The sequence below is a fragment of the Salmo salar genome, chromosome ssa14 (genome assembly GCF_905237065.1).
Source record: "Salmo salar chromosome ssa14, Ssal_v3.1, whole genome shotgun sequence".
NCBI lineage: Eukaryota > Metazoa > Chordata > Actinopteri > Salmoniformes > Salmonidae > Salmo > Salmo salar.
In genome coordinates, this window is record NC_059455.1 from 10,935,663 (window position 1) to 11,007,751 (window position 72,089).

Sequence of the window (72,089 nt, forward strand, 5' to 3'; positions counted from 1 at the left end):
GGTGGAGTGGGATTTTTTTTGAGTCGCTGACACCTTTTGGTATCATGATATTCTTGCCAGTCCCACTCCCATTCACAAGGGGGCGATTCAACGGTTTTTTATTTTGTCTTTTCATTTTGTGAAAGCAAGGAAGAGTCGCCTTCCCTTGCTAGTAGTAGATACCTGGCAGCCTGGCTAGCTGGCTTTAGCCTGGCAAAAAAATAGCAAGCTAGCTAGCCTTTTCAGCTTCCCACATCTCTATATAAATAAATATGCCCTGGCAAGTATTCTTATAAAACATTATCCCAGTTTGATATGCTGCTTTTGTATTCATTCCCATATCGGCTAAAAATAGAATGACATGTTTTGGTCACAGAGAAAAAAGCACATGGCTAGCCAGTTGGCTACCGCAGGTTCTACCCATTACAATAGCCTGTAATTACTAGTTTTTGGGTGGATTCTTGTCATTTGATTTACTGTTTGAACAGTCGCTGAGATTATATTTGGTGATCAATGCATAATTGGCTACTTTGATGAATTGCCTATAGAGAATATAGATCAAAGAACCAAGAGACAACACTGCCCCCACTGCTGTGACTTCTGCGCCGTGTATCATTTTCAGGTAGTAAAAAAGTACGCTGAATGCCGGAGCGTATTACAAGAAGCCGCCCCTTTTGTGATGAAAAACGACATTGCGACACTCTGAGTCTGGCATCCACGGATATCACAACTATCTTATACTATAATGAACACATAAACTCCACCCTAGGTAGGTTGACATATAGTGTTTCAGAAAGGCGATCGAAATTCCAACCTACGCATGTAATGATTCACAATGCATGCTAGGAGGTAAGGAAGGCAGGACGCATAATGACAAGGCTTGGAATCCATTATGCGAGCGGCTACGGCCACAGAAATTAGCACACTATTTAATGTGTGATCGTTGTTGATTCATGGCAAAGACATTGGGAACACATAAACAGCGAGAACGCCTTTACATGATCTCACTGTACGGCCAACACCCACACACACGGTTGTGCTTGCCGTAATGCCTTAGTACCTGTGCTGCTGGGTCTGGATTGGCTGGGGAATGTCCCTGTACACACACTGGGGCTCTTGGGTGTGGATGGGCATATATCCTTGGGACATGATGGGAACAGATGAGTACTCTGGGTGTGGGCTACATTTGTCCTGGAGGCCTTGTGGGGGGGCGTAGTAACCCAGCTCCGGGTAGCTATGTGAAGAGCTCTTGACTGCCTCAGACTTCGCCATGGCACCATTCCTCTCCAGAGACAGCTGCAGGAGATGCTCACTCAGCGATCGCATATGCCCTCGCTTCAACTCAATCAGCTCCTCATCCGCCGCACGGTAGTCCCGTTCGCGCAGCTGCTTGTGGGCGCCTGTGGCGGGTGCCCAATGCTGAGCCAGGTACTGAGAGTTGGCTTTGGCCTGCTCGTAGGTGGGCAGCTCCTCGCCGTGGAGCTGGTAAAGCTGGTAGCTACTCTCCGAGTGCTGGTAGTCTCCCTGGTGTTCCTGGCCCTGGGGCTCCTGGCGGGCTGACAGTTGGAGGAACGAGGAGTCTTCCTGGGTGAGACTCTCCAGAGAGGAGCGAGGACTTCCACCGGGGCCCTCTCCTGCTCCACTCCCAGGCCCTCCACTAGGGGACCCTCCGCTGCCTCCGCGCAGGGCCTGCTGCTGGATGGCCAGGAGGGTGCGTGCGTCTGTGGGGTTGCCGTAGCGTAGTTGTTCCTGGATGAGGCGGTGCAGGACCGTGCCAGACGGCTCTTCTGTGGATGACATGATGGTTCTGTTGTTTGAAGCTAGTGATCAAGTGGAGACAGAATTTTTATAGATGGCTGTGAACCTGGAAGAGGAGAAAAAAATGAATTAATAAGCATACTTACAAGTTGTCCTACACCTAAAACAGTATAGTTGATCATTGCTAATGTACAACATTTACAAGATCATGCGAAAGTTGTGTACTCCTCCAAAACACTACTGTAGAATACTGTAAAGACTGCAACCAAAAAAAAAACATAATATTCATGATTTGTTGAATATCCCATACATTACTCAAGGCCTTTCTAGTCCAGGTAGAGTGAAGTAAAAATCAAGTATGCCCTACTTTTGAGTGATGGTATTCCAATGGAAATTATCCCTCTTCATTTTATAAGTATGCCATCGCAATTTCACTGTGATTTTTACTTAAACATGTTCCATTTTACATTAGTTAAATTGTCAACATTATGGATCAAATGTTTGTAGGTCGAGAAAAGTAACATTCATACAAGCCACATAGCGACAGAAGGGAAACGTGGTTGCTCCGTAGTACTACTGCTGTTAAAATGTGCGTCGAAATTCCATTCTCACCGAGGAGCCATGCGCATAATTCTAGAAACAGTTTTAAGAACCAACGATGGAACAATTAAGTTAAATAATCAATTATAAACTACAATATAATATGTTTTGTGTTAACGCACGATAAACCGACTGTTTACAATTCAAGCCTCGAATGTTACAAAGTAGCCGAAAACAAACCATTCTTACCAGTTCACGCTGTCATCCCAGCAAAACGTTTTTAAAAACGTTCAACTTTAAAAATAAGGTCAAAAGTAATGCACAATGTTTTCGCTTAAACAGTTATCATCCTTCCACCGCGAGTTTGTGGTTTACTCTGGTCAGAACTTGCTCAACACTGAAAACGGTTGTCGAGAGCTGAGCGATAATAAGTAACTGGGGACGGAGGGACTGAGGTCGGAATGCCAGGAATGTGAGAGCGCGAGTTCCCTCGGGGATCAAAAGCGTAACCCACACGGTTCCAATATGAGAGAGGAGGCCAAACTGAATAGCTGCAATTCTCCTCACAACCATGAGGACAGCAATAGTGTTCCAGGTAATAAACGACAAATGGGAATGAATTATAGGGAAACCAGCAGGCAGGAGTTACATAGGCCTAACATCATGCTAATAACATGTTATAAAGATGATAATAACCTGAATGTAGATAGTCCACATTTACATTTTCCTTACCTCTGTGAGTGTCTGTCTGCTACTGGCATTTTGCAGATACTGATTGAGCGGATAGGAATAGCCTATAGACTAACTCTATAGATCTGTTTTGACATTTCATTCAAGGGCAACTGTGCATGTGACCTTGTCCTATCTCTGTTTGCACTGGGGGGAAAAAACAATGATTGCACATAGATTTTTTTTTTGTTGCCACTATCCAGTGTTTTCAGTCAATATGGCTCTAGGATTCAGCTAAAAAAAAATGCCTATAGATTCAGGACTACTAAACTATAAACTATAATTATCTAGTGATGAAAGTAGCCATTGGCTTGTATGTGAGAGGAGCGTCTCAGCAGGACAGGACAGAGTATATAGGCAGCTGTCCATTGGAATCTGTGGATTCAGTTTTCCCTGTGACCAGGACATAGAAAGGCGTTGAGCCCAAAGCACCACATGATGCAGAGTGGTCGATGAATGTCAAACAGAAGCACCTGCTGAACTATGGGTTCAAATCTCAAATATGTAGGAGCATAAGGTCTGTGGAATGAGACATGAGGTTAGCATGCTTCATGAATTAACATCATTTGCCTCCGTAGCCCAATGAACTAAGAACACAATTTTAGTGGCATTTTGTGAGGCTACAAAGCTTCTAAACCTTTCAAAATGCACAATGAAGGCAAAAAAAGCACAAAAAAAAACACCATCTTGGAGGGTTTTCACTGGAAGTTAACAAATCAAATTCAAATCAAATGTATTTATATAGCCCTTCTTACATCAGCTGATATCTCAAAGTGCTGTACAGAAACCCAACCTAAAACCCCAAACAGCAAGCAATGCAGGTGTAAAAGCACGGTGGCTAGGAAAAACTCCCTAGAAAGGCCAAAACCTAGGAAGAAACCTAGAGAGGAACCAGGCTATGAGGGGTGGCCAGTCCTCTTCTGGCTGTGCCGGGTGGAGATTATAACAGAACATGGCCAAGATGTTCAAATGTTCATAAATGACCAGCATGGTCAAATAATAATAATCACAGTTGTCGAGGGTGCAACAAGTCAGCACCTCAAGAGTAAATGTCAGTTGGCTTTTCATAGCCGATCATTGAGAGTAACAGCACACATTCCACACATGTTTTGGGTGGTGGTAAGCACAGGAGGTTGGTTTCACCTTAATTAGGGAGGACAGGCTCATGGTAATGGAATGGTATGGAATGGTATCACATACATGGTATCACATACATTAAACATGGTTTGATGCCATTCCATTCGCTCCGTTTCCAGCCATTATTATGAGCCGTCCTCCCCTCAGCAGCCTCCACTGGTGGTAAGTATTCTTAAACATACTTTTTTTTTAACGCAGCCAAGTTGTCTGAATGTCTAAGCGACCATTTGCCAGGTATTAAAAGCGTGTTTGAGTTTCCCATCGAATGTTGACCATGGTGGATAGTGGAAGCCCCCTTTAAAAGCGTGGCTTTTCATTTAACACCTCCCCACTACTTCCTCTTCCACCCCCCCACCCCCACCCCACTGACCCTCTCCCCCCTTCATCTCCGCTGGTTAACTCGCAGCCTCTAGCCATTTGCCCCCATTGTGGCAGACTTCCTGTGAACTTCCAAAGGAATGCTGAGTGGAGTGGCCCTTTGAAATCATGGACATTGAAAGGAGCCATTCCTGGTGTTAGTGGACATTCAAAATCGCTGGCCATAAAAATTCCTGCTGTCTGCAGACTCAGGCGGGCTTCAGTTGACCAAAGTTATAGCCCCATGGGTTATAGGTTATACTTTATGTGAGGATTGAGGAAGAATTCACGATATGTGAGAACAATGCTGCAAGAAAGATGTCACATGGTTCTATTTAGTCCTTTTTTCTTATTCCCTCATGTTTGATTTATTTTAAGTTCATTTGCTTAGAAGTGCTTTAATATTTATTTATTCCTATCAGGTGCTGTGTTTTGGTTTACTTCTTATTTACTTATTTGAGTGACTTCCTTGGAATTGGTTAACCCCTTTTGAGTGTTTGTCTTGGTGTGTGAATGAGGGCATTTGATTAACCCGGGCGCCCGGGTAGGCAGAGTTGGAACCGGACTGCCTCCCGGGTATGAGCCGTGTGCCCCGATCTGGCTGACGGCTAGGTTGTCTCAAAACAAAAGTGACTTATGTTAAGCACGTGGAGTAATGAGTAGAATTCTGTGTTTTCACATGCAAAAGTTAATGCCTTTGATAAAAATAAAAAAACGCTTTATCTGCCTTCCTAATTAAAACTAGTTTGAAAATTCAAACATCTATTTCATGGAAAAGAGACTTATTTTTCCGAACAATGCACCATGCTGCCTTGTTGACAACATGACCAAGCGGCACAGATTACTGTTTATTTGAGCAGGGCGTGCCTCCCTCACCGGCTTCACCCAGAATCCCCCCAATGGGGGAATGGGTGTGTTAATTAGAGACCTGAGCTAAGCCCCCACCCCCGAGGAGTGTCGGGGTTAATGAGCTGGCCCCCCTGTACAAAGGCAGCTCTCAGTCAAAGTTTGTCAGATGCCTAAGAGAATGATATGGAAAATGGTGGTGCAGAGCTGGCAGGAGCAGTGGAACAGAGACACTAAGGGCAGGCGTCTATTCCAAGTAGAGTAAAGTCGGGGGAGGGGAGGGCGGCAGGAAGAGACAGAAGAGAGGAGGCCATCTTCAAAAGGCTAAGGGTGGAATACAGCCGGTTGAATACGACGTTAAATGTGATAGGAAAGCATCCAACAGGGAGGTGTGATTACTGCCAGGAAACCGAGACAGTGGAGCATGTATTGATACAGTGTGAGCAGTATCAATACATGCAGAGGGAAAGAGAGAGACTGATAACCAGTATGAGGGAAAAGGGGATACAGGAATTGAGTTCATAGAGCATACTGAGTAGAACATCATTAGATACAGTCTCAAATATTTTATATTTCTTAATAGAAACGTGGCTGGCAGGTGGGATTTAGTTTGTGCCTGTCTCTGGCTCACACTCCAGTACAGTAGGTGGCGGCAATGCACCATACCGTTGGATGCCAACCGCCGATAAACCCTACAGAAGAAGTTTGTCAGATTCTAGCCAGCAATAGGAGAGGACAGGTGCCACAGGCTGTGCTCAGCCACACCTCTACCACTACCGCCGCCGCGTCTGGGGGAGAGGGGAACCAGATGAGTGTGACCCTAATCGGGAAGAGCCGAACGGAACGACCCTGCTCGGGATGAAGAGCCGAATGGAACGACCCTGCTCGGGATGAAGAGCCGAATGACGTGTGAGTGCATACCAATGGTTTCCAGTATGATGACGTTACTAATGAAGCTTTCTCCACCCTCCCCAGACGTGGCCTGCTATGAGGAGACTGCAGAGCCCACGACTGCCTCATCGGAACCCCATGATGCCAATGACGAGGCGGCGAACGCTCTATGCCAAACGACTATGGACTGTAACGTGTATGTGGTGTGAGTGCCTGGGCCTGTGTGTTCTGTGTTGCTTTTATCCTGTAACCCCCTTTTTAGTACTGAGAAAATACAATTATTAAAGAACCATAAACTGACTGTTTGCCTCCTGCCTCTGTCTGTGGTATTGGGATTGAAAGAATTTTGTTTTTGACAAAGACACAATACTTTGCTGTAACACCAAACCAAACCGTTTTTCTTTGTTGCTGTTGTTGTTGTTTTTATGTCACAATATGACATCATTCCATTTTGGTTTTTGGTCAAAATGAACACAATATTACACTGAACACAAGTTACAGTTCATATAAAGAAATCAGTCAATTTAAATAAATTCATTAGGCCCTAATCTATGGATTACACATGACTGGGAATACAGTTGTGCATCTGTTGGTCACAGATACCTTAAAAAAAGGTAGGGGCGTGGATCAGAAAACCAGTCAGAATTTGGTATGACCACAATTTGCCTCATGCATCGCAACACATCTCCTTCGCATAGAGTTGATTGTGGCCTGTGGAATGTTGTCCCACTCCTCTTCAATGGCTGTGCGAAGTTTCTGGATATTGGCAGGAACTGGAACACACTGTTGTACACGTCCATACAGAGCATCCCAAACATGCTCAATGGGTGACATGTCTGGTGAGTATGCAGGCCATGGAAGAACTAGGACGTTTTCAGCTTCTAGGAATTGTGTACAGATCCTTGCGACATTGGGCCGTATTGTCATGCTGAAACATGAGGTGATGGCGGCAGATAAGTGGCACGACAATAGGCCTCAGGATCTCATCTCTGCATTCAAATTGCCATCGATAAAATGCAACTGTGTTTGTTGTCTGTAGCTTATGCCGGCCCATACCATAACCCTACCGCCACCATGGGGCACTCTGTTCACAACATTGACATCAGCAAACCGCTCGCCCACACGACGCAATACATGCTGTCTGCCATCTGCACAGTTGAAACCGGGAGCACATTTCTCCAGCGTGCCAGTGGCCATCAAAGTTGAAGCTTTTCCCACTGAAGTCAGCTATGACGTCGAACTTCAGTCAGGTCAAGACCCTGGTGAGGACGACGAGCATGCAGAGGAGCTTCCCTGAGATGGTTTCTGACAGTTTGTGCAGAAATTCTTTGGTTGTGCCCCAACCCACAGTTTCATCAGCTGTCCAGTGGCAGCTGCAGCAGCCTGCAGGTGAAGAAGCCGGATGTGGTGGTCCTGGTCTGGCGTGGTTACGAGTCTGGTTGGACTTCCTGCCAAATTCTCGAAAACAATTTTGGAGGCTGCTTATGGTAAAGAAATTAACATTCAATTCTCTGGCAACAGCTCTGGTGGACATTCCTGCAATCAAAATGCCAATTGTATGCTCCCTCAAAACTTGAGACATCTGTGGCATTGTGTTGTATGCCACACCTGTCAGGTGGATGGATAATCTTGGCAATGGAGAAATGCTCACTAACAGGGATGTAAACAAATTTGTGCACAACATTTTAGAGAAATAAGCTTTTTGTGCGTATGGAACATTTCTGGGATCTTTTATTTAAGCTCATGAAACATAGGACCAGCACTTTTCATGTTGCGTTTATATTTCTGTCCAGTGTACATTATTCACACTACCAGTTATAGGACGGAAGACATCCTGAAGAGGGACTGTGTTTTGGTCCATGTTCAGCATGCTATGATAAGTTACTTTCTAAAAAAGAGCAACACAAAATGCAATGGATTTTGATTTGACACAAGACATTTTGGAAGGAAGGAGCTTTCATCGAACTGTGATAGACTAAGCAGGTTGGCGTTACTTGACTGAATGACTTCCTCTAAAAGAGAGTAGGAAGAGAGGCCAGCTCACTGATGACTGGGTTTGTGTCTAGAGGCTCAGAGTGGAGTGGACAATAGAATGGGAATGAAACTGGACATGACAGAACCGGGTAGAGTAGAATTCTAAAGGGTTGAGATAAAACAGGATAGGATGGTGTGGTGTTAAATAGTGTGGGAAATAATTGGACTGAATGGAATACCGAGTATTACGATAAGGTGGGGTTGGATTGGGATGGGATGGATTCCTTCTCTGGGCATTCACATTCAAACAGAGAGCAATAGATAGGGATAAGATGGAATGTGTTGCGATGGTATTTTGTTCTGCTACGCCAATGACATTGGATATTCCCAAGTATTCATATTTCAATACAGAACGGCTGACTTTGACTGTTTATGTGCATTTGAATGATTCTGGGAAGTGGTCTCAGATCAGGACTGGCTAGTGTTGTTTATTTGGTTCAAATTCCTCACTATTAACTTCTGAGATGAACCATCATGAGGAAACGCAGAATTATTCCTGCTATTACTACAGCAAGTTATCGAACAATCTCCTGTTTGCTCCATCCACTCCAGTTGAAGGTCAGAGAATTGCCAGCAAATTTTCTGGCAGACACATATCAGACAATGACTCGTAGGACCGGAATCCCAGAAGTCTTTGACTAGGCCACACAGCTGTTGCAGGTGTGTGTAAAAACAACACAATCCTTGGCTGGCCTACATCTTGGAAACAACTTGAAGGCTTAAAGCAAATATCGAACCTGTTAAAAGAATTCAAGAACCTGTTGAAAGAATTGAGCTAATGTGTGATTGTGTATTGTTATATGTTGCGTGTACTGTTTCTGAACACACGGTAAGCAGCATTCCCCCTATCGCCTGACTTTCTGTGTCAAACCGGACTGGTGACATTTTTTTCCCTGTGCCTTGATATCTGAGACACTCTTCTCATGAACACATTAGCTTACGCAGGATGAGGGTCAGTGCTGGTGGGAATGAATGCAGCGAAAAAGTCCTAGGCCATTTCCCACTTTTCTTTCGGAGCATTTGACTCTTCTTGCATTGTACTTAAGCTCTTATGCCACCATTCCTCTCCTCCATATTGAAAATACAGAGAATGTCATGACATCGCCATGGGGACTTGATGGTTGTTCCTCTTTGCTAGAAAACACTCTAAAAAGTTGGTGTCTGCTCTCACACATATTAGTCACACGCCTCTGATCGCAAATAGTTGAGTGTCACCGTAATGATGCTCTCTGTTCCCCTCTCTCTCTCTCTCTCTCTCGATCGCTTTCACTCACAAACACATAAATGTGGCCTGCCTTCACTGTTTTTAAGTAGCTCAGAACACAAAAGAACATGACAAGTTCCTAAGTTCTTAAGATAACACTTTTTTTTAAGTGTTGCTTAGTTCTAAAGAGGGGAGGAAACAAATCATTAAGACAGACATGAAAACTCTGGTGAGAAAGAATGCTGTTTGAATGCTCATGAACTTTTCAACCAGGGTTTGCTTGGAGCAGGGATGGGCAACTTTGATGAATCTGAACTCACCATGAGCGGCTGAAGTGGCTCACGGTTCTGTGTACCCACATCCATATCCATACATGCGGTCAGAGCCAGCCCTAGCCTTTTGGGGTCCCTACGTGAAATTTGGTTTCAACTCGCGAGCAAAACATTTTAGCGACAAACGGGGGAGAGAAAAACGTTTACTGCAATTCTACACATTTTGCCATGGAGTGGATTTTTTTAGTTGATGCAGTTTTACGGCAAATTTCCTGCAATTCTACCGTTTGCCGTTATTAATATAATATCGGAGTGAGAGTGACTAACGAAATCAATGGGGGGGCCCGGTGGGTAATTGCACCATGATTACGACAAGTTTAGATAGCTGGCTAGACTAGTTGACCAATCTAAATGAACTGACTGACTGTCAGTGACTGACATACTGTAACAAGATAAAAAACTGCTGATGAACAACAACAAAAATGGGGGGAGGGGGAGTTGATCCGAGGACCTACAAAAGGGGGACCTTACCCATCCCTGGCTTAGAGTGCTACACTACTTTATTTTTCCCCAGTGCTTGTTCCCTGCACCTGCGGATGTTTGTTTGATATCCCTACACTACTTTTGACCAAAGAAAACCTCTAGTTGCCACAGGCAGTCCCGCCTCTATGGTTTCAAAGCGTACAGACAAAACTCTCAATGATATAAAAAAAAATCTCACACAACTTTTTAAGACAGACCTCGAGATTAAAGCAACTCAACAGAATTGCAACACCTAGTACTACACAATACCTAAATGGTGCTTTATAGTGCTTTTTTTGTGCACATGGGGCTTTTCCTTTGCAGTCACTCATCCAAGTGAGAGACAAATGACACAGCAGTTCTGTGTCCAACTATGACATCTGTTCCTAAAACGGTCCTCCAGCCAGCCAGAGGGGGGGGGGAGATCACAGGAATGCCAATCATTTAGCCACGCTCGGCATGTGTGCCCACAGTACATAGCTATCTGCTGCCGCTGCTGCCTCTGCCATTGCTGACCCGGCACATAGCGGAAGATCAGTCATGTTGGCCACCGGCAGCGTGGTGGAAAGAGAGAGCCCTTTATGACTGGAGCTGGGAACCGCTGAGGGACTTTCCATTGACATACATGGCCTGGAGGGGAGTTTAGACGTGTTTTGCGGATTCTTTGATAATTATTATGCTTAGAATTTGATTGGATAATGGATATCAAATTAAGTGAATGTAGTTTTGCCCCTAAGAAACATCGATGGTTGAAACGTTTACTTGGACTGATGTAGGATACAACCTCTAAGTCAGGCATACTGAGAGTTGGTGTCTCTATAAATTGAAAGTGACTTATGACTCTCTACGTGTGAACATGATTCAGCCATGAAACATGTTAATAGAGGTAACTTATAGCTCAACACGTCAGCTGGTCTCACATGAGGCACAGTGTATTGTTTGGTGCGCAAAAAGAGGGGCATTGTCTATTTCAGACAGAGAGACAGACTATTTTTAAGACATTGGGGAAAACATCTATTTTGGGATGGATGAAATCTAAATGATGTATGACGCGCAGTGGAACAAACACATTCGAATAGTTCTGAAGATGAGGAGATGAACAGTGCTACTGTTCATTAACCACGATGGATGGAGTGGGCCAACGGCTAAAGTTGAACTCGAGTTGAAATTTTAACTCAATACTTCTATTGCATACAGCGCATTGTGTTCAAATAGAACAGTGCACTCCTGATGCAGCCGGTTACAAAACTTAAATTCCTGTCAATCACATTTTATTATCATGTTACAGTAGATCCCTTGTAAAGGAATACCTTTATTCATTTTAAAGGAATTCGATGCAGTTGTCCTAGTCCACTGAAAACACTTGGATTCACTCTATTATTGAACAGCCAGTCAAGTTTTATCATATTATCTTTCATACTGTGGGAACTCTGAGCTCGCTCCAACTAGCTGCCACAATCTAATATACTATGTTATATTTCATCTAGGAATTCTGTGCATCTACATTCATAGAGCATCAATGTCTAGGGCCAGAAGTTTGGCCCTTAAATGGGGCTGAGGCCAGGAGTTTTTCCTGACCACCTGATCTGACCATGAATAAAACATGGGCCCTAGTTACAGTAAAATGTGGGCCCTAGTTACAGTAAAATGTGGGCCCTAGTTAGAGTAAAATGTGGGCCCTAGTTAGAGTAAAATGTGGGCCCTAGATACAGTAAAACGTGGGCCCTAGTTACAGTAAAATGTGGGCCCTAGTTAGAGTAAAATGTGGGCCCTAGTTAGAGTAAAATGTGGGCCCTAGTTACAGTAAAATGTGGGCCCTAGTTACAGTAAAATGTGGGCCCTAGTTAGAGTAAAACCTCAAACTTGATAATCTGGAGTTTAATCCCAGTCAAGTCCCATGGTCAGGAAAACTCCTGGCCCAGCTATGTCCTAGTCCAAATTCATAGAGACGCACAACATCGGCAAGCCTCCACTTCCAACCTCATCTATAATTCTCACTCAAGACAAGGCAGTGATCACAGGCAAGCACTGTTAGCACCAACACTCCACTTCTATGGGGGAAGAATGCAAACACGGAGTGCTTCCAAGAATCCCAGGGCCATTCCGGAATGCCCAAATGGGATTCTACGGGTCGGTGTTTACCGTTCCAGGCCGATGTTATCCTACAATTTCCCTCCAACCATGTCATTATCTTGGCCTTGCTCGGGGGAGAGTTGGAGTACTTGGAGTTGGAGTACATTTTCTCCTGTCTTATTGGATGTCATGGACGTCTCTCTATCTGACCATCTTACGCCCGAGAACACTTAACCACAGACAGCTATGCGTGTGTCTCATACCAAGTCTCTTTTAGACGCAGTAAACACTATTAGGAGGAGATGTCTAGACAAGCATCTGGGCTCTTCTGTTATGTTGCATAGTTACATGTCACACTAGAAGGCTATACTTGTCATGCCTGCTGTTAGGTGGTTTTGTCACATTAGTTGTATGCCACCTCTGTCATTGCATTTTTTGAAGTATGTTTGAGGACATTGTCAACCCAACTAATGAACATTAACTTAGTTTTACTCACAGTGGCGATATTGCAGTGATATTGTTGGTTGTCTTACAAAGTACATCTTACATTCCTTCCTTATCTTTACGTACTGTATCAAAATAATACAAACAAAATGCAGGACAGAGAGAGAGAGTGGAAACATACTTTTTGCCTACCCTTATAGTGGAGCAGCTAAGCAAAAACAATTGGGCATTTTGTGATATAAGCAGTAAATTGGATTTATGGACCCTGAAAATATTTAGATATGGAGCCACCCCTGGGGGGCGTGGCAGGTGACGTAACACAATTTTACAATTCAGAAGAACTATTTTGAGGTAAACACACCACATTTGGCCCCTGGGGCCGTGGCAGCCATCTTTGAAAATGGCCAACAGGAGTACCATTATTTTACAAAAAATGACTATTTTAAGATAAAGGCTCCAAATTTAGCACAGAGCTAGATTTATGGACCCTGAAAAAGACACCAGAGATTTGGCCCCTGGGGGCTGTGGCATCTTACACAATGGGCACTTTTGGTAATACAATGTTGCAGTTCTGAAGGCCTTTTTCTTTAGATAACTGCACCAAATGTGGCACAGAGGTAGATTCATGTACCCTAAAAAGATTGTGAAATGGAGACACCATAGCTTTGGCTCCTGGGGGCTGTGGCAGCCGTCTTACAAAATACCCAAATAGGCTAGATGTTATAATGTATGTTATAGTTACTCTTATGTACATCTCCTCACGTTTTTGTAACATGCCTGCCATTGGTTGATATACAACATTGGTTGATGTAAAGCATACACTTGAATACAGGGTGTCAGGTCAGGTCCAAGACCACTAGTTCATTTTGCAAGTAGCCACCAGTAAATCAGCTAGGTAGTTCCAGGGCTTTTGATGCTGTACTCATCTCTTTTGGAGGGTGTATATTCTGTCTGTTACTGTGTTTAGCTCCACTGACCAAATAATTATTCATTTGAATGAGGATTTTATAGGTCCCTTAGGGTGCAGGAAGTACACTTTTACCTTATGCCTCAGATCAATAGTCACCAGAAGTTCATGGCATACTAAGCTGTGTAAGTAAGTAGCCTTGCACAAGCCTTGGCTTGTGTGAGCCAGAATGGCTCATAGGAGCAGGAGCCTAAAACCTGTTTTTGTAGCGTGAGTCAGCTTTATGTACAATTACACCCCCTGGACAAGATGCTAGTCTGTGCCTTGTCCCCAATCTATCTCTTTAATGCTGTAGTGGCTCCAAGCAGAGACGTATCAGTCCCATTTTTAAAGTCTTTGGTACGATTCAGCTGGGGATCGAATACCTTTTGTCATAACTTTGTTCATGTTATTTAGATGTATCGGGTCCCATTTTTACAGTCTTTGGTATGACTCGGCTGGGGATCAAACTCCCAAACTTTCGGCAGACACTCTAACCACAAGGCCACTGCGTTGGTTATTGACGAAACTGTGACATGGCCCTTAATTTGTTCCAATTGAAGCAGATATTCAGCAGGAATTAGAAAAACTAGTGTGTCATACCTTTGTTCATGAAAGGTTGAAAGTTAAAGGTTATGCGTGCCAAGCACAGTTCTGACTGAAACACAGCTTGAGATAATAGTCCAAGGCCATTGTGAACTATTCCAACGTATTGGCTACGATATTTTCCCAGTTACAGCTGTAGCTGGTTGACACTCAATTACTTTTCTCCTCCCACCTTCTGCGTGCCTGGCAGATATCTCAGCTTGGATATCAGCCCACCACCTCAAGTTCAACCTCGACAAGACGGAGCTACTCTTTCTCCCGGGGAAGGCCTGCAAGCTCCAAGATCTCCCCATCACGGTTAACATCGCCACGGTGTCCCCCTCCCAGAGTGTAAAGGACCTTGTGACCCTGGACAACACCCTGTCATTCTCTGCAAACATCAAAGCAGTGACGCGCTCCTGCAGGTTCATGCTCTACAACATACGTAGAGTACGACCCTACCTCACACAGTTAGCAGTGCTGGTCCTAATAAAGGCACTTGTCATCTCTTGTCTGGATTACTGCAACTCACTGTTGCCCGGCCTCCCCGCTTGTGTCACCAAACCTTTGCAACTTATCCAGAAAGCTGCTGCCCGCATGGCGCTCAACCTTCCCAAGTTCCCCCATTTCACCCCGCTCCTCCGCACACTCCACTGGCTTCTAGTCGAAGCTCACATCCACTACAAGACCATGGTACTAGCCTACAGAGCAGCAAGAGTAACTCCCCCTCCCTACCTTCAGGCTATGGTGAAACGCTACAACCCAACCCGAGTACTCCGTTCTGCAATCTCTGGTCAGTATGAAAAAAGTATGAAAATGTATGCACTCAATCTGAATAGGAGCGTCTGCTAAATGACTAAAATGTAAAATGTAAATGGTCTCTTGGCCCCCCAGCTCCTGCTCAACCCAATTAAAGCTCATCTCTGTCCTGGCACCCCAATGGTGGAACCAGCGTCACCCTGAGGCTAGGACAGCTGAGTCCCTGCCCATCTTCCGAAAACATCTGAAACCCTACCTCTTCACAGAGTATTTTAAATAATCCCACAGAACCCGCAACCCCCCCCCAGACCCCCCTCCCCGTCACGATCTGGTTACCTATAAGTACAAACATAGTTATGTTTTGGGTGATTACATGTTTAGTCCCGTGTGGCTCAGTTGGTAGAGCATGGTGTTTGCAACGCTAGAGTTGTGGGTTTCGATTCCCACGGGGGACCAGTGTGAAAACAAATAATGTATGAAATGTATGCATTCACTACTGTAAGTCGCTCTGGATAAGAGCGTCTGCTAAAATGTATTTATGTTGTTTATTTTTGGTGGCCTACATGACTGCTGTGTTTCACTCTGTAATATACTGTGTGTTACTGTTAAACCTTTGACTTTCAGTAGATCGAGGGCATGGAGTATAGGCAAGAAATATATGACTTTCAAAAAATATATAGGCAATTACTTTTTGTAGATTAAAGGTTTGTAAAATAGTGGTACAGTCTGCAGCTTTTTAGTAAAAAGGCTACCACGGCCCCCAGGGGCCAAATCTGTAGTGGCTTCATATCTAAATATTTTCAGGGTACCTAAATCTACCTCTGTGCCAAATTTGGTGTGTTAATCTCAAAATATGTGGCCAGTGGCCATTTCATAAGATGACTGCCAAGGCCCCCAGGAGCCAAATCTGTGGTGGCTCCAAATCAAAATATTTTTAAGCTACATGAATCTACCTCTGTGACAAATTTGGTGTGTTTACTTCAAAATAGTCCTTCTGAATTGTAAAATAGTGTTACAGTATGCGTCCATTTTGGATATTGGCTACCACATCCCTCAGGGGCTAAATCAGGGTTGGCTTCATATCTAAATCTTTTCAGGGTCTATTAATCTAACTCTTTGCCAAGTGTGGTGCTTTTATCACTAAATGCACGATTGTTTGTGCTTGAGTGTGTGTGTTTGTGCGTGCCTGCGTGTATTTGTGCATGTATCCGCGTGTGTGTTCGTTCATGTGTGTGCACGTGCGTAAGTTCGTCCCTGTGTGTGTGTGTGTTGGCAGGGAATTTGCCCGCGTGACTCTATGTTCTGTTCCACTTCAGTGAGATGTGAAAGAACAAATAGGAACAAAGTCTAGCTGGCTTGATTGACCTTTAAACACTGTTATATAATAGAGTAGTAGTAAATAGAGTACAATACTATACCAAAGCTGGCTTGAGTGTCACATTCCATGGGAAATGGAATGTACAATGCAAAATCCCTGGGTTAGGACTGTACTGGATCCATGTAATACATGATCTCTACCTCAACAAACTATCCATTCACTAGCACTTAAATAAATGTACATGTACAGTACCTGTAGGGCTCGGTTCAATCAAATAAAATTGCTTGACATTTTTCAGTACTGTAAAAACCTACCGCTACATCTACTATTACCACTACTACTTATAATACTAATACTACTACTAATACTACTACTACCACCAGACTTCACAGGTAGATACTATCAGTTTTCTGGCTAAGATGTGCTGATCTGGTAGTAGTTTGCAAATGACGGCTTTGCTTTGGCAGCTTCAATTGAATTCCAGCGTCAAGTGTCAACTGCATGTCTGTTGACTTTTAAGTCTTACCCCCAGTGTCAGCCCCAGAGCCCACCCAACCACTGCCCGGCCGTTCACTGATTGAGGACCCCAGCCTAGGCTGGACCCACAGAGGCAAAGACAATAAGCACCACTTCATCTCCATACTAATGTTGGTGTTGTAAGAGAAGGGTCCTGCCTGGAATTCAAGCTCACCTCATCCCCCTCAGATCAGTCATGGCACAACAGGAACACCTGTGTGAAAGGTGCACCCAAATAACGTCTGAGTGGTTTCTCTGCAATGTCGAAAAGCTGTGAAAAGAGTTAGAATTTTGGTTATTATATTATTACAAACATATCCAGGGCATGAGCAACAACACAGTGACAGGATCTGGTGGAAGCTCACCTTGAGAAGTAGAATGAGAGATCACCTCTGTATGTGCACACATATGGCCCCGTTTTATCACAACTCACAACCCAAACATGAAACAAAAATGGCGGAGAAACATTACAGTCTTTCAAAACAAAGATGACTTAAGCGTAGGGTTGACCCACAAAGATACTTAGTGGTAGAGGGAGTACAGTAATTTGGACATTTGTAAACAGATGTATATACATATACAGATGTAGAATCTTAATTTGAGACAGTTTGCTACAGCATGAAAATAATCCTGCAGCTACAGGAAATGTGAATTATTATGTGGATTCTACTTCATAGAAAACATTTTTAAGGGTTGATACAGTTTTCCTTAGGGCAAATCAAGTCTGCTATTTGAAAGTGGAAATAACTAACTTTAGAAGCCTTTTTAAACCTCAAATACACTACCTGTTTGCATTTCCAAGAACATTCTCACTAACAAACAATTCTACATCTATCTGTATGTAGTTTTGTTCTAAGCTGTATGTCTTAAACTTGTCACGTAAGGCTGGCATATACAGTATACTTTAGTCTGCAGAAAGATGTAACAATGTCTTGTTCTTTGGAAAATGTGGCATGACCCTTTTGCCACCCATGACACGTGTTTAAGAACAATTTCTGCATAATCTATATAAGCTGTATAAAGAGTTCACGAAGGCCTTGTTATGAGAGTTCTAACAGTTTAGTTTATTAGGATCCCCATTAGCTACTGCACATGCAGCAGCTACCGTACTCTTCCTGGTGCCAACATAAAACATACAAATACATGACAAAGTACAGAACAGTAATAGACAAGAACAACAAGATATTACATTAAATTAAAAATCTAAATTAAATAAGAGTTATAGGAAAGACACCAAGAGGCAAGAAAAATACTATTTACACACAATTCATATATACATATTCATATTCTTATATACAGTACAGTTAAATTAGATCTTTAAAAAGAGGAGGGGCACAGTGATACAGTATGTTTTTTTAAAAAACCTCTTGTGGCAGAGCATTCAACGATGACATGGCTCTATACTTAACTAAGCGACTCATTAAATCTGTTTTTGGTTTGGGTACCATGACGAAACCCACAGGGGCGTGTCTGGTGGGGTATGTATGTCTGTTTGAAGTGTATGCAAATAGATTATACAAGTGTTTTCAACACACACATTTTTCTTAAAAAAACCCAGAAGACAAGTAGTCAATTTCTCCTCAACCCTCAACCATGAAAGACTATCATGCATGTTGTTGATGCAGTGTGTGCAGGTAAGGGCAAAGTGTCCTACTTTGTTTTGAGCCAGCTGCAGTTTTGCTAGGTCTTTCTTTGCTGTTTCTTTGCTGCATCTTACCATATTACCAGACAGTACTCAAGATGGGACAAGATCAAAGCCTTAACAACTAGTACAGTTGATCTTTGTGTCAAAAACACAGAACATATTTTTATAACACAAATACCTGTCCCAATCTTCACAACAACTTTGTCAATATGACTTGACCATGATAACTACCATCCAATGTTACTCCTAGGAGTTCCGCTTCTTCAACTTCTTGAAGGTCTAAGAGAAAGCTTTGAACCAAATACAATTATTTTTACTTCAGATGTTTTTAAGATCAGTTTACTATTACTTACCCATTACTTACCCAACTCCTTGCTAAGATTCTCAGTGAGCTCACTGGCTGTAGGTGCTGATGTGTAGAGTGTGCATTTATCAGCATATATAGTCATTTTAGCTTCTTGTAAGACAGGAGGTAAATAATTTGTAATAATAGAGAAGAGTAACGGCCCAAGGCAACTGCCTTGAGGGATACCACACGTACATATCTGATGTTAGAGAAGCTTCACTTGAAGAATACTCTCTGAGTTCTATTGGATAAGTAACACTCCAGCTATGTGATGGCAAGTGATATAAAGCCAAAACAAGTGAGTTTTTTAATAACAAATTATGATCAATAACTTGAAAGGCTGCACTGAAATCTAACAATACAGCTCCAACTATAACCTTATTATCCATTTATTTTAGCCAATCATCAGTCATCTGAGTCAGTGCAGTACAAGTTGAGTACCCTTTCCTACATACATGCTGAAAGTCAGTAGTTAACTTGTCCTATAAAAATAGCATTGTATTTGTTCAAACATTCTCTACATCAGTTTACTAAGAACCAACAGCAAACTGATTGGGGGGCTGTTAGAGCCAGCAAGAAGTGCTTTACGATTTTTAGGTAGTGGAATTACTTTCGTTTCCTCCCACGCCTGTGGACAAACACACACTCCTTTAGGCTTTGGTTAAAGACATGGCAAATAGGGGTGGCAATACAGTCTGCTACCATTCTCAATAGTTTGAGAATGGGAACATTATTGATGCATAACAACCGTTTTTCCACCTCTTCCAGATAAACTTGACCAAATTCGAAAAGGCAATCCTTGTCTTTCATTATTAGATCTTAAAAACACAAATATGATGGTTCACTGTTCAATGTTGTCATTTCACTTCTCAGTTTGCCCACTGAACCTATGAAATAGTCATTGAAATTATTGGTTATATCAAAAGGTTTTGTTATAAATCACCCATCAACTTCAATGAATGATGGAGATTAATTGGGCGGCAGGGTAGCCTAGTGGTTAGAGCGTTGGACTAGGAATCAAGAATTCGCGTATTGAATCCATGAGCTGACAAGGTAAAAATCTGTTATTCTGCCCCTGAAGAAGGCAGTTCACCCACGGTTCCTAGGCCATCAGTGAAAATAAGATTTTTTTTCTTAACTAATTTGCCTACTTAAATAAAGGTTAAAAAAAGGGTTTTCTGTCTATAATGTCATTTGTTGCTCCAATGTCTTTTCCCATAGTTATTTATGTATCTTGTTTTGGTAATTTAATTTCTTATTTTTTTTGTTAAGTTTAGTCACAAAATGTCTCAATTGCCAGTATGTAAACCAATCACCTTAGCAGCCTGACTTGTTTGCCTTTTTTGCACCATACCATTTTTCAATGAATCATAGATCCAGGTGCATGTTTGTAACAATTGGCAATAATAATTTTGCAAAAACTGTATCTGGATTATCCTCCTTATACACATCAAACCAACATGCGTTTTTTTCATCTTCAACAAAAGAGTCCTGAGAAAACATTATGTATGATGTCTTATGAATAACTTTAGGCCCTGCCTTTGGTATTTGGCTTTCCTTGTTATTGCCACAGTGTTATGGTCACTACAGCCAATGGGAACTGATATTGCTTTAGAGCAAAGCTCTGCAGCATTGGTGAAGATATGATCAATACAAGTGGGTGTCACAGAGCCAACACTATTGGTATACACTCTAGTTGGTTGAGTGATAACCTGGGTCATGTTACAGGAATTAGTCACAGTAAGAAGCTCCCTCTTGAGAGGACAACTAGACGATAACCAGTCAATGTTCAGTTCTTCTCAGATAGAGTTCAGTGTGTCAAATCGGAGAGCCTGCGGTCCGGACCTCTGGCAGTCTCTATGGGGGTACCACAGGGTTCAATTCTCGGGCCGACTCTTTTCTCTGTATATATCAATGTGGTCGCTCTAGCTGCTGGCGATTCTCTGATGCACCTCTACGCATACGACACCATTCTGTATACATCTGGCCTTTCTTCGGGCTCTGTGCTAACAAACCTCAAAACGAGCTTTAACGCCATACAACACTCCTTCCGTGGCCTCCAACTGCTTTTAAATGCTAGTAAAACTAAGTGCATGCTCTTCAACCAATTGCTGCCCACACCCTCCCGCCCAACAAGCATCACTACTCTGGACGGTTCTGACCTAGAATATGTGGACAACTACAAGTACCTAGGTGTCTAGTTAGACTGTAAACTCTCCTTCCAGACTCACATTATCCATCTCCAATCCAAAATTAAATCTAGAATCGGCTTCCTATTTCGCAACAAAGCCTCCTTCACTCATGCCGCCAAACATACCCTCGTAAAACTGACTATCCTACCGATCCTTGACTTTGGTGATGTCATTTACAAAATAGCCCCAACACTCTACTCAGCAAATTGGATGTATTCTATCACAGTGCCATCCGTTTTATCACCAAAGCCCCATATGCTACCCACCATTGCGACCTGTATGCTCTCGTTGGCTGGCCCTCACTACATATCCGTCGCCAAACCCACTGGCTCCAGGTCATCTATAAGTCTTTGCTAGGTAAAGCCCCGCCTTATCTCAGCTCACTGGTCACCATAGCAACACCCACCCGTAGCACGCGCTCCAGCAGGTACATTGCACTGGTCATTCCCAAAGCCAACACTTCTTTGGCCGCCTTTCCTTCTAGTTGTCTGCTGCCAATGACTGGAACGAATTGCAAAAATCTCTGAAGCTGGAGTCTTATATATCCCTCTCTAAATTTAAGCATCAGCTGTCTGAGCAGCTTACCGATCACTGCACCTGTACACAGCCAACTGTAAATAGCACACCCAACTACCTCATCCATATTATTACTTACCCTCTTGCTCTTTTGCACATCAGTATCTCTACTTGCACATCATCATCTGCACATTTATCACTCCAGTATTAATACTAAATTTGAATTATTTTCGCCTCCTCGGCCTATTTATTGCCTACCTTCCTACTCTTCTGCATTTGCACACACTGTACATAGATTTTTCAATTTTTCATTTTTTTGTGTGTTATTGACTGTGCGTTTGTTTGTGTGTAACTCTGTGTTGTTGTTTTTGTCGCATTGCTTTATCTTGGCCAGGTCGCAGTTGTAAATGAGAACTTGTTCTCAATTGGACTAAAATAAATGTATCTGTTAGCATCAGAGACCTTATCTAATATCACATATATATTCTCCAGATACTGACAGTTTGCACTTGGTGGTCTATAGCAGCACGCTAAAAGAAGAGGCTTCAGATGAGGCAGGTGAACCTGCAACCACAGCACTTCTACTTAATTTGTCATGAGATCCTCTCTGAGCTTTACAGGAATACGGCTCTGAATATACACAGTACCAGTCAAAAGTGTGGACACACCTAGTCATTCAAGGGTTTTTCTTTATTTTTACTATTTTCTACGTAGTAGAATAATAGTGAAGACATCAAAACTAGGAAATAACACATATGGAATCATGTAGTAACCAATAAAGTGTTAAACAAATCAAAATATATATTATATTTGAGATTCTTCAAAGTAGCCACCCTTTGCCTTGATGACAACTTTGCACACTCTTGGCATTCTCTCAACCAGCTTCACCTGGAATGCTTTTCCAACAGTGTTGGAGTTCCCACATATGCTGAGCACTTGTTGGCTGCATTTCCTTCACTCTGCTGTCCAACTCATCCCAAGCCATCTCAATTTGGTTGAGGTTGGGTGATTGTGGAGGCCAGATCATCTGATGCAGCACTCTATCACTCTCCTTCATGGACAAATAGCCCTTACACAGCCTGGAGGCGTGTTGGGTCATTGTTCAGTTGAAAAACAAATGATAGCCCCACCAAAGGGTGGCTACTTTGAAGAATCTAAAACATAAAATATATTTTGATTTGTTTAACAATTTTTGGGGTTACTAAATGATTTCATGTGTTATTTCATAGTTTTGATATCTTCCCTATTATTCTACAATGTAGAAAATAGTAAAAATAAATAAAAACCATTGAATGAGTACGTGTGTCCAAACTTTTGACTGGTACTATATATAGCAACACCTCCCCCATAGACATTCCTGTATTTTCTATAGATGTTATGTCCTTGTATTCCTACTGCTGTATCATCAAAGGTACTGTTTAAGTGAGTCTCAGAAATGGCTAATATTTTAATATATTCTAAGATTAGGAAATTACTATTAAAAAACAGTGGAAACACATGGCATAGAGGGTTGCAGAACTTAACAGAGCCAGGGTACATCCAGGCCTCAACTTGTGCAAATACCAGATACATTAAACCCATCTGGTTCACAATGTTCACATCTCATGTTTGTTTTGGAAATAAGAAGAATGGCAACGTCCCCCTGCTCTGTGCCTTGACAAGTTCCCCCACCCCCCACCCCCCTCTCTCTCTCTCCTTCAGAGTCACTCTTCTGATGGGGCTCCAAGAAAGACATTGAGTTATTTTTTTAAACAGTGGTGGTGATACTGTTTATTGAGAGTTATCACAAATGTTTTGTTTCAATGAAGCATGACAGATTGTACATGATGTTGGGCCTTTCATAGATTGAGTGACTCACTAACCAGGTTTTAATCTAACCTTTATTGGCTGGAGCTGCACGTGCCATGACCAGAGTGGGCACAACATTTTTACAGACAAAACCATCAGTAGAGGGTAAAATGCAATACATGGGAATTGAAAGTTATTTCTATGTGCACTACGTCATCACCCACAGCCTTTTATCCACAACAAGTCAGTTTAATGGAAACACCCCATTAAACTGTATGGTATGTATTCATTTATGGATGTCCATCATCCATTTCGTATGATATGTTAAGAATTACAATTTCTATGATACGTTACAGGAATTTCAATTTGTACAATATGTTAAGAATTTGCTAAATGTATGATATGTTATGAATTCCAATTTCTTGTGGCTAAAGTTAGCTAGGTGGATAACGTTAGCTAAGCTAGGGGTTAGGGGTAAAGGTTAGGGTTAGAGTAGTGAGTAGTTGCAGTTGCTAAAATGTTAAAGTTGTCCGTGGTGAGATTCTAACACGCAACTTTTGGTTTGCTAGACATTTGCTTATATCCATCCACCCCGACCAACCACCCTACTTTCATTTTAACCTTAAGTAACCTTCTGTCTTATGTAACCAAACTTAACATATCATGCTCATTTGAGTGTCCCGGATTTACTACATGACTTCTAGCCTATGAGAAGTGAGCCCCCGCTAGGAGTCTCAAAATATAGAGTGTTTCTTTAAAGTGCCATCGAGAATAAACGCCCATTGCACTGCATCCATCGTGGAGTTATGCTAAACTCCTGAAAATGTACAAAAACAACATTCCTGAGCTAAGTGACGGTCTTCAAGAAATTCTAGAACTGAGGCGTTCTCAGTGTCTGGAGCTATAGAAGTGAAATCATCTGTTATATTGAACTGTGGAAACTTCTTTTAAGGATGAGAGAGATACAGAGAGATAGAGAGATAAAAAGAAAGAGGGATTGCGCTTGTGTGAGATCATAACATGTGTTTTTGAGCTTGTTATGTGTGTGTGTGTGTGTGTATGTCATTGGAAGTAGCCCTGAGTGTCCGAGAGAGGCCTGGAGATGTTATGGAAAGCCCACTGCAGGATCCCATCTATGGAGCCCTGCTGAACGAGGACAAATACAGAACATCATTAAATAAGAGTTCCCTGCCACGAACATGTCTATTGTCTATCACCGAGAGATAGTAACTTTCTCTATATGAAATAGCTTAGGGATGTAATGACATGTTATTCACATCTTATATCACTTATCTTGATTCACATGAAAGTCTGATTCACCTCTCCCATGATGGAGTCTAGTTCATCCTTGTGCAGGATGGGCTCTGAGAGAGAGGAGTGCTCCTGAGTATGTGGAGTCAAACCAACCTGGGAGTACAGTGGTTGAGAGAGAAAATAAGACTGTATAATGACCACACACACACACAGACAGACACACACCCACACACACACACACACACACACACACACACACACACACACACACACACACACACACACACACACACACACACACACACACACACACACACACACACACACACACACACTGTACCTGTAAGCCCTTGGATTCCGCCTCTCTGTCTGTTGAGCTGCCCCAGGGCCTACTGCAGGAGGAGCAGATGGACCTCCCACTGTCAAAGACAAAGACAGAGGAATGCTGACTGATATACTGTTGAACGTTCCATTACTAGCCATTACTAGCCATTACTAGCCATTAGTAGCCATTACTAGCCATTAGTAGCCATTACTAGCCATTACTAGCCATTAGCGTCACACAAATGATCACGTGACCCCAGCCTTTCAGTTAATGTACAGTAAAGAACGCTGTTGCTTTTAGAAAACAGATGTGCAGCTTATAATATTGAATGAATTGGTGAATACACTATCAGAAACAGAAGATATGACTTGATAGGTTAAAAGAATAATACTCAGAGGGGGGACGAGATGGATTTAGAGGTGGTCTTACTTTGGGAAGTGGCAGTAGGTGTGGTACTTCTGTAGGCACTGGAGACAGAGGGTCAGGTCTCCTCCACTAAGGAGGCAAACCCCACACGTCTCCCTGACTTCCACCACCTCGCCACCTGCACACTGGTACACGCAAATGCATGCACGCACACACACACACACACACACTGTTAGCATACTGTAGCACTTATAACACCTTGTTATAAAGCATGTATAATGGATTAGTAAATTGTTTATTCATCATCTATAAATCATTACTCCCACATTAGGTAATGTTAGTAAGCTAGTTATTCACTAATGCAATTGTACACGAGAATGCGCACTAAACTACTTGTTTTTAGCACAGCCGTGTTAAAAAAGTAGTTTTGCACAACCTCAAATGTGTACCGTTGCTTTTCTAATATGGGTTACCTATTAAATAAATGGCGTGTCCATCTTTTTGTGAGAAATGACACTGGTCACTCGAAACACAAACATAAAGTAACGACTTAATAAATGATTAATAAACAATGTACTAATCATTATAAAAGCTTTATTACAAGGTGTTATTATACATTGCTACCTTGCACACTGCACAAAATAACCTGAAAGAGATTTTGAAATGACTAACGATAACACTAAAGGTTTGAAGAAAAAAACAGAGAAAAGAGAATAGAAAATTGGAAGAGACTAAAGACAACAAAAAAGAAAGAATCACCTGATATGCACAGACCTGGCCGCTCTTGGTTGTGGTGACGCTGGAGAGAGAGGTGGAGGATAAGGAAGAGAAGAAGGAGAAGTCTATGGTGGAGTTACTGGAGCTGGTCTCTGTCAACTGGCTCTGAGCCAAGGGCTATGGGAGAGAAGACGAGAACTGTCATACCTCGGTATCATACTGCGGTAGAACCGTTATACCTCAATATCATAATGTGGTATAACTCTTTTACATCAACGTCATACTGAGTTGGAACCATTCTGCCTCAATGTCATATTGGCGTAGAAACAGGGGTTGGAACCTAAATATATTTTCCAATCATTTCATTCTGAATAGAACCCCCAAAGATTCTGTTCCGTTCCACTGTTCCCACCAGCATAATAAAGTTCTTAACCGTTTCAAACCCCAAAAAGGAGCTGTTTATAGAGTTCCTTTAAGTTCCTTCCTTAACCTGTGAAATAGACATAGTTTTTTACATTTAGCTCGACAAATAACTCCACAAATCAGTGCGGATAGAGCAGCTTGCTATGGACTGGGCAAGCTAGTTGTTTACTAGTCTGGGTACTGGTCTCTGTAACATTCCACTCCTTGTGCAGGTGGGAGTGAGAGAGAGCGGTGGACATTAAGGAGTCTTGGCTTGAAGCGCTAGGCATCATGATACGACGTGCATTATAATGCGTTAAGGATATTAGCAGGCCTATCATTACTTCACTAAATTACATAATTATACTTAATTACATAACTTTGAACGTCCAAGAGTTGGCTCATGCTTTTAAAATAATGGTTATGTTCCGGAACACTATAGATCACTTTCGTTCCCGATTCTGTGTCCGTTTGTTGAAATGTTCTCTTCTTTTCCAGTTTTCTGTTCTGTTCCCTGAACCGGTTCCAACCCCAGGGTAGAACCATTATACCTCATTATCATAATGAGGTAGAACTGTAATACTGAGTTAGAACCATTATACCTCAATATCATACTGAGGTAGACCGTTATACCACAATATCATACTGAGTTAAAAAACATATACCTCAATATCATACTGAGGTAGACCGTTATACCACAATATCATACTGAGTTAAAAAACATATACCTCAATATCATACTGAGGTAGAACCATTATACCTCAATGCCATACCTTTAGGGTGGAAGTAGTAGAAATAGTAATGGAAGTAAAATAATATGGTATTGAAGAAAATACCAACTTTTGACACTGACCTGAACAGGTAGTACTGGGTAGATTCTATCTCTTCTCACCTTATTGCTATGACATGATCGACAGCGCCAAGTGCCACTAGAGAAAGGAACAAAGATGAGTCCCAAACCTTGGATCTTATGAAAGATTTTGACTTTTGTTGGACTAATGTAAAAAAAAACAATACACAAATAAAACAAAGTTATATGCACAGAAGTCAAGTAAGGATTCTGTCCACATAAAGTATACCTTGGTATTGTGGTGAGGGGAGGGTCTAGGCAGGTCAGGTGGTAAGCCCTGGGACAGCCATCACAACAGATGAGCTCACCTCCATCTTTACACACTGCACACTCATCATCATTACGCTGGGCCTGGATAGACACACACACACTGTTAGACACTCATCTTTCATATACAATCTATTTTCAAATCAATGTGAAAATGTAAATGTTTATGAATGTGCATTTTCTTTGTCAACTACATGAGGCAAATACAGAAACACACTCCCTCTCAAAATGATTGGTTATTTACCTGAGAAAATCATATATGAATACAACTGTATTGCTTGAACAGTCACTTACGTCTCTAACCCTGGTAATGGACTCCTCCTTGTGGTGGTATTTAGTATTTGCAGACTTTGTCTTGTGTCCTCCAGTCAGCTCATCCAATGGCCCAGAGGTGTAATACTCACCACCCACTTTAATGCACTTTTTGGCACTTCCTGTAAAAAGACAACAAAATGTAGTCCTACTCTCCCCTTTTGTTCTTAATATTTAAATGCCTACAATAAAACCTGATATGTTGAGATGGTGTCTTATGGTGTCTGTGGAGGTTCATTGGCTGACGGCTATCTAGATTAGATTAAAATCAACTTTAGTATCCCACCAGGGGGAAATTGGTTATGTGCTTAAAAATACAAAGTACATAAAACATAAAAACACAGAATAATACACAATAAAATTCATATGGAATTGCAATAAGCCACATATTTACAGCGCAACTGCAATGCATATTTACTGTGCACTCCTATAAACTCTCTGTCGGTGCCGACAGTGAGGGCTGCAGTGGTTCTAGCTCTTAGGAAACTTTGCAGTCTTTAATTTTTGTATGTATTATATTTTACATTATTAGCCCAGAAAATTGTTTGTGTTATTACAGAACTATTGGATATCAGAGCGGTGGTAACTCACCAGCACTACCAGCATTACAACCAGGAATATGACTTTCCCGAGTCGGATCCTTTGTTCGTACCCCCCAGGGCAATTGAACTGATTCCAGAGGCCGACCCAAAACACCGCCGGTGGAGGAGAGGTACTGGGAGCGGACTTCTTGTCCGACTTAGGAGGCGTGCACACCACACACTGCTTCCGAGTATATTACTCGCTAACGTTCAGTCTCTGGATAATAACGTTAACGAGCTCAGGGCGAGGATTTCTTTCCAGAGAGACAACAGAGATTGTAACATACTCTGTTTCATGGAAACATGGCTTACTCGGGATATACTGTTTGAGTCCGTCCAGCCAGTTGAGTTCTCAGTTCATCGCACAGGCAGGAATAAATATCTCTCCATGAAGAAAAAAGGCGGTGTTGTTTCATGATTAACGACTCATTGTGTGATTGTGATAACATACAGGAACTGAAGTTATTTTGTTTACCCAACCTAGAACACCTCATAATCAAATGCCGACCGTATTATTAACCAAGAGAATTCTCTTCAGTTATATAGTCACAGCCGTGTATATCCCCCCTCAAGCCGAAGACACGATGGCCCTCAAAGAACTTCACTGGACTTCATACAAACTGGAAACCACATATTCTGAGGCCGCATTTATTGTAGCTGGGGATTTTAACAAAGCAAATTTGAGAAAAAGGCTGCCAAAGTTTTGTCAACACATTGACTGTAGTACTCGCGCTGCTAAAACATTCGACCACTGCTACTCCAACTTCTGGGATGCCTACGAGGCCCTCCCCCGCCCACCTTTCGGCAAATCTGACCACGATTCTATTTTGCTCCTCCCATCCTATAGGCAGAAACTCAAACAGGAAGTACCCGTGCTAAGGACTATTCAACGCTGGTCTGACCAATTGGAGTCCACACTTCAAGATTGTTTGATTACGCGGACTGGGATTTGTTCCGGGTAGCCTCAGAGAATAACATTGATGAATATACTGATATGGCACCAGAGTTTATCAGGAAGTGTATAGGAGATGTTGTACCCACTGTGACTATTAAAACCTAACCTAATCAGAAACCGTGGATAGATGGCAGCATTCGTGCAAAACTGAAAGGGTGAACCACCGCATTTAACCATGGCAATGTGACTGGGAATATAGCAGAATACAAACAGTGCAGTTATTCCCTCCGCAAGGCAATCAAACAGGCAAAATATCAGTATAGAGACAAAGTGGAGTCGCAATTCAACAGCTCAGACACGAGCAATATGTGGCAGGGTCTACAGACTACAAAAGGAAAACCAGCCACATTGCTGACACCTGCATCTTGCTTCCGGACAAGCTAAACACCTTCTTCGCCTGCTTTGAGGATAACACAGTCCCACCGACGCTACCAAGGACTGTGGGCTCTCCTTCTCCGTGGCCGACGTGAGTAAGACATTTAAGCGTGTCAACCCTCGCAAGACTGCCGGCCCAGACGGCATCCATAGCCGCATTCCCAGAGCATGCGCAGACCAGCTGGCTGGTATATTTACAGACATATTCAATCTCTCCCTATTCCAGCCTGCTGTCCCCACATGCTTCAAGATGGCCACCATTGTTCCTGTACTCAAGAAAGCAAAGGTAACTGAACTTAATGACTATCGCCCTGTAGCACTCACTTCTGTCGTAATGAAGTGCTTTGAGAGACTAGTCAAGGATCATATCACCTCCACTTTACCTGTCACCCTAGACCCACTTCAATTTGCTTACCGCCCCAATAGATCCACAGACAATGCAATCGCCATCGCACTGCACTAGCCTATCTGGACAAGATGAATACCTATATAAGAATGCTGTTCATTGACTATAGCTCAGCATTCAACACCATAGTACCCTCCAAGCTCATCAATAAGCTTGAGGCCCTGGGTCTGAAACCCCGCCTCTGCAACTGAGTCCTGGACTTCTAGACGGGCCGCCCCCAGGTCGTGAAGGTAGGAAACAACACATCCACTTCACTGATCCTCAACACTGGGGCCCCACAAGGGTGCGTGCTCAGCCCCCTCCTGTACTCCCTGTACACCCATGACTACGTGGCCACGCACACTTCCAACTCAATCATCAAGTTGCAGATGACACAACAGTAGTAGGCTTGATTATCAACAATGACGATACAGCCTACAGGGAGGCTCTGGGAGTGTGGTGCCAGGAAAATAACCTCTCACTCAACGTCAACAAAACAAAGGAGATGATCGTGGACTTCAGGAAACAGCAGAGGGATCACCCCCCTATCCACATCGATGGGACCGCAGTGGAGAATGTGGAAAGCTTCAAGTTCATCGGTGTACACATCACTGACAAACTGAAATGGTCCACCCACACAGACAGTGTGCTGAAGAAGGCACAACAGCGCCTCCTCAACCTCAGAAGACTGAAGAAATTTGTCTTGGCACCTAAAACCCTCACAAACTTTTACAGATGCACAATTGAGAGCATCCTGTCAGGCTGTATCACCGCCTGGAACAGGTATACTGGGGGTAAACTACCTGCCCTACAGGACACCTACAGCACCAGATGTCACAGGAAGGCCAAAAAGATAATCAAGGACAACAACCACCCGAGCTGCTGCTTGTTCACCCTGCTATCATCCAGAAGGCGAGGTCAGTACAGGTGCATCAAAGCTGGGACCGAGAGAATGAAAAACAGCTTCTATCTCAAGGCCATCAGACTGTTAAATAGCCTTCACTAGCACATTAGAGGCTGCTGCCTATATACATTGACTTGAAATCACTGGCCACTTTAATAAATGGAATACTAGTCACTTTAATAATGTTTACATATCTTGCATTACTCATCTCATATGTATATACTGTATTCTATTATATTCTACTGTATCTTAGCCTATGCCGCTCTGACATTGCTCATCCATATATTTATATATTCTTAATTCCATTCCTTTACTTAGATTTGTGTGATTTGGGTATATGTTGTGAAATTGTTAGATATTACTTGTTAGATATTACTGTACTGTTGGAGCTAGACACACAAGCATTTTGCTACACCCGCAATAACATCTGCTAAACACGTGTATGTGACAAATACAATTTGATTTGATTTGAACTTGCAATACAAGGTTTACAGTCATCAGGATAGTGTTGTGATTCCAGTGTTACTCACCAGATCCAAACACCTGTTTAATGAGGATCTCCTCTCTGGCCCCGCAGCTGACCGGCAGCTCACTGGACGACAGAGTGACTGCCCTCTGGACCGAGGTGGACACCGCCTGGACACCTGCTAAATTGTAATAGCACAGTAATAATGGTCAGTTTATAGTGATGATGTTGATAAATGTATGCTGATATCAAATATGTTGTGCCTTCCTCAAATCATAACAGAATCACAAACAGAGAATGGAATATAAAACAGATTTGATGACCCTTTCCAGCAGGTATCTGAGAGACCACTGCAGCACCTTCACTTTTCTTCACTGACTTCACTTTGCCACCTGGAACAATGACACCAAAACATGTATAATGAGCTTGGTTAAGAAACACTTGAGTTTTGAGTATATTGTAGTACAACTAGTTGTCATATGGCTACAGAGTGCATTAAAATGGGTATCAGGTACAATATCTTATATCACACCTAAACTGTTGTTACTTTTGCCGTGGTGCTGAGAGTGGTGAGGGTGATGAGGGTGTCTCTCCCCCAGGCTCCTCTTCCTGCTGTGGGACTCTCGAGACCCTCGTGGGGATCTCTTCCCATGCTTGGAGCCCACCATCTCCCTACCTGACAAAATGGAACACCATGCATAGAATAAATTATAATTATAATAAACTTACATTCTTGTTAATCTAACCGCACTGTCCAATTCACAGTAACTTTTACAGTGTAAGAATACCATGCTATTGAGGAGAGTGCACAATTCTGAACTTGAAAATGTATTAATAAACCAATTAGGCACATTTGTCTTGATACAATATTTTGAACAGATATGCATTTCATCAGTCTAACACTTTGCACATACACTGCTGCCATCTAGTGGCCAAAATCTAAATTGCGCCTGGGCTGGAATAATACATTACGGCCTTTCTCTTGTATTTCAAAAATGATGGTACAAAAAACAAACAAAAAACATGTTTTTTTTCTTTGTATTATCTTTTACCAGATCTAATGTGTTATATTCTCCTACATTAATTTCACATTTCCACAAACTTCAAAGTGTTTCCTTTGAAATGGTATCAAGATTAGGCAAAAATCTTTAAAAAGTGTCGGATCCTTAAGAGGTTTTAAAGCAACGCTCCTATGTCACTTCAACTCAACTCCCTCACTTCAGGGACACAGCCTTTCAATCAACTGTTTTTCTCTGCCCAAAGTACCCCCTCATATGCAATTGATCACTACCCCAAGTACCCCCTGTGGATAAACTAAGTACCCTCAGGGGTTCTAGTGCCACAGGATGAGAAACTGCTTAAGATGGGGTTACCAACCTGGTTGAATGCTGGTCAGGAGGGCCTGAAGTCTGGGGTAGCTGTGCTGGTTGTAGTCCTTGGCCAGATTGGTCCAGAAAGCCTGGATGGTGGTCCTACTCTGCTCCAGGAGCCAGGAAAGCAGGGAATACATGGCCTTGTGGATCCCCTCTCTGCCCTCCCTCTCCAGGGTATCCTATGAGTGGTCATAGCAAATGTTTATGATAATAATACATTTTAGCAGACACTTTTATCCAAGGTGACTTACAGTCATGCAGGCATACATTCTTACTTGGGGCTAGTGCCGGGAATTGAACCCACTATCCTGATGTTGCAAGCGCCATGCTCTACCAACTGTCATTCAATGTTCCATGTACTGTAGAAAATGGTACAGAGTGAAATATACACCGATTTTTTTGGTTTATAGATAATAATACGTTTTAGATGATCTGCAAGGTCTTCTTAGCACCCAGAACCAAATCAGTTAAGGCTGTTACGAGAGACAATCTACAAGGCGATGTATTGAAGAGAAAATATTATAATTGTACATGCCCTCTGTCCAGGCTAACATCATGAAATGCTCAAAATTTCTCCACATCAAAATGAAATATACCATTATTGTTACGTACTTCCCATAGCTCACCTTCAGAATTTGGTCGCTGATGATGCTGCGGTCCACCAACCCATAGAGCAGTGGGAAGGGATCATCAATCACCATGGAGATGTCCGTGCGGAATTCCTTGAGCTGGGAACGGGGGTCAGGATCCTCAAAAGCCTCGACTCTGGACATGGCTCACAGTTAATATGCGTGGTGTTCATTCATACAGTATATTCAAGTGGTCTAATGTTGTCTGGCTTTTATGTGTGGTGTGTTGCTGTTAAGTCGCACCGGCGAAGTGTAACAGGAGAATCTGAAATGATTGAAGTGACCTTTGGTTTGTGACCTCAGTGTTGGAGGTGTGGCTAGTCCAGGTGAGGGTCACTTGATTGGTATGTCCTCCATGGTTGCTCAAAAGTGTTTCTGGTTTCCTTTTAACCAGATGAACACACACATGCACGCACACACATACGCACACGCACACGCACACACACACACACATTTGAATGATTATTTAGAAAGTCCTCAGATAAGCCACGGAGGTTTGCTCTGCCACTCACCTCTCCAGGGTCCACATGTACATTGGTACTCTAACTGCCTTGCCTGTGTCCACCTGTCTCTCGGGGGGGGGTAACTAAAGACCACCACTAACTCCTGCAGGGGAATACCTGATTCTAGTCTCACTAGAAAAGCCCAAACCCATGGGGACTGAGAGCCCAGATGAGTGGCAGTCTACACGTCACTGTGATACTCATTTATTAGAAGGTGCTTTCCACTTCAACTTCCCCCAAAATGTAGCATTGTTTGTCTGCTATGATCTCGGTCACAAGTATTAATCGTGAATGTGTGGTCATATTGATACTGTCATCAGATGGGTAACACCTGACATGTAATTACATAATTAATGGTTTATTTAATCATTTCTAAATGTGTTATAAACCATTCATAAACAGTGACTATTCCCCACGATGTATTTCATTTACGGCGCTTCTATGCAATTTAAAAACTCTAAAACGCTGTTTGGAGAACAGCGATAACAAGCAACTTGGATGCTGTAGCTTCGTTCACCTCAGTTGATCTACAGACAGTTAGCCTGTTAGCTATACAATTAGCCGCTACACGTTAGCTCACATTAACTCAAAACTATAATTGAATACCTGCCCTGAGTGCCAGGTCAGTAATGAATACTACAAGTTTAGATAGCTGGCTATCTGACATAGGTTTATTGAGTGACTGTCAATGAGTGACATACAGAGGAAAACAACCAATATTTAGAAATTGCATCTTGTGTTTTCTACTTTTCTATTGTTTTTTTTATGTAGCTAAGGCCATGACATCAGATACTCTTATGATGAGAGCCACCAGAAGTATCTCCGCAAAAGCATAAATGCGATGTGTATTCTTTGGGCAAACAAAGTTATTGAGACTGAGGACGGAAAAAACTCTAAAGGGAGATAATCCCCTGTGTGCAGACGAAAGGGACAGAGTCCACATTGTGACCGTCACCAACTTAACGTCAAACAACGCTGGAACATACTGGTGTGGAGCGAAACAAGTTGGACGGCATAACTACATTGAAGTCAACCCTTGAAGTCTCTAAAGGTACTGTAAACCTTTGTTTCTCATCCTCAAATACTTATCACTCCCTCAACAGATTACATTATACATTCCTAATCAGGCCTCTGCTTTTGGCCCGAAACCTAACTTGAGATCCCTTCCCATTACTCATTTTTCATTGACTCAATGCATGATTTACGTGATTGTCGACATCCTGTATCTCAAGTTTGGATTCCACCCTAAATGACGCCGCGAAGGTCATTTCTTGTCTTTTCCCACTAGCACTGACTTACTTAGCTGATAAAAAAAAACGTTGTTGAGGGAAAATGTAGTTGATATAAGTATGAGGTGTTGTCTCACCTAGCTGTCTTAAAATGAATGCACTAATTGTAAGTCGCTCTGGATAAGAGCGTCTGCTAAATGACTAAAATATCAAATGTAATTTCAGATATAACCTATACGCACTATTGTGCGAACTGTGCTGTGTTGACTCAGTGATTTTTCTTTTCACATTGTCCTTTCAAGCACGGTTCCAGCAACTGTGGAAGTAGTCAGGCCAGTGTACTACTGCTCGGGTTGACTCAGTAGTTTAAAAATGATGGCCAATTCTGAATTGACTTGTGAATTGCTCTTTAATTGCAATTCATTCTTGAATTTCAACGTGCCACACCTTACTGCTCTTTAATTCCAATTAATTATTGAATTTCAATTGAATTTCAATTGAATTTCAATGTGCCACACCTTACAGGTCTGCATTTAAAGTAGTTACAGTAGTCTAGAAATATTCTAAGATCTTTTTTGTAGGTTTATAATAATTCATCATTCACTTTTGACAGACGAGACCATTTCGCAATGGGTAAGTGTGGATGGTTAGGAGAGTGAAGCCCTTTAATCTTTCATTTATTAATAATTAAACATTATTACATTATTCATACCAGTGAACAAGGACCACTTCTACCGAGGGACGTTCATAACATACATATTACATTATTATATACAGTGCAGTGCAGTACAGTAGAGCTTAATGTGTATTACCGGGGGGAAAGGAGGAAGGAAGAGGGAGGAGGGGGGGAGGAGAGAGGGGGAGGGGAGGGGGAGGGCTTGTGAAATTCCATTGGCTTTTTTCTTCTTCTTTTACCACAGCACAGGTGTTCTATAAAAGTTGCCCATTGAGAGTGACACATTTTCACAGCTATAGTACTGTAAGTAAGGGTGAATCTATGGTAAATCAACGCCTGTGGGGAATATCAAATGGGACACATTGTTGATATGAGTATGCTATTATTATGCTATAAAACATTCTAAGTTAGTCGAGCCACTCCAGGGTTGTAGGTTTGAGATCAGCGTGCATGCGTGCTGCAGATATTCAGACAGGGCAGCCATCTTGGAAATGGACTTCCCCACTTTTCCCAATTTACGTGTCATTTTTGGTGCTTTCCCTTTTATATAAAAAAATACAAAACATAACGGCGAAAAGAATTCGAGTTTCATTCCATTTCCTCCCTTTTTTCATTTTCTAAAACTTTTTTTTCTCATTTTTTTTCCCTTCTCTGGCACTTACATATTGACAAAGTATACACTATTTTACAACTGAAGACTGAAATAACACTTGATTCGTCCAATCAGATATACGGTACGCAGCCCATATCCGATCAGAAAAGTCAACTGGAAGCTAACCAGTAGGAAGCAACACAACAAGCCTATGGTGTGAAGGAAGCTGTCCGACAGCTCTGCATTAACACAAGCACCCACCCTCAGGGACAGTGGGTTCTGCTGGTTTGTCCAGCTTAATGTCAATCACTGGAAAGTATCCAATTAAGGAAAAACTTAGGGAATACATAAAACATTATCGGCATATTCCATTCTTAACAACAAAACTGTGGTCCAAAAGAGTCAACAGTGAGGACTATAATGCAACATAATAGACACTCCTCTCTCTCTCTCTCTCTCGCACACATAGTCTATCCTTCATCATGTTTCCCTAAGCACAGGGTGCTACCCTGCTATACCGTCACTAGGGGGCATCCTCTCCCCCTGTCCTATAGAATTCATACCAATCAACAACATAATATTACTGGTTCACTGCACTGAAGATGGCTGCCTATTTCTACTTATTTCTTTGTGACAGTGCCAGCAACCACAATGAGTTAAATCATTTTTCTCTGCACTGAGTTTCTCTTTGCTGTTCTGGGCCTTGGTCGACAGATTGTTAAGTCACTCAGTGACTCTCTGTTCTAAAGGATACTGCCTTCAGGGTTCGCATCGTCCAAGCTCTCCATCCCAGGTAAGGCTGCTGCAACACGTCGAAACAGCTAGAGATAGAGAGAGGGAGGGAGAAAGGGAGAGAGAGAAAACGGAAAATACATTGAAAATATATAATACAATTAACATAAAACTACATCTTAAAAGGAATTTCCACTACATAAATCTTACACACTATAAACAAATGGTTCTATATAGTGCCAACAAAAAAAAGTTATTTGGCTTGCAACCACAGCAGAACCCTTTTTGGTACTATATGTAACCTTTTTTTGAAGGTTCTATAAAGAACTATGCTCATCAGGTTCTAATTGGAAACTTTATGGTGCTATAAAGAACCCTTTCCTAAGGTTCTATAAAGAAGCATTATTATTTTTTAAATATTGTACCAAAAAAGGGTTCCGCTATGGTTACAACCCTTTTTGGGGCAATATAGAACTTTTATGGGGATCAATCTCGTAGGTCCTCGGTAGAACCATACATGTTTTTTTATTCAGTTTTAGTAGTGTTAAAATTCCATAGGTTTTACTATTGTGTAAATCAACAAGTTGAATCAGCTGCGCTAGCTCTGGGACAACTGTTAGGTCCCTGAGAAGCTTATTGAGAACTACTAACTTAATCAACTGTTCTCAAATTGCACAAGGCCATACATGAGTCTTTCATAAACACTATTAATGATCAAATAATGAGCTACAACATGTTAAACCATTACACAACATATTAGACAAACTGGAATGACACTCTCACTCACGGTTGCACAAAAGGAGCTGTGCACAAACCACGCCCAAAAATATTCGAATGATGCCGCCGCCCATAATTTAAATTATCACTAAAATTGTAAAGAACATTTTTTTGAACTGCAAAGAACTACTGAAGGGCTCAAAGGGTTCTTCGGTAGGTACGGTTCCACATAAACTCAGCAAAATAAGAAACGTCCTCTCACTGTGATCTGCGTTTATTTTCAGCAAACTTAACATGTGTCAATATTTGTATGAACATAACAAGATTCAACAACTGAGACACAAAGTGAACAAGTTCCACAGAGACATGTGACTAACATAAATTGAATAATGTGTCCCTGAACAAAGGGGGGGTCAAAATCAAAAGTAACAGTCAGTATCTGGTGTGGCCGCCAGCTGCATTAAGTACTGCAGTGCATCTCCTCCTCATGGACTGTACCAGATTTGCCAGTTCTTGCTGTGAGATGTTACCCCACTTTTCCATCAAGGCACCTGCTAGTTCCCGGACATTTCTGAGGGGAATGGCCCTAGCCCCAGACGTGCTCAAGGGGATTGAGATCCGGGCTCTTCACTGGCCACAGCAGAACACTGACATTCCTGTCTTGCAGGAAATCACGCACAGAACGAGCAGTATGGCTGGTGGCATTGTCATGCTGGAGGGTCATGTCAGGATGAGCCTGCAGGAAGGGTACCACATGAGGGAGGAGGATGTCTTCCCTGTAACGCAGTGTTGAGATTGCCTGCAATGACAACAAGCTCAGTCCGATGATGCTGTGACACACCGCCCCAGACCATGATGGACCCTCCACCTCCAAATCGATCCCGCTCCAGAGTACAGGCCTCGGTGTAACGCTCATTTCTTTGACGATAAACGCGAATCCGACCATCACCCCTGGTGAGCCAAAACCGCATCTCGTCAGTGAAGAGCACTTTTTGCCAGTCCTGTCTGGTCCAGCGATGGTGGGTTTGTGCACATAAGTTGTTGCCGGTGATGTCTGGTGAGGACCTGCCTTACATCAGGCCTCAAAGCCCTCAGTCCAGCTTCTCTCAGTCTGAGCACTGATGGCGGGATTGTGCGTTCCTGGTGTAACTTGGGCAGTTGTTGTTGCCATCCTATACCTGTCCTGCAGGTGTGATGTTCGGATGTACCGATCCTGTGCAGGTTTTGTTACACGTCGTCTGCCACTGCGAGGATGATCAGCTGTCCGTCCTGTCTCCCTGTAGCGCTGTCTTAGGCGTCTCACAGTACGGACATTGCAATTTATTGCCCTGGCCACATCTGCAGTCCTCATGCCTCCTTGCAGCATGCCTAAGGCACGTTCACGCAGATGAGCAGGAACCCAGGGCATCTTTCTTTTGGTGTTTTTGAGAGTCAGTAGAAAGGCCTCTTTGGTGTCCTAAATTTTCATAACTGCACCTGTGACCTTAATTGCCTACCGTCTGTAAGCTGTTAGTGTCTTAACGACCGTTCCACAGGTGCATGCTAATTAATTGTTTATTGTTCATTGAACAAGCATGGGAAACCCTTTACAATGAAGATCTGTGAAGTTATTTTGATTTTTCCGAATTATCTTTGAAAGACAGGGTGGTGAAAAAGTTTATTTTTTCAGAGTTTAGAACCATTATCTTTCCCAAATAACCCTTGAGGAACCCTACTTTTTTAGTGTGTATTCTTGAGTGAGTCAAACTTGAAGCATATAAAGTGCCTAATTAAGAAATTTAAAATGTTTATAGGAAGAATCACCTGTTTGACATTGGTGCCTGTTTTGGCACTGGTTTCGATGAACATCACGTTCAGTTCTTTGGCTCTCTGCTCTCCCTCTTCGATAGTGATTTGCCTGTGGGAGAATCAGACCAATGCATACATTCAGATGTTAAAGGGGAATACTTGCTAGAAATCTTGAACAGTTTTTTTTTAGAACCAATGGTGTTACACAATTGATGCATTAAATCAAATCAGGTAACTTATGTTCATCATTCCAAGCCATATGTAATCAATTTTAAAGGATTGAAAAAGTAAAAATAATGCAGACAAAAGACCCCTTTGATAGGATTATCCAAGTTCAAAGCACTATCTGAATTTGATCAGTCTTTTGTCGCAGAGAATTTGGCAAACTTGTAGTGTATTTGAGGTTTAAAAGGCTTCTAAAGTTTTTAATTTCCACCTACAAACTTTAGAAGCCACAAAAATGTCCGAACAAAAAAATGTATCAACTCCTATAAAAATGTCCATTCATTATAATCCACATAATAATTCACACGTCCTGTTGCTGCAGGATTCTTTTCCTGCTGTGAGAAACTGGTCAAATTAAGATAGAACACCTGTATACAGCATGTATTCAGTACGGAGGCCTAATATATAAATAACGTGTACCAGACATAAACGATCACCCACCTCTTCTCCTCCAGGTCTGTCTTGTTGCCCACTAACATGATGATAACATCACTGCCCCTCTCTGTTCGAACGTCGTCAATCCACTTACAGGTCTGCTGGAACGAGTTCATGTCTGGGAAGGAAATATATCATGTACCTTTTTACTGGATGTTACTGTGTATTACAATGGACGCCATTGTAGGGTACTGTGTGTGTGTGTGTGTGTGTGTGTGTGTGTGTGTGTGTGTGTGTGTGTGTGTGTGTGTGTGTGTATGTGCATCCATCAGGTTCTGCTCGTCGTGTGAGTTCTGCCACTCACTTGTAATGTCATACACAACCACAGCGACAGTAGAGTCCCGTATGTAGCTGGGGATGAGGCTCCTGAAGCGCTCCTGACCTGCTGTATCCCACAGCTGCAGTCTCACCTAAACACACACAAGCCCACTGAGCTACAGTACCGGCTGAGCCCCACTGTTCAACTACAACAAGCCTTAACAAACATGTTTATTTAACTTCATTTCACCATAATAATTTATGAATGACTCATTCACAGTATGCAGTAATATGTATAGTATGTACAGTTAGTATGTGTAGTATGCTAGGACAAATAGGGTGCTTTGTACTAGTTAGGGTGCTAGGCCCCTAAAATAAATGTGTAAATAATGTAGTCTATGTTGATCTGTGTTCATTTCAGGGAACTGACAGAGTTTCTTACTGTTCGGTCCTCCAGGTACATGGTCTTTGATAAGAAGTCAATCCCAATGGTCGCCTGTCAAATAAAACAAGAGTAAAGTGATACTCGCAATAATAGTGCAATAAAATTCCAGTCTGTCACAATAATAGTATACAGGTTACAGTGTGTCACAATACTAGCATACAGGTTACAGTGTGTCACAATAATAGCACACAGGTTACAGTGTGTCACAATAATAGCACACAGGTTACAGTGTGTCACAATAATAGCATACAGGTTACAGTGTGTCACAATAATAGTATACAGGTTACAGTGTGTCACAATAATAGTATACAGGTTACAGTGTGTCACAATAATAGCATACAGGTTACAGTGTGTCACAATAATAGTATACAGGTTACAGTGTGTCACAATAATAGCACACAGGTTACAGTGTGTCACAATAATAGTATAGGTTACAGTGTGTCACAATAATAGTATACAGGTTACAGTGTGTCACAATAATAGCATACAGGTTACAGTGTGTCACAATAATAGTATAGGTTACAGTGTGTCACAATAATAGTATAGGTTACAGTGTGTCACAATAATAGTATACAGGTTACAGTGTGTCACAATACTAGCATACAGGTTACAGTGTGTCACAATAATAGCACACAGGTTACAGTGTGTCACAATAATAGTATACAGGTTACAGTGTGTCACAATAATAGCATACAGGTTACAGTGTGTCACAATAATAGTATACAGGTTACAGTGTGTCACAATAATAGTATAGGTTACAGTGTGTCACAATAATAGTATACAGGTTACAGTGTGTCACAATAATAGTATAGGTTACAGTGTGTCACAATAATAGCATACAGGTTACAGTGTGTCGCATTAATAGCACACAGGTTACAGTGTGTCACAATAATAGTATACAGGTTACAGTGTGTCACAATAATAGTATACAGGTTACAGTGTGTCACAATAATAGCATACAGGTTACAGTGTGTCACAATAATAGCACACAGGTTACAGTGTGTCACAATAATAGTATACAGGTTACAGTGTGTCACAATAATAGCACACAGGTTACAGTGTGTCACAATAATAGCACACAGGTTACAGTGTGTCACAATAATAGTATACAGGTTACAGTGTGTCACAATAATAGCATACAGGTTACAGTGTGTCACAATAATAGTATAGGTTACAGTGTGTCACAATAATAGTATACAGGTTACAGTGTGTCACAATAATAGCACACAGGTTACAGTGTGTCACAATAATAGCATACAGGTTACAGTGTGTCACAATAATAGTATAGGTTACAGTGTGTCACAATAATAGTATACAGGTTACAGTGTGTCACAATAATAGCATACAGGTTACAGTGTGTCACAATAATAGTATAGGTTACAGTGTGTCACAATAATAGTATAGGTTACAGTGTGTCACAATAATAGTATACAGGTTACAGTGTGTCACAATACTAGCATACAGGTTACAGTGTGTCACAATAATAGCACACAGGTTACAGTGTGTCACAATAATAGTATACAGGTTACAGTGTGTCACAATAATAGCATACAGGTTACAGTGTGTCACAATAATAGTATACAGGTTACAGTGTGTCACAATAATAGTATAGGTTACAGTGTGTCACAATAATAGTATACAGGTTATAGTGTGTCACAATAATAGTATAGGTTACAGTGTGTCACAATAATAGCATACAGGTTACAGTGTGTCGCATTAATAGCACACAGGTTACAGTGTGTCACAATAATAGTATACAGGTTACAGTGTGTCACAATAATAGTATACAGGTTACAGTGTGTCACAATAATAGCATACAGGTTACAGTGTGTCACAATAATAGCACACAGGTTACAGTGTGTCACAATAATAGTATACAGGTTACAGTGTGTCACAATAATAGCACACAGGTTACAGTGTGTCACAATAATAGTATACAGGTTACAGTGTGTCACAATAATAGCACACAGGTTACAGTGTGTCGCATTAATAGCACACAGGTTACAGTGTGTCACAATAATAGTATAGGTTACAGTGTGTCACAATAATAGCATACAGGTTACAGTGTGTCACAATAATAGTATACAGGTTACAGTGTGTCACAATAATAGTATACAGGTTACAGTGTGTCACAATAATAGCATACAGGTTACAGTGTGTCACAATAATAGTATACAGGTTACAGTGTGTCACAATAATAGCACACAGGTTACAGTGTGTCGCATTAATAGCACACAGGTTACAGTGTGTCACAATAATAGTATAGGTTACAGTGTGTCACAATAATAGTATACAGGTTACAGTGTGTCACAATAATAGCATACAGGTTACAGTGTGTCACAATAATAGCATACAGGTTACAGTGTGTCACAATAATAGTATAGGTTACAGTGTGTCACAATAATAGCATACAGGTTACAGTGTGTCACAATAATAGTATACAGGTTACAGTGTGTCACAATAATAGCATACAGGTTACAGTGTGTCACAATAATAGCACACAGGTTACAGTGTGTCACAATAATAGTATACAGGTTACAGTGTGTCACAATAATAGCACACAGGTTACAGTGTGTCACAATAATAGTATACAGGTTACAGTGTGTCACAATAATAGCATACAGGTTACAGTGTGTCACAATAATAGCACACAGGTTACAGTGTGTCACAATAATAGCATACAGGTTACAGTGTGTCACAATAATAGTATAGGTTACAGTGTGTCACAATAATAGCATACAGGTTACAGTGTGTCACAATAATAGCATACAGGTTACAGTGTGTCACAATAATAGCACACAGGTTACAGTGTGTCACAATAATAGTATACAGGTTACAGTGTGTCACAATAATAGCATACAGGTTACAGTGTGTCACAATAATAGCACACAGGTTACAGTGTGTCGCATTAATAGCACACAGGTTACAGTGTGTCACAATAATAGCATACAGGTTACAGTGTGTCACAATAATAGCACACAGGTTACAGTGTGTCACAATAATAGCACACAGGTTACAGTGTGTCACAATAATAGTATACAGGTTACAGTGTGTCACAATAATAGCATACAGGTTACAGTGTGTCACAATAATAGCACACAGGTTACAGTGTGTCACAATAATAGCATACAGGTTACAGTGTGTCACAATAATAGCATACAGGTTACAGTGTGTCACAATAATAGCATACAGGTTACAGTGTGTCACAATAATAGTATACAGGTTACAGTGTGTCACAATAATAGTATACAGGTTACAGTGTGTCACAATAATAGTATACAGGTTACAGTGTGTCACAATAATAGCACACAGGTTACAGTGTGTCACAATAATAGCACACAGGTTACAGTGTGTCACAATAATAGCACACAGGTTACAGTGTGTCACAATAATAGTATACAGGTTACAGTGTGTCACAATAATAGCACACAGGTTACAGTGTGTCACAATAATAGCACACAGGTTACAGTGTGTCACAATAATAGTATACAGGTTACAGTGTGTCACAATAATAGCACACAGGTTACAGTGTGTCACCCTCTATCTTTTGTTATTCACAAAGGAAATGATCTACTGTGATAGATAGGAAACATAAAAAATATATTTTGTGTGAAGGCCAAGCGCGCAAATCTAATCATGTCTATTGTAATTAGATTTGTATTGCCCTTTGTACTGTAATTGTTGTCCTATCATTTGTTTGTACCAGAACATAAAATAAAGCAGCCAGGTCTTACCTGATATGTGTTGTCGAAGCTGTCGTACATAAACCGGGTGATCAGTGATGTCTTCCCCACTGGAAGAGGAACAGAACACAGGGGTGAATATTGAAGTTTGTTTCTAAAAAGCTATATCCACCAATTTTTCACATTTGTGTTTTTTCATCAGAAATGAATGCTTATGGGTACCTTTTTGTGTGTGTACAATATTACTGGTTTCAGAATTTTTATTCCTAGATTTTAGATGTGTATTACATTTTTTTATTTACTATTCATATCCTGTATATTTAAAATATATATTCAACCCATCATAAATCTAGACTCATTCTATAGTGTTTGGTTAGAGTTAGGTCTCGTCCCAAATGGCACCCTATTCCCTATATAGTGCACTATTTTAGACCAGAGCCCTATTCCCTATATAGTGCCCTACTTTGACCAGAGACCAGATCTCATATTACTGTATTGATTAATTTCGCAATATATATATATATTTAAAAACATATTGATGTCACAAATGTATCATTTGTACAGTTCTTTATTAAAAATGTAATTATTTGTCACATTTGACTGTGTAAAGCCTTGCAGTGCTACTTTTGTCTCTGAGAGGAAGGCGGCTATATCCAGTTATGCAACAAATTGGGATCGTTTGTCTCTCGGAAATAAAACCTTCTAGTGTCATTTAACAACCCCATGCCATGAAACCCCAATCTCTTTCAGAAGTTCTTTAAACAAAAACTAATTTGCCAACATTTCTGAAAATGGATATACTGTATAGTATTTTGGGATGAAACTCTTCATATACATACATACATACATAAATGTACATACATAAATGTATACATGCACAAGCACGCTCGCACACACACACACACACACACACACACACACACACACACACACACACACACACACACACACACACACACACACACACACACACACACACACACACACACACACACACACACGAAACCCACAATCACAGGTACACTGAATGACAGCCTAGTTAGCACCCATTACCCAACGTTTATCACTCACAGCCCAAAACAATATGAGGTTAAGCTAATTGTTAAAACCTGAAGATCTAAAGATCATCAATGGTCTGTGAGTGTTTTAGGGGGACACTCGTCACAATTAGTAGCCTACAGAAAACAATTGGCAGTGGCCAATACAGGCTTGAAATCAGCACCACGGACAGCTACATAACAGCATACATTATGGAAAGCCACTAGGCTGCTACATACAAATGCAATAACACACACAGAAACAAACACACACGCATACACGCGCGCAGTACCATGGACAGCTACATCTCAGCATCCTTTTCAATGGAAAGCCATGACAGCGACCATTACACACACACAAACATACAAGAACATACACTCAGTTATGGAATAGACATGACACACACTCTCTCTCTCTCTCTCGCTCTCTCATATACACACACGCACACACATCTCTCTCTCTCTCTCTCTCTCTCTCTCTCTCTCTCTCATATACACACGCACACTCTCTCTCTCTCTCTCTCTCTCTCTCATATACAACACACACACACACACACACACACACACACACACACACACACACACACACACACACACACACACACACACACACACACACACACACAAATCCATTATATTATAAATAAACCATTACAATGGCCAAATGTATAGTATTTTACACTTCAGAACCATGATCGAGCAGAGGTGGATAGCCACTCCGACTGTCTGCTGTCTGACCACGTACTCTAAGAGGTTTATAGCGCTGAACCATTATCGATCTCTAGAGTCTATGGCATATCAACCACGTAAACAGTCATTGTTCTCTAAATGATTGAATTATTGAATAAATCATCATGTTTTGACACTAACAGACTATTCGTGACCATTAGGATATTATGATTTGGAACGGTGAGTCAACGGATTGGAGACAGTGACTGCGAGGTTTAGAAATTCGACAGACATCGCCAACCTGGGTGTGTCCCGAAATGACACATGGGAACTATTTATCTATTTAAACCATTTTAAACCGGGGGGGGAAAAAATCATAGCTAATCATTTAATAAGTTTAAATGTTGAAGTCTATAGTCAACGATGGAACTGTGATAAAATGTTATTAATCCTGAAACAGAGCGAAGATTTCTGCCGGCCACTGCACCACATCAAAACATCAAAATTCTTATTTCACGTCTCTTACTGTATCTGTAATACCAATGATGATGAAATACAATGAAACATGTTTAAATAGAGAAATTGTTTGAAATAAAATATTAATATCGGTAAAATGCGGAGGATAGCCTACATTGTATTTCATGACGTTTTAGATCGAAATGGATGACTAATCAGATTTTCTACAGAAACAAAATCGTGACAGGAACCAATGAATTGGTTGATTGAGTTAACATATGACACAACCTCTCAACACATTTGCGAAAATAGTGAAAACTTTCAAATAGACCAAAGAATACATTTATGGCCTTCGAGATGCGTTATCATGTTTGGCAACTGATAACCAAGCCTCCAAGGCGTTCCAAAAGACAACTCACCGCTCTGTTCTCCTAAAAAGACCAGTTTGAATTTCCTCAGAGGGTTCCCCAAGTCTCCTCCGGCGGACATGGTTACAGTGATAACTCTATCGGATTTTAATAGAGGTTTTCTGATCCAGAGGCGTTGTTTCTTTCACTATCGGTGTGTCGGGATCCTCCTCTGCTCATAGAATGATGGGAATGCAGCTCAGCATCGTCCTGTCAATTTAGGATGCGTGTGCGCCTGCGTGACCTCACCTTCTTCATCCTCTCACCTTCTTGAATAGTATTGCATTCTCTCCGGTTAATATCACAGTGTTGAGCTACTCAACAGTAAAGTAAGTAACATCATAAAATATTGATGCTTTCAGGTTACTTTTATTTTCAAACAGAATGTGTTCTAAACTTTTTTTTTTATAGTAATATGACATTCAGATTAATTCACAAATAGTGTCACTTATACACATAAAAACAATGTAAATACTGTACAATAAAACAGGAGTGTATACAGGTTCTCATGATAAGCAAACCAAAAACATTCCTTTATCAAAGTCGCACGTGAAGTTATCAAAAGTCCCTTAAAATAATGGAAGAAACTATGTCAATTTTGGATTATAGTCCAAAATAAAACACTTTCATTGTTGATAGTACATAGTAATAACATTTAGCAGACACTTTTATCCAACGCGACTAAGACAGCTGTCATTAACAGTGACACATATTCCGTTGAATTGGTCGATGCGGGAATTGAACCTGCAACCTTAGTGTTTGCCAGTATTGTGCTCTAACTTGAGCCGTAGGAACCAATGGTCTTGACCCTTTCCCCAGTGGCCCCTCAGGGTCAGTGCTGGCCTCTCACACCGGCACCTCAGGCTCCTTCTCAATACTCAGACAAGGTGTGTGCTGTACTCTCCAGCCTGCCAGGGCTAGCAGCACCAACCCCAGGCACTTATAACCCACCTGCAGCCCAAAGTACCTGGGAGAGAGGACACAGCAAGAACAACATGTACCTTACTCACTATATTCATCATGATAAGTCTCTTTATTTATTCCCAATCCCAATAAAAACACTCACAAGGACAACAAGACTTTGTTCTTAGTGACCCCTAATTTGCAAGCACATCAAGTGCGGCCGCACCTGTTCCGAAGGATGTTGTTGTCGTAGTAACCACAGGCGCCCTGTTTATTCCCACAGGCGTGCTTCCACCAGACACAGGAGTAGTCAATGGCCAGCCCAAACACAGCAGGGGCTGGCAGCCAGGCTGAAACATATATGAAATATATTCAGACATTGGATTTTTTGGGGGGATGAAGATAATGGAAAATGAAGGATAGGGCACTGTTGTCCAGCAATCACATGCGCTTAGGGGCTAACTTACCTAGCATTCTTATCAGCAGGAACTGGACTCCAATTGCGAAGGATTTCTCCTCTTGAAAGACTGTCCTGAAAAGAAATGATCAAATAAATCATGCATACATATCATCATCATCATCATCATCATCATCTTCACCCCACCACACCATAATCATCATTACCACCAGCACCATCATCAACATCACCATCAACATCATCAACATCATCATCATTACAACCACTACCGTCATCACCAGCACCTGAGCACCATCATATAGATGGGGTTGTGGGAGAGGCTGGCAATGAAGCCAGCGAAGGCGATGAGGAGAATGGCAGGCAGGACGAGGTGAGGGCAGCCCTTGGTACAAGAACCTGGGAGGGCCCTACCTATCCCCATACCAGCCGCGCCAGCGGGCACAGCTGACAGAGCGGTCACACAGCTACACATGGTGTAAGTCTAGGGAGGAGAGTAAGGGTACATTATTTTAACAGTATTTTCTTAGTCTTAAAGGATGTCCCACACTGCATACAGAATTAGGATCTTAATTTGAGCCAGTTTGCTACAGCAGGAAAATAATCCCAGCAGAAGGAAATATGATTTACTATGTGTATTATAATCAATGGCCATTTTTTGTAGGGGTTGATACATTTTCGATAGGGCAAATCAAATTTGACATTTTAAAGTGGAAATTACAAACTTTAAAATCCTTTTTAAACCTCGAATAAATTACAAGTTTGCATTTCCAGCTGTGCAGGAAAATTCTCAGCAACAAAAGAGTGATCAAATTAAGATCCTACATCTGTAAGCAAAAGGACAAGCAGCCTTTGACTCGTTTATGAGTTACAGAGGCTTCCAAATGTCTTTCGAATACCAATTTCACATAGTTTGGTTTCAAATTGGTTTGTACTATCTTGCCACAGCTCTATTGACCAGGCTAGGTTTCACATAGGCTCAAGGATGACCTATGTAGTACCTGGACTCTGTGAGGGTTTAGTGTGTCGATGGTGACATTGGTGCAGCCAGCGTGACAGGGAGAGATGTACTCTGTGTTGTCCTCTCCACACACAGGGTTAAATACATTATTCAGACAGGAACAGTTGGAGTTACAGAGAGATAGAGACCTGGGAAGAATAACAACACAAGTGAGATCGGATGGTCCTGAGATAGAATCACAGGAATAGAATCACAGAGTTTGATGATGGCTGACTTGTGCCTTTCAAAATATATTATTTGTGTTAGTGATAGAATAGAAAATAATATTTGCCAACATTTCAGTGACGGTTGATTAGGAATGTATTGAGTGTAGGCTACAATGGTGCAACATGTTGAGTGTACAATAAAGTCAGTGATCTGTATAAAGGTCGTGACGTAGAGAGAGTATAGGGAGACTTAACGTGAATAATTGAGAGCTGAGGATTTGTGCTGCCGATTATTATTATAATTTTTTTTAAATCACACAGTAGAATACCGCACAGTAACGAGGGGTATTTTTGATCCAGCTCACCTATTAGCCCACTGGTCCTGTGTGTCACCGTAGCCTGTGTTGACCCCCGCCACTCTCTGAGTGGAACAGCCCATGAAGAAGAGAGGTACACAGAGCAGTATGGAGAGGGAGAGAGGTACCAAACACAGCCAGAGGAGGGTCCGCACAGGTGGGCGTACACGCTTCATCACCACCCCGCCCAGCAGTAGCCCTACAGCAGCCATGGGCAGGTTGATGGCCCCTGGAGAAAGACAACAGGGTGGAGGGCACAGTTGGTTATAGAGAATAAACTACTTAGAGACATTGTGTGTGTGTGTGTGTGTGTGTGTGTGTGTGTGTGTGTGTGTGTGTGTGTGTGTGTGTGTGTGTGTGTGTGTGTGTGCGCGTTTGGTGTGCATAGGTTTGTGTACGTGTGCCTGTGCAAGTGTAGCGTATGTCACTCCTCACCGATGAGTAAGCTGCCGTAGGCGGCGGTGGTGCCGTACTGGTGCTCCAGGAACTTGCTGAGGAAGGTGGCGAGGCCGGCGATGGAGGAGGAGAAACAACACTGAGACAGGATCAGCAGCAGGAAGACAGGCCGCAGCAGCATCCTCAGGAGCAGACGCGGGAACACTGGGATATTCACATTAACACACACACAACGGCAAGACACATATACACTATACATACAAAAGTATGTGGACACCGCTTCAAATTAGTGGATTCGGCTATTTCAGCCACACCACCGAGTGCTGAAGAGCGTAGCGCGTATAAATCGTCTGTCCTCGGTTGCAACACTCACTCCCGAGTTTCAAACTGCCTCTGGTACCAACATCAGCACAAGAACTGTTCGCTGGGAGCTTCATGAAATGGGTCTCCATGGACGAGCAGCCGCACACAAGCCTAAGATCACCATGCACAATGCCAAGCATCGGCTGGAGTGGTGTAAAGCTTGCTGCCATTGGACTCTGGAACAGTGGAAATGCACTCTCTGGCCATTCTCTTCATCATCTGGAATTCCAACGGACAAATCTGGGTTTGGCAGATGCCAGGAAAACGCTACCTGCTCCAATGCATAGTGCCAACTGTAAAGTTTGGTGGAGGAGGAATAACGGTCTGGGGCTGTTTTTCATGGTTTGGGCTAGGCCCCTTAGTTCCATTGATGGGAAACAATGCTCCAGCATACAATGACAGGTGATTCTGTGCTTCCAACTTTGTGGCAACAGTTTGGGGAAGGGCCTTTCCTGTTTCAGCATGACATGCCCCCATACACAAATTGAGGTCCAAACATAAAAGGTTTGTCGAGATCGGTGTGGAAGAACTTGACTGGCCTGACCTCAACCCCATCCGAACACCTTTGGGATGAATTGGACTGCGAGCCAGGCCTAATCGGTCAGCATCAGTGCCTGACCCCACTAATGCTCTTGTGGCTGAATGGAAGCAATCCCACAGAAATATTCCAACATCTAGTGAAAAGCCTTCCCAGAAGAGTGGAAGCTGTTATAGCAGCAAAGGGGTGAACAACTCCATATTAAAGTCCATGATTTTGGAATGAGATGTTCGACGAGCAGGTGTCCACATACTTGTGGTCATGTAGTGTATATTAACATACACAAGAACATACACACAAACATCGACTTTATCCCTTTAAAGGAACTTACTCTTTAAGAAGTCAATTAAAGAGGTCTCTGAAGAGGTCTCATCTTTCAAAGGGTCACTTTCAGTCTTAGGTGCCTGAAAAAAAGCCAGATAATCAGTCAATAGCCTGAAACATTTTGAGAATGAGGTATTAGTTATCTCTTGAATCGACTTGTTGAAAATAGAATGAATCCAACCCCAGGAAGTGGTTGACCACCTACTTTGGCCTGGGCCGGGACCTTGACCCTGGGGAAGAAGAAGTAAGGGATGGAGGCCAGAGCCAGACATCCAGAGGAGACCAGCAGGCCCATCCACCATGCCCCAACCCAGCGAGGGTCAGACGGGGTTAGGTCCAACGGACTGTCTGGGATGGGACAGAGGGGGAACAGAGGGATGGGGGAGACAGGGAAGAAGGAGGGGATGGGAGAGAGGGGTGAGAGGGGATGGGGGAGAAGGATTGGGATGATGATGGATTGAAGGAGAGGATGGGTGAGAAGAAGAGGGATGGGGTCCAAGAACAAGGAGAGAAAGGTAGAGAAAATGAAAGTCATTGTTTCATATTTTGTATACTGTATATGCTCTTCTCATTCTCACAAACAGGATCTAACGGTTCAACAGTGACTTACCTAAACCTATCTTGTCCACATCTACATAGATTCGGAGCATCATGGAACCCAGGAGGTACCCAAAGGCTGGCCCAAACACAGAGATGGAGAACAGGATAGCTAGAACACAGAATAATTCAATTCTGACTTAAATGCCAATCAGGTGATACTTGAAATATTCTCCTCACCAGGACCAGATTCAATGAAGCCCCATAAATGACTTAATTGATAATATCCTCAGATCAAATTAAAATCCTCAACAAAACATTTAAATCTAACAAATGTTTCAATTAACAGTTTGTCTGGTTCTCCTGTCAGAAACATATTATTATTTTTTATTTAACCTTTATTTAACTAGACAAGTGAGTTAAGAACAAATTATTATTTACAATGACGGCCTACCCCGGCCAAACCCTCCACTGACCCGGACGACACTGGGCCAATTGTGCGTCGCCCTATGGGACTCCCGATCACGGCCGGTTGTGATACAGCCTGGAATCGAACCTGGGTCTGTAGTGACGCCTCTAGCGCTGATGGCTGACCATAACAGATTCAAGTAAAGAGGCACTCAGGCAGCACTGTAGAAGTATCTTACCAATATAAAGAGCTGAATTCCCAGGCTCAGCAAAGTCATCTATGTAGGAGATGCCAAAGGGCTGGATGGGCACCGAGCCAATGCCAAACAGCACCTGGGCAGCTGCCAAGGTCAGCCACTGGGTCCGCGCCTCAGAGGGGTCCCCACCGCCCCCCTGTCTGCACACTTCAGGGGCAGAGGAATTCTCCCTTGGAACACACGTGTCCCATGACCCACCGGCTAAAAGCACATTCACATATATATTTCTGTGTGGTGATCAGTTCAGTCAGGTTGAGAAACATGCATTGAGCGTTATTATTACTTGTGCCAACCTATGAAGTACAAAAAACAAAACAATATATACACTCAGTGTACAAAACATTAAGGACACCTTAATATTGAGTTGCACCCCCCCCCTCAGTTACCCAGAAGTACAATTATCTCACAAGTTTTTAATTTCCTGTTTTACTTCTGGGGGGGATGCGGTTAACAATTGTGAATTCGTGAGGAAGGAGACTTCCTTGCGAACGGAAACTCTCACCCAAACACATCTCTTTAAACACCGTGTTTATCAAGGCCAAAAATCACATATTTGTTTTCATGAATTTTTGCAATACAGACAATTTTGACTTTGTAGCTGTGGAATCTAGTGTAAACCGTCCGCGCACAGGCTTGAAAATCACTGGACCATTTCACACACCGCCTTCGCCCAATCCTGATTCATCCACTTTTTTTTTTTACCAAACCAGGAACTAACTACTGCTGCTGCTCGTATTCACATAATTCTATGTGAGCCTTGACAGATTTTCACCGTTTCATCTGTCCATGAAAGATTAGTTGAAATATAACTAAATTGATAAGTGTTGATAAAATCTATCTTAACATTTTATACATCAAGATTTTCTCTAAAGTGTACTATCTCGAGCCAGCCAGACACAATTAGACCTGTATTCATAATCAAACTGGTTTCATGGACATCCTGCACTGTAATGCATTGGATTTTGGCAAAACTGCACTGTAATATTCCCTGCACAGTAATATATTGAGAGTAATATATAAGGTTTTGTCTTCTTACCAGCTGACATAAAGTTGTACTGGTAGGGCTTGGACAGGAAATGAGGTAGGGCCAAGGTGGCAGCAGCACAGGACATGAGCAGCCCCCCAAAGCCAATGAAACGAGGCCGGTTGACCCGGCTCCCAAAGTAACTGACAAACACCACCAGCACCATGTTCCCCATCTGTAGGACACAGTCACAGCCCAGCGGACATACAGTTGAAGTCGGAAGTTTACATACACCTTAGACAAATACATTTAAACTCAGTTTTTCACGATTCCTGACATTTAATCCTAGTAAAAATTCCCTGTCTTAGGTCAGTTAGGATCACCACTTTATTTTAAGAATGTGAAATGTCAGAATAATAGTAGAGAGAATGATTTATTTCAGCTTTTATTTCTTTCATCACATTCCCAGTGGGTCAGAAGTTTACATACACTCAATTAGTATTTGGTAGCATTGCCTTTACATTGTTTAACTTGGGTCAAACCTTCCACAAGCCTTCCACAAGCTTCCCACAATAAGTTGGGTGAATTTTGGCCCATTCCTCCTGACAGAGCTGGTGTAACTGAGTCAAGTTTGTAGGGCTCCTTGCTCGCACACGCTTTTTCAGTTCTGCCAACAAATTTTCTATAGGATGGAGGTCGGGGCTTTGTGATGGCCACTCCAATACCTTGACTTTCTTGTCCTTAAGCCATTTTGCCACAACTTTGGAAGTATGCTTGGGGTCATTGTCCATTTGGAAGACCCATTTGCGACCAAGCTTTAACTTCCTGACTGATGTCTCGAGATGTTGCTTCAATACACCCACATCATTTTCTTCCCTCATGATGCCATCTATTTTGTGAAGTGCACCTGTCCCTTCTGCTGCAAAGCACCCCCACAACATGATGCTGCCACCCCCGTGCTTCACGGTTGGGATGGTGTTCTTCGGCTTGCAAGCATCCACCTTTTTCCTCCAAACATAACGATGGTCATTATGGCCAAAACGTTCTATTTTTGTTTCAACAGACCAGAGGACATTTCTCCAAAAAGTACGATCTTTGTCCCCATGTGCAGTTGCAAACCTAGGTCTGGCTTTTTTTATGGTGGTTTGGAGCAGTGGCTTCTTCCTTGCTGAGCGGCCTTTCAGGTTATGTCGATATAGGACTCGTTTTACTGTTGATATAGATACTTTTGTACCTGTTTCCTCCAGCATCTTCACAAGGTCCTTTGCTGTTGTTCTGGGATTGATTCGCACTTTTCGCACCAAGGTATGTTCATCTCTAGGAGACAGAACGCGTCTCCTTCCTAAGTGGTATGACAGCTGGATGGTCCCATGGTATTTATACTTGCGTATTGTTTGTACAGATGAACGTGGTACCTTCAGGCGTTTGGAAATTGCTCCCAAGGATGAACCAGACTTGTGGAGGTCCACAATTTTTTTCTGAGGTCTTGGCTGATTTCTTTAGATTTTCTCATGATGTCAAGCAAAGAGGCACTGACTTTGAAGGTAGGCCTTGAAATACATCCACAGGAACACCTCCAATTGACTCAAATGATGTCAATTAGTCTATCAGAAGCTTCTAAAGTCATGACATCATTTTCTGGAATTTTCCAAGCTGTTTAAAGGCACAGTCAACTTAGTGTATGTTAACTTCTGACCCCCTGGAATTGTGATACAGCGAATTATAAGTGAAATAATCTGTCTGTAAACAATTGTTGGAAAAATTACTTGTGTCATGGACAAAGTAGATGTCCTAACCGACTTGCCAAAACTATAGTTTGCTGACAAGAAATTTGTGGAGTGGTTGAAAAACAAGTTTTAATGACTCCAACCTAAGTGTATGTAAACTTCCGACTTCAACTGTAACTGGTTGGACTGTCATTTCAACCAGATTAAGGTTGTAAACTGGTTGTAATTATGTCATTTCAATCAGCCATGCCTGCTGGGAGAGTGGTAGAACAGGAGAGAGACCCTTCTAAAGTGAGAAGGGAGCACCACATAATATGTTACAATAAATCCCTTTTTTATTTAATAGAATTTTAAAGAATGTGACTTCAAAGTGGCTCTTATACCTGTGTATTGACACTATATTTCCCATTTACTTTTGACGTATCTATACTGTCATACATATACTGTCATACATATGTATTAAAAAATACATTCTTTAGTGATTTCAAGTATTGTTGTGCACATCCAGGCTATATAGAAGTGCTGGAGTGCGTTAACAGTTGTACATGCAGGTGGTTATCCCAGTGGAGACCAGCAGGGGCTGCTGTACCTCGTGCAGAGAGGAGACGGTGCCCATAGACATGCTGTTGAAACCGAAGCGACGTTCAATGGTGGTGATGCAGCTCTTGAAGTAGGCGCTGTGCAGCAACTGGGTGAGCTGGAGCAGACTGTGACACAGCACAAATATCTATGTGTGTGTGTTGGGGGGCGGAGGGGAGGGGGGGGCAGTAGAAGTCGCATGGTAAAGAGGGAAACAGGGGAAGGAGAGAGACAGAGGGAGGATGAGAGACCGAGAGAGGAATAGGGGATGAAAAGAGAGATGTTGGAAGGAAGAGAGAGATAGAGAGGGAGAGAGAGAGAGCAGACATAACTCAAACTTTCAGCCCACAGCAAAGAAGATATTCTCTGCTACTGCTACTACCTGAATCCCAGCAGTCATGGAGTTACCTGCAGATGTTCTCTTGGTACATTTACATTTACATTTACGTCATTTAGCAGACACTCTTATCCAGAGCGACTTACAAATTGGTGCATTCACCTTAAGATGTCCAGTGGAACAACCACTTTACAATAGTACATCTATATCTTTTTTGAGAGGGGGGGGTTTAGAAGGATTACTATATCCTATCCCAGGTACTTGGAGGTCTTCACTGCTTCTAGACTTTCTCTGTGTACCAATAGTAAGTCTATAGGCACTGAAAACCCACATGGCATTCTTTGTCCTTGTGTGTTGTTTTTTTCTCTGGTAACCTTTGTTCTACCTCTTATGTCTTGCTGTGACTAAAGAATGAGGGGAAACTGTTTATGATCTCGACTTTGAGCCTAAGTATAGAACGTTTGCAGTCCGTGCAACACGTGGGATCTAGAAGCAATATTTGTGTTGATCTTCAAAGTCTTTTCCCTCACCCCAAAACACTAGCACTTTTCCTCATTGTTTCCCCTTTATTCTTGTTGGACAATTGAATCAGTCATTTCAAAATTGCTTGCTTGCTTAATGGACATTTTAGTTTTAAATCAAATTGGTCAGCAGAGTTAAGCTGCAGATATAAATTAAAGGGATGTTCAACTCCAAAATCAAAGTTGTCAGATGTTTACAGACCTCAGATAAGTCCACGTCCCAGGCCATCTGTTTTGTAGATCAAGCTTTCCGCCACATTTCAAAATTATTGGAAAATATAAGCACCCTGCAATTTACAGATGTGCTTATCTTTTACATGTATTTGGTATTGAGGGATAGGCCTGTAGCGGATCTACACAGCCGATTTCATAAACTCATCTAGAGATTCTAACATTTTTGAGATGTAAAAACATCTGAGAACGTACCAAGAGTACATGCATTCATACATACCTTTATGTTACAAGATGGTTTTGACTTCTCTTTTTTCTCCTCCTCCATTCTGACAGCTGGCAATGTTCACTCACCCCAACAGCGGAAAACAATCCAAACTTCCAAGCTTCTTGTCTACTGCGTGTGAGAGTGTGTGTGTGGATGTCAAGGTGGAATCGTGGTGTGCATGTGCATTGGGTGGTCACAACAAATTCTTTGAGTTAACCCTTAGATGCCTCCGAGAATAAAAAGTCACTTCCCAAACAACACCTGGACAGGAAAGTGATAAAACATCCAATGTGTCAGAGAGTACAGAAACAGAGAGTTGTCGCAAGCACATGGTAACATCTGAGTCAGTAATTGGCTGAATGGGTTTCCCCCCATGGATTGGCATGACTGCCTTTGGCTTTAAAAATGTGAGCAAAGCAACTCCGATCAAATCCCGGGAAGGTACATGTTTAGCTAACTGTATGGCCCAACCTGGATTGTTGTACATTCTGGTCTAAGATCTGATGGACATTCTGGTCTACACCCAACAGAAGAATGGCTTAACATCAGAGAACATCCAGAAAACTTGATCCTTCAAAGGTCATTCAACATAAGGTACTTTAGTGTTGTAGTGGTTCAATAAAAAGCAGTTTGAGCTGCAGTAAATCATGTTGTACCTTGGGCGTGGGAAGACCTTAGGTTATGTTGTGGGGACGTATGCTCTTGGTCTTACTATTTGCAGTAACGATATCATAATATACTCATTATGGAAGCAGATTCATGCCAAAAACGATTCGGATTTGGATTTAATTACAGTAGACTCGGCTTCTTTCAATTGATTCACAATTGCATAGCATGTACGCACACTCATAAACTGAATTCAGAGCATTCAGTCTTCCACTTTACCCTCTGAAAGCACCAGATTAGCAAAGAAAAATCGAGAAATGCAACAGCATTATACAAAAATATCAAAAGACAAAGTGAAAACAAGGACTAGTGTTTGAAATCAAACAGCTCAGCTTCTTTCTCCTTCCAGAAAGCAAAGCTACGATCAATATATTTACAGATCTCATCATTGCTGAAACAGGAGAAGTCTGTGCCGCTGCTACACTTGAGAAGCTCTTCTTCTTCCGGAGTGGCAGTTTGCACTATGACCTTGGGCACAAGCCTTGTGTCTGGATACTGGCACTCTCTGGCAACCCCAGGATGGTACCTTCCAGGTACTGCAGCATTCCCAAAGAACCTGGCTTTGATGTCCTCAAATCCGTCGCTCCACTGCCGCTTCCCTTCTTGGATCTCCTGGAGGATGGCCTTGTGGAAGTCCCTGACGGTCTCCCATGGGAAACAACCTACGTGATCGAAGACCTCGAAGCACAGCAGGTGCCTCATCTTCCGCTCCTCAGCCAGCAAATCCTGCTCCAGGATGTGGAAGTAGCCCAGCATGAAAAGGTCAAGGGTCAGGCTGTCGTAGGCAACCGGCGCTCCGTCCACCTGGAGAGGCAGGAAGTGCTCGGGGGAATAGGTGGTGGGGCACCACTGGCTTAGGGATACCGGCGAAGACTGTATTTTGGCACTCCGCCAGGTGTTGAGCATCTTGTCTACTGCAGTTTTTTGGCGGTAGAAGAGAAAGAGAGAGCTGGTCCGGTGTGGCGTCCCCGTTTGTGTCGTCCAATTTTGTATCCCTGATTGTATTGTTGTTGTCTGATGTGGTGTCCCTGACTGTGTCGAGTTCCTTATTGTGTCGACCACGGCCTCTGCTCTTTCGACTGCCTCCTTTCTCACCTTGGCTCTCACAGAGATGGCGTATGCTGACTTCTTCCAGTGGCTCAAGAACAGGACGACAATGCGTTCTTTTCTCAGGCTGGTCGTCTCCATGACCCGGATTGGGGTAGGGATGTCATGGCGGGCTAGTTCAAGTTCACAGCCTAGAGCGGTGTTAGGGGTTTGAACAGCTAACTCAGAAGCTTCCACCCTCCCTCTCGGAGTCTGGCTCCTTGTGACCGGTCGATGCGAGTCATTCACAAACCCCCCCAAATGGGTAAATCCCCCCAATTTGACCTTCAAAGTTGGACCTCAAACTCCTCACCGACACCCCGGACTGCTGGATCTCCCTCTCCACCTTCTCCCTCCTCCCTTTGCTGTAGCTCTGGCTCTCCAAGCGGTGGCTGAAGGATGACACCATCTCAACACGCTGAAGCCTACACATGCCCCTCTCAATCCCCACCCCCACCGTTTCCCCCTCCCCTTCGCCCACGACCTCCATCACCACTTCCTCATCTCGGCTCGTCAGACTGGCCAGGAGTTGGTACATGCTCTTGACAATGCCAGAGACACGACTACACCACACAGGAAGAGGTAGATGTCCGTCTGCGTCCATCTGCTGGAGGAACTCATTGTTGACGGTGATGTTGGCGATGGGGTCGGGTAGGATGGCGCGGAGCTCCTCGGTGAGACGTGCCAACTCCAGCTCGTAGGCCTGGCAGCGCTTCTGCATGGGCACGTTCTCAATCTGCCTCTCAAGGTAGAGCAGGTCGTCCTCAGTCAGCAGCTCGCCGAACGGGCCCAGGATGGCGTTGTGGGCCTGTGAGTACTTCCAACCATCTGCTTCACTGTAGCTGTTAGCCATGTCCTGGTGGTGAGCAAAGGAAGGAAAGGTCTCAACTTAAAAACAATGAAAAGGTTGAAGCTAAAATGGTTAGCATCATCAGCTACATGCTAATTTTAGCTATCTACATGCTAAACAAAACTAGTGTTACACATGAAAAATACTTTTTTGTGACATTGTTAGAGATTCTTCCACACTATAAATGGCACAATCCTCATACACCCAATGTTAATTTACTCCAGTCCATATCCTGAAATCTATGGAAGCAAATTTGTATTTTTTGGCATGAATCTGCTTCCATAGCAGATAACAACTATACAGAATGCTACATGCATGTGTTGAAAACATACCTTCATCCTTTGCTCCTCCTCGTCCTGTAACCTGGCCTTGAGTTGGCGTACCATAACCTGCCTCTTCCACTCTGCAATGGGCCGGCCACTCTCATCGTGGGTGGGCACCAGAGAGTCTATGTCAGCCAGGATCACCTCCTCTATGGGGATGAGCTCCAGTAGCTCTCCCTCGCTGTCAGCCCTCTGAGGAGATAATATAGCATCAACACATAGTTTATTTCCAAAAAGCTATATCCACCAATTTTTCAACAGAAATAAATGCTTATGGGTACCTTTATGTGTATGTAAAATATTACTGTTCTCAGATTTAATTGATTTTTTTGTATTAAAATGGGTTTTGTTGCAAAATGCTATATATCCATTGTTTAGCTGGAATGGATATTCATATCCGGTATATTTAAAATATACACTGCTCAAAAAAATAAAGTGAACACTAAAATAACACATCCTAGATCTGAATGAATGAAATAATCTTATTAAATACTTTTTTCTTTACATAGTTGAATGTGCTGACAACAAAATCATACAAAAAGAATCAATGGAAATCCAATTTATCAACCCATGGAGGTCTGGATTTGGAGTCACACTCAAAATTAAAGTGGAAAACCACACTACAGGCTGATCCAACTTTGATGTAATGTCCTTAAAACAAGTCAAAATGAGGCTCAATAGTGTGTGTGGCCTCCACGTGCCTGTATGACCTCCCTACAACGCCTGGGGATGCTCCTGATGAGGTGGCGGATGGTCTCCTGAGGGATCTCCTCCCAGACCTGGACTAAAGCATCCGCCAACTCCTGGACAGTCTGTGGTGCAACGTGGCGTTGGTGGATGGAGCGAGACATGATGTCCCAGATGTGCTCAATTGGATTCAGGTCTGGGGAACGGGCGGGCCAGTCCATAGCATCAATGCCTTCCTCTTGCAGGAACTGCTGACACACTCCAGCCACATGAGGTCTAGCATTGTCTTGCATTAGGAGGAACCCAGGGCCAACCGTACCAGCATATGGTCTCACAAGGGGTCTGAGGATCTCATCTCGGTACCTAATGGCAGTCAGGCTACCTCTGGCGAGCACATGGAGGGCTGTGCGGCCCCCCCAAAAAATGCCACCCCACACCATGACTGACCCACCGCCAAACCGGTCATGCTGGAGGATGTTGCAGGCAGCAGAACGTTCTCCACGGCATCTCCAGACTCTGCCACGTCTGTCACATGTGCTCAGTGTGAACCTGCTTTCATCTGTGAAGTGCACAGGGCGCCAGTGGCGAATTTGCCAATCTTGGTGTTCTCTGGCAAATGCCAAACGTCCTGCACGGTGTTGGGCTGTAAGCACAACCCCCACCTGTGGACGTGGGGCCCTCATACCACCCTCATGGAGTCTGTTTCTGACCGCTTGAGCAGACACATGCACATTTGTGGCCTGCTGGAGGTCATTTTGCAGGGCTCTGGCAGTGCTCCTCCTGCTAGCGGTCCTGCTGCTGGGTTGTTGCCCTCCTACAGCCTCCTCCACTTCTCCTGATGTACTGGCCTGTCTCCTGGTAGCGCCTCCATGCTCTGGACACTACGCTGACAGACACAGCAAACCTTCTTGCCACAGCTCGCATTGATGTGCCATCCTGGATGAGCTGCGCTACCTGAGCCACTTGTGTGGGTTGTAGACTCTGTCTCATGCTACCACTAGAGTGAAAGCACCGCCAGCATTCAAAAGTGACCAAAACATCAGCCAGGAAGCATAGGAACTGAGAAGTGGTCTGTGGTTACCACCTGCAGAACCACTCCTTTATTGGGGGTGTCTTGCTAATTGCCTATAATTTCCACCTTTTGTCTATTCCATTTGCACAACAGCATGTGAAATTTATTGTCAATCAGTGTTGCTTCCTAAGTGGACAGTTTGATTTCACAGAAGTGTGATTGACTTGGAGTTACATTGTGTTGTTTAAGTGTTCCCTTTATTTTTTGAGCAGTGTATATTCAACACATCATAAATCTAGCCTCATTCTATAGTGTTTGGTTAGAGTTAGACCTCGTCCCAAATGGCACCCTATTCCCTTGTAGCGTCATACCAAGACGTGCATTACTTTTGACCAGGGCCCAGATCTCTTTTTTAAAATGTTTTATATTGATGTCACAAATGTATAATTTGTACAGTTCTTTATTAAAAATGTAATTATTTGTCACATTTGACTGTGTAAAGCCTTGCAGTGCTACTTTTTCTCTGAGAGTGAGTCGGATACAGTGGACTTGGAAGGTATTCAGACCCCTTGACTTTTTCTACATTTTGTCATGTTAGAGCCTTATTCTAAAATTGGATTAAATAAATAGAAATCCTCACCAATCTACACACAATACCCCATAATGAGAAAGCGTAAACAGGTTTTTAGATTTTTTTGCAAATGTATTAAATATAAAAACAGAAATACCTTATTACGGTATTTAAGTATTCAGACCCTTTGCTATGATACTCGAAATTGAGCTCAGGTGCATCCTGTTTCCATTGATCATCCTTGAGATGTTTCTACAACTTGATTGGAGTCCACCTCTGGTAAATTCAATTGATTGGACATGATTTGGAAAGGCACACACCTGTCTATATAAGGACCCACAGTTGACAGTGCATGTCAGAGCAAAAACCAAGCCATGAAGTCGAAGGAATTGTCCGTAGAGCTCCGAGACAGGGTTGTGTCGGGGCACAGATCTGGGGAAGGGTACCAAAAAATGTCTGCAGCATTGAAGGTCCCCAAGAACACAGTGGCCTCCATCATTCTTAAATGGAAGATGTTAGGACCCACCAAGAGCTGGCCGCCTGGCCAAACCTTGCAATCAGGGGAGAAAGGCCTTAGGCAGGGAGGTGACCAAGCACCCGATGGTCACTCTGACAGAGCTCCAGAGTTCCTCTGTGGAGATGGAGAACCTTCCAGAAGGACAACCATCTCTGCAGCACTCCACCAATCAGGCCTTTATGGTAGAGTGGCCAGACAGAAGCCTCTCCTCAGTAAAAAAGGCACATGACAGCCCACTTCGAGTTTGCCAAAAAAGTACTTAACGACTCTCAGACCATGAGAAACAAGATTCTCTGGTCTGATGAAACCAAGATTGAACTCTTTGGCCTGAATGCCAAGCATCATGTCTAGAGGAAACCTGGCACCATCCCTCCGGTGAAGCATGGGGGTGGCAGCATTATCCTGTGGAGATATTTTTCAGTGGCAGGGACTGGGAGACTAGTCAGGATCGAGAGAAAGATGAACGGAGCAAAGTGCAGAGAGATCCTTGATGAAAACATGCTGCAGAGCGCTCAGGACCTCAGACTGGGGCGAAGGTTCACCTTCCAACAGGACAATGACCCTAAGCACACGGCCAAGACAACGCAGGAGTGGCTTCGGGACAAGTCTCTGGATGTCCTTGAGTGGCCCAGCCAGAGACCAGACTTGAACCCGATCAAACATCTCTGAAGAGACCTGAAAATAGCTGTGCTGCGATGCTCCCCATCCAACCTGACAGAGCTTGAGAGGATCTGCAGATAAGAATGGAAGAAACTCCCCAAATACATGTGTGCCAAGCTTGTAGCGTCATACCCAAGAGGACTCAAGGCTGTAATCGCTGCCAAAGGTGCTTCAACAAAGTACTGAGTAAAGGGTCTGAATACTTATATAAATGTCATATTTCAGTTTATTTTATTTAAAAAAAAAACGTTTTTTTTGTCATTATGGGGTATTGGGTGTAGATTGATGAAGGAAAAAAATTATATTTCATCCATTTTAGAAGGAGGCTGTAACGTAACAAAATGTGGAAAAAGTCAAGGGGTCTGAATACATTCCGAATGCACTGTATATCTTGTTTTGCAATAAATGTGATTGTTTGTCTCTCTGAAAAAAAAACTGTCTAGTTATGGGTTTCAAACAAACACATGTATGTCATTTAACAACCCCATGCCATGATTAGATATGAAAAATACACACCAATCTCTTTCATAAGTATAAAAATATACTGAATTACCAACATTTCTGAAAATGGATATATAGCGTTTTGAAATCATTATAGAGCATTATATTACACGGAGCACAGAAATTATATTTTACTTTATTTATATAGGCCTACATTGACTTGTGTTGCTCAACACTCCCGGGTGAAAATGCAAAGAAACAATAGCCCACAGATAACATCTATCTATCTATCTATCTATCTATCTATCTATCTATCTATCTATCTATCTATCTATCTATCTATCTATCTATCTATCTATCTATCTATCTATCTATCTATCTATCTATCTATCTATCTATCTATCTATCTATCTATCTATCTATCTATCTATCTATCTATCTATCTATCTATCTATCTATCTGAACAAGCTCCAAGAAAGGACTGACGTTTTGTCCAGTGAAGACAGCAGTGATCCCAGCCTGTCTCAGAGACTTGATAGACTTCATCTGGGAGAACAGGGTTTGGTCCCTCTCTGGAGTCTTCAGCAAATTAAAGGAGCCAACAACTACAAAGGCAAACACAACACAGTCTGTTATATCATGCTTCAACAAAAAAATGTATCTTTGTGGAAATTTTGATTTGAGTTGTTTTGGATACTTTAAACCCTGTAGTTTATTGTAATTTAAGAATAGTGTATGATTACTTGGGGTTAATAGTTCAAGTCCAAGGTTTTTTGACATGTTAGCTAGCATACCCAGAGTGAAAATGCTAGCTCAAACTTCCCCTGGTGAGAGTGTCGCAGCTGACTTGGCCCATTCAAGATAACATGCTGTAGATCAATAAAATCTGGTTGGTTTAGACACAAAATAATTAGCTAGCTAGTTAGTAATATAGTACTATAAAGTTGTAATTTACAATCAAGGATGTATTTCTCAATACAAGTGGGTCGGATTTTCATTTTGCCAACATGTAGCCTGCCGTTTGCTGGAGCTAACAGTAATCCATTCATAAAAGAGGTTCACACTTTTATTAGCTGGCCAAAATGACATGAAAAGTGATCAAAATGTATTAAAGAGCAGCTGAACTGACTGATTTAGCCTCTGTTTCAATCCTATCCATTAGAAGATGTGACTGAGAATGAGATTTGGGGCTTGGAGACATGCTTTGATGTGGGTGTCTCTTGTGTGTGTGTTCGCACATGGGAAGTATTTGTACATTCACTCTGCCAAAACAGTACACAGTTGCAGTCACTCACCCTTCTAAATAACTTGAAACAGTTGAACCAGTTATTGTGTCTGGAAGTAACCTAAGCAAGCTAGCAAACTAGCCAACTTCTTTCGCCAATCAGCTTCAGCCGGTGCCATGGCAAAGTTGGTTTGATTTTGGAAGCAATAAAACTGGCCTTCTTTAGACTAGTTGAGTATCTGGAGGATCAGCATTTGTGGGTTCGATTACAAGCTCAAAATGGCCAGAAACAAAGACCTTTCTTCTGAAACTCGTGAGTCTATTCTTGTTCTGAGAAATTAAGGCTAGAAATTGCGAGAAATTGCCAAGAAGCTGAAGATCTCATACAACGCTGTGTACTACTCCCTTCACAGAACAAACTGTCTCTAACCAGAATAGAAAGAGGAGTGGGAGGCCCCGGTGCACAATTGAGCAAGAGGACAAGTACATCAGAGTGTCTATCCCGGAGTCGCCTCGTCACTGTTGATGTTGAAATTGGTGTTTTGCGGGTACTATTTAAAGAAGCTACCAGTTGAGGACATACCCGCAAAACACCAGTCTCAACGTCAACAGTGAAGAGGCAACTCCGAGATGCTGGCCTTGTAGGCAGAGTTGTAAAGAAAAATCTCAGACTGGCCAATAAAAAGGAAAGATTAAGATGGGCAAAAGAACACAGACACTGGACAGAGGAAGATTAGAAAAAAGTGTTATGGATAGACGAATCTAAGTGTGAGGTGTTTGGATCACAAAGAAGAACATTCGTGAGATGCAGAAAAAAAATGCACATGTGATAGGCAGCTGGGAAAACTGGGATATGATTAAAGAGTTAATCAGGGTGATTTTCCCACAAATAGACAGGTATTTTCCTTTTCATGGTAGCAAAATCCTATCTTTTTTTGCTAACTTTCTATTACAGTTTTTCTCCATTGGTTTGGCTCATTTCTTGAAACAGAAATTACATTCTCAAAACTACATGGACAAACCTCCAAACCACTTGGCAATTGTTCACAACAGAATTGAATTTCTCATTCATTTCATCAAATTGCAAATGTCTAAGTACATGTCTCAATGTCTCAGTACATCTGTGCAAATGATTAAGTACATGTAGCCTACATTTAGCACAATTTCCAAGTGAATAGATCTTATCGATCTAAACTGATTGTTGATTCTCAGTCTAATGGTTGTTCACTCCAAAACGTGTCAGCGTCATTTCATTGTATAAGTCATCACATGCACAATAGTCTGTTCAATTGTCAAAATTTGTCAAGAACATAATACCATGAATACCATATATGAATCCCTTGGAACATTTGATAAATGTATTACAGCAATTGACAGTCAGGTGAAACTAGAACTTGACTAACGAAGGAGGAGTTTCACACATCTCAGATGACCAATCAAACAGTATGTTTAGTTACCTGACAGGTGCTGTCCATGACTGTGAATGCTGCCAAACATGTATGTAAAGAGCTTGACCATGCAGGACCAGTACAATTTCTGAACATGGAGGCACCTGGCCAAGTAAATGAACAAGGGCAACTGCCTGCTCGAGGAAGAGGAAGAGGAAGAAGAAGAGGAGGAGGAGGAGGAGGAGTAAGGGTGCGTGGTGGTGGAATAGGGGGAAGAGGCCGAGGAGCACGAAGACACCATGCTGTCCCGGATTAAATTTGGGCCACAATTATAGACCATGTCATCAACCATGGCCTCACAATGGCGGAGGCAGGTCGCCGAGTGCAGCCTAATGTGCCTCGCTCAACAGTCTCCTCCATCATCCAAACCTTTCGCAGGGAAAACAGGTATGTAGTCAGTCAATGATGGAATTATATGTTGTATAGGACAGGACACTGTGCATAGAGCAAGAAATATATTTATTTACACATTTACCTATTCATTTAGTGTGTGTGTGTGTGTGTGTGTGTGTGTGTGTGTGTGTGATAGGCCTACAGTAATATCTTACCTCAATGAGATGTTATGATACTAAAAATGACAAGAAAAACATTGGAGAAAATAAACTATGGAATAGTTTATTTTCTACAGTATTGATGATACAGTTTACAGTAGTATTCCAGTCACTGTGCAGTGATGCATTAGAATTGTGGTAAAGTTACTGTAAGTAAAACAACAATACAATTACATAGGTAACTCATTCTGTAAGGAATACATAAGGTATACATTACGAATGGAGTGTTGTCCTTTGACTTCTATATCTAGGATTGGACGACAACCTTGCACGGGTGGCAGAGGAAAACTTCTCAATGAACAACAAGAACAAGAGATCTGTAACATGGTGATGGCAAATAATGCCATCACATTGAGACAGATCCACGCTGCAATCCTACAAGACAATGCCATATTCCAAAATGTCAACTCTATAAGCAACTCCACAATAGACCGGATATTGAAGAAGCATCAGATGACAATGAAGCAAATTTACAGGGTACCATTTGAGAGGAACTCTGATAGAGTGAAAGAGCTGCGGTACCAGTATGTACATGTAAGTCAGTTACTGGTTGTCCATCATTATAACCTTTTTACAATTAAGCAGTGGTTCCCAAACTTTTTTGGCTTCAGTACCCACTTTACCTGATTTGTGTATCCGGGTAATCCAGGTATGGAAGTATTTGATTTATCTGACTTCAACATTTCGCCTAAAAACTGCAGCTTACTGTATGATGCAATTATCATTATAATCCTTATTTTGAAGAATATAACATACAATAAGAAAAGGGGTCAAAGAGCTGCAATTAGTGCCTCCCATGTAAATCTATCTAATACTGTGGGTTTTACTGTAACATTTCAGTAAGTCTAGTCATTGATGATTTCCCCCCTCCCCTTTCTGTCAAATACCCCCTGTAGTACCTCTGCATAGGGGTAGGTTTGGAACCACTGGAGTAGTGGCCAGTAGTATATTGAACTTGTGGAGAACAGAGAACATTCCTATGTAATTGTCTGTAACTGTAGTGTATGACTCTTCTGTATGACTGATTTGATGTTTTCTTTTTTTACGCTATTGTAGAGAATAATGGCATTGGAAGGAAACGAGACCCATCACATCCTCGTGTTTGTGGATGAAGCTGGCTTCAACCTGGCCAAGGGCCGAAGACGTGGCCGTAATATTATTGGCCACCGGGCCACGGCGGATGTCCCAGGCCAGCGAGGGGGCAATATAACTATGTGTGCTGCCATATCTGAGAATGGTGTGGCCACTCACATCCCCAGTCTTGGCACATACAATACACAGAAGCTCCTCATCTTCTTGGACCGCCTTCATTTTGATTTGATCCCTGAAAATGAGAGAGGTCTCGTGGGGCCTCACCTACCACAATATGTCATTGTATGGGACAATGTGAATTTCCACCGTGGCCCGCTCATCAGGGCCTGGTTCAATACTCATCCAAGGATGGTCATGGTGTTCCTACCACCTTACTCTCCTTTCCTCAATCCTATTGAGGAGTATTTCTCCGCTTGGAGGTGGAGAGTGTATGAGCATCGGGCTCAAGATCAGAGGTCCCTGCTCCATGCAATGGACGCTGTGTGTGAGGATATTACAGGAGATCAGTGTAGGGGATGGTTGCGACATGCACGCCGTTTCTTCACTCGTTGCATCGCAAGGGAGAATATACGCTGTGATGTGGACGAGAATATGTGGCCAGACAGACAGCAGCGTGTGGATGGCCAGGAGGGTGAGGATGGTGGCCAGGAGAGGGAGGGTGAGGACAGCGACCAGTGAAGAACTGTTAGTTGTGAAACTCCAGCGTTATTTACAGCACTGTAGGCTGCATATAATTTTCATAGTTTTTTGTTTGTGTGTTTATATTACAGTATATTATGCTGTATACATTTTCTTTTTACTCTGATGTATGGAAGTTACTTTATGTGTGTGAATGATAATGCTTACAATTTCCTTGGCAGTATGAGTGCAATGTGTGATGTCAAACCTTGGAGGCTACTCTTACCCTAAAATCCTATTTCTTTTTTTCAGTTTTATACACAATTGTATTCTGTTAGCTGGACAAAAAACAGTACAGTAACTATTGTCAATGAAGGACTGGGCTAAGACTGAAAGGTGGACATGAGGGATATTTCAATGGTCCTCTGCCATAGTGACAAAACATCTAAACATTTTGACTTGCAGTGCTTACACAATGCCAAAGGGACGAAGCATTTTGGGGGCACTGACTGTTTAAATGAGAAGGAAATTTAGTTTTGGTTAAAGCACCAAGAGTGTTGAGAACGTCCGGTCTGTTTCAAGAAATGAGCCAAAGCAATTGAGAAGGATCTTCGCCATTTTCGTGGCACTGACTCTTTATATGGGAAAGGAATTTAGTTTTGAAGCATGAGTGAACAGTTTTAGGAGAGATATGAGCTTTTGCAAGTGAGCTATAGTGTTGTGCTGAACTGTAAGACTGTTTTGCCAAATGATCTTAGAGTTTTGAGAATGTAATTTCTGTTTCAAGAAATGAGCCAAACCAATTGAGAAAAACTGTAAATTGTATTGGAGTGAGATAATTTCTTTCTTCCGGGAAATGTATACCGAGTACGTCCACATCCCCGTCAGACCATTTTATTGGTAAACTACACGGTAATGTAAAAGTTAAATGAGTTAATATAGTACACTTATCATCATTTGGTTGTAATCCAGAGAGGTTAGAAAAATGATCTAGATCCTATATGATGCTGTGGAGGGATCCAAATGGTGGATTTAAAAGAAGACATGAATCATCAGCATACAATGACGCCTTTGTTTTTAAGCCCTGGATTTCTAACCCCTTGATATTATTGTTGGATCTGATTCTGCAAAATTGAAATATTCCAGGCATTTATATTTAACTCCAGTCGTACTTTTTCAAAAGCCGTTTCAAAGTCAGCTATGAATGCCAGGCCTGGTTTCCCAGATTTTTCATAGTGTTCTATTGTTTCCAGTACTTGATTTATATTATCTCCAATGTATCGTCCATGTAAAAAACCTGTCTGATTAGGATGAAAAATATCTGACAATATCTTTTTAATTCTATGTGCTATGCATTTTGCTCAAATTTTTGCATCACAACACTGAAGTGTAAGAGGCCCCCATTTTTTTTTTTTATTGACTGGATCTTTATATATACCACTTGGATCCTGTTTCAGTAATAATTCAATCAGACTTCTTGTTGAGTGCCTGATAATCTACCATTTATATAGGAGTGGTTAAAACATGCTAATAACGGTCCTCTGAGTATATATATAAAAAAAGGTTTGGTATACCTCCACTGGTATTTATTTTACCTTCATTTAACTAGGCAGGTCAATGAATGAACAAATTCTTATTATCAATGACAGATTTGTACCTTGTCAGCTCAGGGATTTGATCTTGCAACCCTCTGATTAGTAGTCCAACACTCTAACCCTGCCCTCACAAAATTTTGCCATCAAGCCCTGGAGTTTCCTGGACTTAAAGGATTTAATTGCAATGAGAAGTTCCTCCTCTGAAATTTGGCCTTCACATGAGTCTTTCTGTACAGCTGTTAATTTGACATTATTAATATAATTGTTTTTTATTCAATTAGCTTCAATTAGTGGCGATAGAGGAGACTGAAACAAAAACATATGCTTAAAGTATTTTGCTTCCTCTTTCAAAATACAGTTTGGTGAATCATGGGTGACTCCATCATTTGTAAAAAGTTTCAGTAAATTATTTTTGGTATCATTTCTATGCTGAAGATTAAAAAACTATTTGGTGCATTTTTCCCCATATTCCATCCAGTTCGAACAATTATCTGGAGGTGTCTTGCAAAGTCCTCAATGCTCCTTACCAGAAGAGGCCACCTGTACATGTTGCATGGAACCAGTGGCGTTTCTCATTGAGGGGGAGTATATCGGGGTCAAAGGTGAGGATGATGCCAAGGGCGGGGTGGGGTAGCGAGGCTGGGGAGGCACCTCCTTCACCGGCTGCTGGGGACACATACGGGACAGGGATGAGGAATATGTCAATGAATAAACAGTAATAGATAAACATATTGGAACAAAGATATATTACAAATATATTACACATATATTTAGTATTGTAATATATATAGAGAAATATATATATTTACAATATATTTATAATATTATATACACTGTATGTATATGTGCACTGGGTGTACAAAACGTAAAGAACACTTTCCTAATATTGAGTTGCACCCTCCCTTTTGCCCTCAGAACAGCCTCAAATCGTTGCGGCATGGACTCTACAAAGTTGGCTGGATGTCCTTTAGGTGGTGGACCATTCTTGATACACACGGGAAACTGTTGAGCGTGAAAAACCCAGCAGCTTTGCAGTTCTTGACACAAACCGGTGCTCTAGATTTTGCTTGCCTGAAGTAGAGTATCTTGTGATAAAATGCAGACCA

The 72,089-nt window shown here is 42.2% G+C and overlaps 4 protein-coding genes across 5 annotated transcripts in view; all 4 read right to left on the reverse strand.

Annotated features, from left to right (window-relative positions):
* LOC106568766 (angiomotin-like 2a) overlaps positions 1–2,758 on the reverse strand; it is a 9,578-nt gene extending 6,820 nt beyond the window's left edge. Inside the window, exons 1-2 of the mRNA XM_014139405.2 lie at positions 2,527–2,758; positions 1,040–1,843 (exon numbers count right to left, since the gene is read on the reverse strand). Of these exons, the coding sequence (XP_013994880.1) occupies positions 1,040–1,779 (740 nt within the window). The 5' untranslated portion in view covers positions 1,780–1,843; positions 2,527–2,758. The remainder of the gene's footprint in view (positions 1–1,039; positions 1,844–2,526) is intronic.
* Positions 2,759–23,471: 20,713 nt separating this feature from the next.
* On the reverse strand, positions 23,472–33,782 carry aire (autoimmune regulator). Its single transcript, XM_045695157.1, has 12 exons — positions 33,556–33,782; positions 32,934–33,108; positions 32,104–32,232; positions 31,621–31,734; positions 27,873–28,012; positions 27,541–27,662; positions 27,321–27,390; positions 26,102–26,224; positions 25,406–25,527; positions 24,992–25,070; positions 24,718–24,804; positions 23,472–24,540 (listed from the first exon to the last, which is right to left on the reverse strand). Exons 1-12 carry the CDS (start codon positions 33,700–33,702, stop codon positions 24,460–24,462), a joined length of 1,389 nt encoding a protein of 462 aa, XP_045551113.1. The 5' UTR covers positions 33,703–33,782; the 3' UTR covers positions 23,472–24,459.
* A 2,136-nt stretch (positions 33,783–35,918) lies between these two features.
* rab6bb (RAB6B, member RAS oncogene family b) lies at positions 35,919–47,660 on the reverse strand. 2 transcript variants are annotated; one of them, XM_045693856.1, is made up of 8 exons: positions 47,423–47,660; positions 44,893–44,951; positions 41,156–41,209; positions 40,760–40,865; positions 40,462–40,573; positions 39,811–39,904; positions 37,313–37,379; positions 35,919–36,867 (listed from the first exon to the last, which is right to left on the reverse strand). In XM_045693856.1, the coding sequence occupies exons 1-8, from the start codon at positions 47,490–47,492 to the stop codon at positions 36,803–36,805; spliced, it is 627 nt and encodes a 208-aa protein (XP_045549812.1). In that variant the 5' UTR covers positions 47,493–47,660; the 3' UTR covers positions 35,919–36,802. The 2 variants fall into 2 exon arrangements, with proteins under 2 accessions (XP_045549812.1, XP_045549811.1); XM_045693855.1 differs by having other exon boundaries at positions 41,144–41,209.
* A 142-nt stretch (positions 47,661–47,802) lies between these two features.
* On the reverse strand, positions 47,803–57,895 carry LOC106568811 (solute carrier organic anion transporter family member 2A1). The gene is made up of 14 exons (XM_014139479.2): positions 57,654–57,895; positions 56,355–56,492; positions 54,111–54,273; positions 53,057–53,275; positions 52,483–52,581; positions 52,078–52,220; positions 51,880–51,952; positions 50,687–50,851; positions 50,261–50,480; positions 49,730–49,877; positions 49,016–49,212; positions 48,781–48,845; positions 48,540–48,663; positions 47,803–48,377 (listed from the first exon to the last, which is right to left on the reverse strand). Exons 1-14 carry the CDS (start codon positions 57,699–57,701, stop codon positions 48,257–48,259), a joined length of 1,923 nt encoding a protein of 640 aa, XP_013994954.1. The 5' UTR covers positions 57,702–57,895; the 3' UTR covers positions 47,803–48,256.
* Positions 57,896–72,089: the final 14,194 nt, after the last annotated feature.

Coding starts and splice junctions, on each gene's coding strand:
- aire (XM_045695157.1), bottom strand. CDS start 33,702: ATGTCCAGAGTCGAGGCTTTTGAGGATCCTGACCCCCGTTCCCAGCTC. Junction 27,391..27,540: donor CCCCTCACCACAATACCAAG/GTATACTTTATG, acceptor TCCTTTCTCTAG/TGGCACTTGGCGCTGTCGAT. Junction 25,528..26,101: donor GCCAGGTCTGTGCATATCAG/GTGATTCTTTCT, acceptor TGCGTGTACCAG/TGTGCAGGTGGCGAGGTGGT.
- rab6bb (XM_045693855.1), bottom strand. CDS start 47,492: ATGTCCGCCGGAGGAGACTTGGGGAACCCTCTGAGGAAATTCAAACTG. Junction 40,866..41,143: donor ACCGAACAGTAAGAAACTCT/GTCAGTTCCCTG, acceptor GTGTGTGTTTAG/GTGAGACTGCAGCTGTGGGA. Junction 40,574..40,759: donor GGTTGTGTATGACATTACAA/GTGAGTGGCAGA, acceptor TTTCCTTCCCAG/ACATGAACTCGTTCCAGCAG.
- LOC106568811 (XM_014139479.2), bottom strand. CDS start 57,701: ATGGAGGAGGAGAAAAAAGAGAAGTCAAAACCATCTTGTAACATAAAG. Junction 56,493..57,653: donor AACCATCTTGTAACATAAAG/GTATGTATGAAT, acceptor ACACACACATAG/ATATTTGTGCTGTGTCACAG. Junction 53,276..54,110: donor GTACAACTTTATGTCAGCTG/GTAAGAAGACAA, acceptor ATGTGCTTTTAG/CCGGTGGGTCATGGGACACG.